The 72,089-nt window shown below is 37.4% G+C and overlaps 2 protein-coding genes and 2 long non-coding RNA genes across 4 annotated transcripts in view; 3 read left to right on the top strand and 1 right to left on the bottom strand.

Annotated features, from left to right (window-relative positions):
• Positions 1-1,515, bottom strand: part of LOC138884332 (uncharacterized) — a 6,972-nt gene extending 5,457 nt beyond the window's left edge. The window contains exon 1 of the long non-coding RNA XR_011404507.1: positions 1,294-1,515. This is a non-coding gene — a long non-coding RNA (uncharacterized lncRNA). The remainder of the gene's footprint in view (positions 1-1,293) is intronic.
• A 39,958-nt stretch (positions 1,516-41,473) lies between these two features.
• Positions 41,474-43,063, top strand: LOC138883505 (uncharacterized). Its single transcript, XM_070164195.1, has 2 exons — positions 41,474-42,074; positions 42,843-43,063. Exons 1-2 carry the CDS (start codon positions 41,474-41,476, stop codon positions 43,061-43,063), a joined length of 822 nt encoding a protein of 273 aa, XP_070020296.1.
• A 5,103-nt stretch (positions 43,064-48,166) lies between these two features.
• Positions 48,167-50,121, top strand: LOC104249969 (uncharacterized). Its single transcript, XR_716896.2, has 2 exons — positions 48,167-49,113; positions 49,761-50,121. It is a non-coding gene; the product is annotated as an uncharacterized lncRNA (long non-coding RNA).
• Positions 50,122-53,082: 2,961 nt separating this feature from the next.
• On the top strand, positions 53,083-53,484 carry LOC104249968 (uncharacterized). Its single transcript, XM_070164194.1, has one exon. It carries the CDS (start codon positions 53,083-53,085, stop codon positions 53,482-53,484), a length of 402 nt encoding a protein of 133 aa, XP_070020295.1.
• The last annotated feature ends 18,605 nt before the right edge of the window (positions 53,485-72,089 follow it).

Genomic DNA, 72,089 nt, shown 5'->3' with positions numbered 1-72,089 from the left:
TTTTTCTTTAGTCATCATTATATCATCAATATGGTACATTGGGACTCAAACGTAATGTCTTACCAATATAAAGGCATATTAGGTCATAATAAATTGGGACTCAAACCCAACTCTTATCATTATGGAGCATCAGAACTTGATCCCGATGTCTCACCCTCAATCAATGGCATAATATGCTAAAGAATATTGAGATTCATTCTCAAGCCTTAATTTCAATCACATGCCAATAAAGTTGTACACAACTAATTTGCAACTTAACAAATCAAATTTGTTTTCTTAAATAAGTGTACAAATCTCAAATCGGCGTAAAGCTTTATCAATTATTTGTAGCATCTATATGAAATACAACCATTTGTAGTCAGAATATTTCTTCTAAATTCTATTAGAGTTTAAATGGATCATAAAATCATTGTCATAATATTTATTAAGCCTCTCTAAAAAATATTGTTGTTTTCGGGGTATACCCTACCTATTGGATTTGATTTAACGCCGTGACTTTCCTTCACTCAATTCAACCAAGCAATTAGTGAATAAATTTATCAAAAGTAAAACATATATGTAACAACATATATATAGTACTAATACATAAATTCAACATTTATATTACCTGAAAAGTGACATTATAGGTAACAACTTACCAGTTGTAGCTTATGCATCATTCATATAAAATACTTGAAAATGGTAAGTCAGTAGCAAGCATCAAGTAGATCATGGATACTCGAAAATACCTCTTCTAGTTGTCATACTAATCACTGTTTGCTTTCAAATGATACAATCATAAATTATGAAGTATACTTTCTCAGTAGCTGATTTGTTTTCCAAATTTCAAAGAAGCAATTAATCAACCTAGATAAAGATGTGAAGTATTTCTTGTTTTCTTCAAGATGATTTATGCTTCTAATCAGTATGACATTTTTTTTTATTCTCCCCCCCTCCCTCTTTTTTGGTACTATATGCAAGTGCAAAAATTCAAAAGGAAAAAATATTCATCCAAGTAAAAGAAAATGTTAAAAGCGGTAGGACAGATTTAAGATAGTTAACACACAAATATGCATAAGACAACTTATATAACATATCCTTGGTTACCATGACATGCCTCATATCAACAATTAACTGCTACTATGATTTTCACATATAGAACTTCGAAAATTTTATTCCATTCATGTGATATGAAAGATGTAATATTAATATGTGCTTATGCAATACAAGTATGGTATGAAGTTGTGTGCATACGAGACATTAGAGGAATGGCAAGTATAAGATAATCATACCTTCTTATGTTTCATTACTTACCATATGTAGTTTCTCTTTACTTTCAACCATGAAATGATATGTATGGCTTCTGATTGCAATCTTTCTGGATGTAGGAATTTTTTTTAGATGTATATAAAATTGGTTAGAGACTCGTGCTGATAACGTGCTATGAAATAAAAATAATTTAGTAAAATATGAACAAGAAATAAAAGCAATTTAGTAAAACATGAACAAGAAATAGAGATAGAGAGAAGGAAGAGATTTTCTTCTTTAATTGTGTGTATTTTCCTATCTATTACAAGGCCTTTATATAGGCATGAAAAGTGAAGAAAATATGTCATGGAATATGTCATTTTACATAGAAAATATGTCATTGAATATGTCATTAAGCATTTGACATGAAGATCATGAATGAAGAATAGACATCCACCATAATATGATATTTATCATAACAACCATATATTTAAACCCACTAAAATCATAATTTTTATTTTTAAATTTCATGTCGATTCAAAATAGATCAGTGCATTTGAACGAAAACATTAAGTACCCATAAAATTTGAGAGTTCTTTTTAAAATTTTATTTTCAAATATCTATTTGTTTATACATTTAACTATTTTTTAGCAGATTTTAAAAATAAAGCTTCAAATTCCAAAAATAGTTGTAGAGTAGTTTCTAAAGGTTTGTACTCACAAAATTTTATTTTTTTTCAATTAAAATGCATGTCCAAATATAATTTTAACTTTTAAAAATTATTTTTCATCTCATATTTAAAAATTTATTTTATCAATTTTCAACCAAATTTATATTCTTAACGCTAGCTAAGAATGAAAAAGACGTGAGTCTACTTAGTTAGGTATAGTTAGTATTAAATACTTTATATTACCTTAAATGTTTGCTTTTTGAATGCTAAATAGTTATTTATCTTTCTCTCCTTTTTAATATTCCTTTTTAGCCCCCGATCCAATTATATTATGGAGTCACTTTTTGTCGTGAAGCAAGTATTAATATTTGTTTTAGATAAATTACCTATATTATATCTCTTGGAAAAATGGTTAGTAACAAATGCTTAAAGTAATTTAAAAGGTAATGCTGGAAAGCAGTGTGAAGAAAGCTTAAATGACACGTTTATGTCGTAATTGGGGCCCAGTCGCGTTATGGGTTTCTCCCCAGCTAAGCCCGCAGATAACTGTTGCATCTTCGAATATCCCAATGAGGTCAAAGGAACTAGGTGGGAATTCTAAAATTCATGGAGATAAATGTAAAGTATTACTGAGTAATATTTTTAATGAAATAAAACAGCATGCAATGTGAGAAACTACTTCATAAATTTAATCCAAAGTAACGTGACGATTGTTTTATACAACACTTTTTAATTGTTTTTCTTCTTCCCTCTTTCAAAACAGTGGAAGGAAAATATGCAAATTGAAAGGTAACATTTTATAATCCTATCATGTAAAAGCTACGGCAAGATTAACAGGGTTAATTTTCACTTATGTCGTAGCCCTTTCTATTTTTTTAGCTTAATTGATTTAAGTCATGAATCCGTACTGATACAATTACACTCTTTAAACACTATCCTCGAGTATAAGAGATGAATGGTGCTAATCATTGTCACGAGCTAATATCACAACTGAATGTTTCTATTTTGATTAGTGAAATTGTTTATTACTAACGTCATTATCTAATCTCTAAGAAAATAACGCGCTCTACTGCATGAAAAAAGGTTTCATATAATGTGATAGTGAGGATAGTAACAGCCTAACATGGGTGACAATGAAATCTACCTAGTGCATTAGTTAAGAGTTTGTCTGAATTTAGTAATTTTAATTTAGATTCCATATATAATTGAAAATTTACTAAATTCATATAAAAACTTGTAATTAAATTCAGTAAATCAAAAAATTTATGATAAAATTTTAAGTTCGAATCGATAAAATTTAAATTCTAAGTCCGACTTAAATATGCCATGTATTATTATAGACAATATAACTCGAATAATGCAGCCGACCAAATGGGGAATGGTGTGATGGCCCTAGCTATGGAAGGTTCATACTTCATACACCACGCGTCCAAAAGTGATGTTATACAAAAGGGGAGAAATAATACATCATGAAACAAATTGACAAATATGATGACAGAGAGAAGAATAATAGCCAAGTTTGGTCTTAAGTTTTTTTTTTGATCAAAAGTACTAATTTTTTTTTTACTAAAAGTACTTTGTCAAAAAGTTAATATATTGGTCAAACTTTTAGAAAAAAAGGTGCTTTTAAGTAGAAGTAAAAATAATTTTTGAGAAAGCAAAAAAATTTGCTTCTCCCCAAAAGCATTTATTTAAAAAATACTTATAAAAAAAATATATTTAGAAATATTTTTTGAAAGCTTGATCAAATATTAATTGATGCTCAAACGTAATTTTCAAAATAAGCCGATTTTATAAGTTTAGCCAAACGTAATGAGAGTTTGTATGATATATTAATCATGGAAAAGAAGAAAAGCTTTTTAGCAACCATCTGCGTGGTCAATTTTAAACATCATTTTCCTTGCATGATATTCCACCACACCTACAAGTTCTCAAAGTTTTCCCCTACTCACTAATCTAAAGCTCCTTAATTAATAGTCTATTCAATAATCAAATGGATCCACTGACATATTGCTTCTGTTATTCTTCTTAGAACTTCTTGGCATCTACATGTGAATAATTATGGTATCGTCGTTTTTACATTTTGCTGGTACTTCTCTTTTGATTTGATTTTAAATGATTCACCATAGGATTAATTAAACCGAAGATAAAGAGAGAAGTTTTTTTAAAATAAAACAAAGAGCAGGAGATTAAGTTGGAAAATTTAAGAATTATATGAATGAGAAATTTTTCTTTGAAAAGAAAAAAGAGGTAATCATCTGGTAACTGGTAAGATGTTTTAAATCAAAAGACTCTAATTAATAGATCAGAAGAAATTTATTAATTGGTTGGTTTCTACTAACCAAAGTGGTATCCATATTAAGTAGGTAAAAACTTACTCACGCTCATTATTTTAAATTATAAAATTATTTATCATAATTAAGTAATATATTCAGATGAGAATCTGTATTAATTAACTAGCTAAGAGATGGGTGATGGAGAACACATGTGTTGGGGAAAATTCTTTTAAATCTACTGATAAAGTAGAAATATTACACAATTCAGGCAATTTTAGCGATAACAGCAGTTTATTCACTTACAGCTTGTTTGGATGGTTGTTACATATCGTTTCATAATGTACCATATCGTATTGTATTGTACTAATCTGTATCGTTTGATGAATACAATGTTTGGATGAATTGTGTCGTTTTGCCGTTGTTTCATGATATCACGCACTTGTAATATGATGAATAAACTTGCAATATTATAAAGAAAAATTATGATACAATATATAAAAAAGTAGGGTAAATGATAAAATAAAATTATTTAATAATAATGAAGGGTGAGATTGAGGGAAAAAGACAAGGTAACGATGCGACCACACCAAATCGGTCGTTACATAAAATGACACATTCTATCGTTACGTAATGACGGATTTAACGATACGATACAATAAAATTTAAGTAACAATCAAAACAAACATTGTATTTAAAGTCACAATACGATACAATATAATGGGTAACAACCATCCAAACAAGCCGTTATATTCACCACATACAATTACCTTCAGCTAAAATTGTAAGTTTATTGGGTAATTAGTTGCTGTTGCCATTAGATAAAAATAAAATTCTTGAAATGATGAAATTCCCTAACATTCATATGAGACATGGTCGAAAAAAGTGCCCCTAGCTTCAAGTAGTGGCTTAATTAGCTACCTCTGTCCAAAGTGGCGTCGAAAAATTATACTACTATATAGTTAGGTAAAAAAAAATCACGTGTATATATATATATATATATATATATATATATATTATTGAATTTTTTGGCTTCTTATGTGTTTAATTCTTTAATTATAGTCTGACTCCATTTTGCGAAGATGCCGATTACATTACTGCCTTCAAGTTAACTAGTAGGTCATGTGCATGAAGTTGAAATCCTCTTATTGATTTCCAGAGGCAGAATCAGTACGGATTTGAAGTTTATGAATTCAGAATTATAGTACATTAATATTATTGAGTTTTACATTAATAATTTTTTATATATATATTTAATGGACTTGTTAAAGCAAATACAAACTTTGAGTCAAAATGAGTAGATTCGATTGAACCCGCATCCGGTATGCTAACTTTACCCCTGTTGATTCTCTTGGAAAAGAAGAACTAGGGCTAGAAAAAGCATGAAACAGCACAGAGAAGCCAAAGATATGCCCCACAAATACCATTTTCATGTCTTGCTTTTGTCCATTAACATATGTGAGTATATGCCCATTCCCCACAAGAATTTCATAGTTCACCCTTATCATTGTAATGTCCAGATTTTAAATGTAAAAGGGTTCACTTTTGGGCTCTGACACACCTTCCTTAGAAATTTCATTTATTTGTACTTGTAAGAGGTCCTTAACAACATCCTCCTTGAAGTTTGAGCTCTGTTATAATCCAAAGTACTACACCAAAGTTCAGAAATTTCCTTAAATTCTGGCCGTCCTATCCAATGAGGGAGATACACGCACTAGCGGGGCAGATATAAAATTCATAATGGTTCAATTGAATTCGTAACTTTTAATATTAAAATTATAAAAATAATAGATATTTACACTTTAACTTTAAAAATATAATGGATTCAATATTAAAACATTAAAAAGTTAAACTCAAAAAATTTAAATTCTAAATTTACTTTTGTGCACTAGTAAAATAAACTTTCTCTTGACATTTTCTTTTCTTATATTTTTCAACTCTCTTCTTACCATTTTCTCTGCTTTCCCAATATAAAAGCTGTCCTTTCAGACGGAACTTCTAGATTAATGCTTTCATAATAGGCAAATGTGAATAGTCAAAGGGGAATAAAGTGGAGCCAGAAATTAATAAGAATAATTTTAAAATCTATTAGTATGTCATAGCTAAGATTGACATGTGAACTAAAGTATCACTTTACTAGAATTTTTCCTTATATGAAGGTGAATTCAGCAGTTTATATATAACCTAAAATATATATATTTATCTCAGGGTAAAATTGGTTTGTAACAGATGATCGAATGGTAGCATGACACGTGGAATCGAAGGTAAAAAAGAAGCAAGACAAGCAACAATCAATACCGGACACAATGAATGTAATCGACATCGGGTAAATCCCGAAGAGAGCATGTTAATGGGAGGAGATCAAGGGTTGCCATCGGATAAAATTCAATGAGGGAATATTCTCTAACATTAAATGAGCGATCGTTGCAGAGAATATTTGATTCATAGCCTGCCGTTACATATTCATCAATGACTCTTTTATTATTAGTTAAGAGGAGCTTGATCCTAGGATCTTGTTTCCCTAGGTAAATCTATAAATAGCAGGCTCAACAGCCATTGTAGAAGAGGCAATTTTATGCAGACATAATCTATATTTTACTTTTGCTCTCAATTAAACAACTTTATTTACACTTTATCATTGCTTTCACTTTTGCCCTCAGAGACATTGCTGTCACGACCTAAAACCCGACCCGTCGTGATGGAGCCTATCGTGAAACTAGGCCAGCCTCAACTCAACAATCAACCCGATAATAATAAGTTTGAAAACATTTACGGAAGCTTTTAAGAGTTAAAGAACTATTTGAAACATAATAAATTCCAAGAATAAATACAATCCAGCCCAAAATCGGGATGTCACTGAGTGCATGAGCGTCTAAGGAAAAATACATAGTCTCATATAATATCTAAGGGAACAACTGAAATACAACTGAAAATTAAGGTGGAGAGCCAAGGCCTGCGAACGTCGTGCAGGTACCTCAATAATCTTCTAAGTCAGAAGCCTCAATCAAACATCCGTCACTAAATCCAAAGAGCTTGAATCTGCACACGAGGTGCAGGGGTAACGTGAGTACACCAACTCAGTAAGTAACAAGTCCAACCTTTGGACTGATAGGTAGTGACGAACTCAACCTCCTCAAGGATAACGGAAATAATGTACAGAAACGTAGGCATGCTTTTAGTTAAATAAACAGATCGAATAGTAAAACAGAGCAAGTATGAACAAGGTAAAGGAATAACTCTGCTACATCTATATGTCAATGCACATATTGTATGAAATACACCATGCTAAGTGCCTCATGTGCCCACAACCTCAAATGCTCGTCCACTCAGTGCTGTATATGGCTCATACGGCCCAGGGAAGATCCATCCCGGAATATATACATCTCTGATAGCAATCACTCAATACTGAGGAAGGCCATTCCAGCCTACGGAGAAGATCCATCTCCAGATAATATCAATAACAACTCACAACCACTCGATACTGTATATGGCTCACAAGGCCCAGGGAAGATCTATCCCGAAATATATACACATCATTGACAACAGTCATCCAGTACCAAGGAAGTCCATTCCAGCCTATGGAGAAGATCCATCTCCAAATATAAATACTTCGGACAAGATCCATGTTCAGGGAAGATCCATCCCTCAATATAATCAACTGCGCTCACTAGGGGTGTAAAGACTCCGGAGGGGATTCTCTTAGGTCAAGCGCTATAACAAGCCAACGAAGGCATGTTCAATATCTCGCTGCGACGTGCAGCCCGATCCCATACTGTCACTCAATATCAGGCTCTCGGCCTCACTCAGTCATCACTCTCCAGTCTCATACACACGGGCTCAAAATGTCATGATACTAGCCCGAACAATGATATGATGTGTCAAATAACAATAATCGAGACTGAGGCATGATATAATATGCATGAACAGGACTGAGTATAGAATATCAATGAAGCTAAAGATATGACATCAAGAAGCGACCTCTTAGGTCTCAACAGTATTGGCATGAAGCCTTAACATGATAATTAGCATGATTTGCAGCTCATTAACTTAATTACATACTACAACACAGATATCAGCAAGAAAGAGTCACTAAGTGGTGCCATGGAATGATCTAGGCCGCAATTCTCACGGTGCACGCACACACTTCCGTCACTTGGCATTTGCGTCACCTCAATTGCAATCATAGAACACATAGTTCGGGGTTTCAAACCCTTAAAACCAAGTTTGGAAGCGTTATTTACCTCAAGCCAAGCCAAACTCTAGCCCGCGATGCTCTTGACTCGCGAAGCATAAAAGCCTCTGACCCGGAAATCCTTCTATGCGAACGCAATGACCCACTCGCGAACACGAACTTTTACCAGCTTAACCATCGCGAACGCGATAGCCTCCTCGCGAACGCGATAAATACTCAGATCAACCTTCGCGTTCGCGTCCACACCTCCACGAATGTGAAGAACAAAATTTACCATCTCAGAAAACACTCTTTGTGAATGCGAGGCCCTTCCGCGAACGCGATGAACAACCCTTCTGCAACAGAAAACCAGCAAAATCTGCTAACACTCAAACCAAGAATCAGTCCGTTAACCACCCGAAACTCACCCGAGGCCCTTGGGACCTCAACCAAACATGTCAACCCATCCCATAACATCATTCAAACTTGTTCCAACCTTCGGAACGCTCAAAACAACATCAAAACATCAAATCTGTCACGACCCTAAACCCGGACCTAGTCGTGATGGCGCCTCTCGTGAAGACAAGGCCAACCGACACTACCCATTTCAAAATTTAACAGTGAAACATTAAGAAACAGTCTAAGCATGATCAAATAAACCAAGGTTTAAGCAGTTAATAGCATAATTTGCGAAAAATGACCCAACACAGCCTGATACCGGAGTGTCACTAGTCATGAGCATCTAACAAAATGGAATACTCCAAATCAAACTATAGAGTTTAATACAGAAGACCAAGAACATGTAGAAGTAAGATAGGGAAGAGCTCCGGGCTGCGAACGCCAACAGCTACCTAGAGACTCCTCGGATCCGCCTGAGCCGGAAATGAACAGTACTCGGGAGCGGGACCAGATTCGCTTGAATCTGCACACTGGGTGCAGGGAGTAAAGTGAGTACTCCAACTCAGAGAGTAATAATCATAAATAAAGACTGAAAGCAGGAAATCACGTAAGGCACAAAAGCATGCTATAATGAAGCAGTAAACCATTAAGATAGTAAACCAGTGAAAGATATGTAAAAATCCTTTAACTCAAATTTAACTTCATGAAAAGCCTTTTTCAACAATTAAGCATGGTAATTGACAGTCAATTAAGAAAAATAAACACATAAAGGTTCGCCCCTCGGGAAACATCTCAGAATAATACCAGCCCCTCGGGCTCAATCTCATATCACAATGGGTACCCGCGCTCATTGGGGGTGTGCAGACTCCTGGAGGGGCACCTTACGGCCCAAGCGCAATATCAAGCCATCTCATGGCATCATCACTAGGCTCTCGACCTCATATCAATCAAGCCACCTCGTGGCGTACATATCTCAGGCCCTCGACCTCATAATCAATATCAAATGTTTCCTCGCAACAAAGGCCCTCGGCCTTACTCAGTCAAAATCCTCACAAGCCACTCGGGCAATAGTAAAACACAATTCTCAGCCCAAAATATCATTTAAAAGATCATTTAAGTGTTAAAACATAGTAAACATGGCTGAGTATGAAAACAGTGAAATATATCACGACTGAGTTTAAGTATAAAGTTAAAACAGTGAGGAATATCAATAAAAATCCTCGAAGGGTTCAAATAGTTGGCACAAGGCCCAAATATGGCATTCAGCCCAAATCATGATGATAGCAAATAGATTTCAGTCAAATACGCGGTAAAATAGTCATTCGGGACGGACCAAGTCACAATCCCTAACAGTGCATGACCCCACGCTCGTCATCAAGCGTGTGCGTTACCTCAATATAGCACTACGATGTGCAAATCCGTGGTTTCATACCCTCAGAACATCATTTACAATCATTACTCACCTCGAACCGATCAAATCTCTAGCTCGCGACGCCTTTGCCCCTCGAATCAGCCTCCACTCGCATCGAATCTATCCAAAATTAGAATGAGGACGTCAAAATATGCTAAGGGAACGAAGCCCAAGAGAAAATAATTAATTTACAACATAAATCCCGAAATTACCATAACCCGACCCCTAGGCCCACGTCTCGGAATTTGATAATTATTACATCAATAGATTCCTTTTCCCCCCACGAGTTCATACATATTAAAAGTTCTGGAATCTGACCTCAAATGGTCCTTCAAATCCTCATTCAAAGGTCTAAGTTTCCAAGCCCTAGTTCTTCAATTTTTGGCTTAATTTCTACGATTATTTAGGTGGAATTCACATTAGAATCGAGTTTTAAGTCCAAGAATCTTACCTCCAAGTGATTCCCCTTGAATCCCTCTTCAATACCCTTCAAATAGCTCCAAAAATGACCAAATATGGAAGAAATAAACCCCACATTCGCGGACAAGACGACTATTTAAACCTTCTGCCCAGGCCTAAATCCCTTCATTGCGATCGTGGGATATCCTTCGTGACCGCGAAGCTAAAATTCTCACCTCCCAAAATTAACCCTATGTGAACGCGTAAAATCCCATGCGAACGCGATGCTCAGGCATCTAACACTACGCGATCGCGGACTGGCTACCGCGTTCGCAATGAACAACTTCAAGCCAAGACCCCTGGTCCACTAAACTCTACGCAAACGCGACCCACTCCACGCGTTCGTGATCAACAATGCCTTCACCTTATGCGATCGCATCCCTAGCTTCGTGAACGCACTGAGCAAACTAAACTGCCCCCACAAAAGCTCTACGCGATCGCGAAGAGTAAAAACTCTGCAACAGCTGAACTTCAAAATCCGCAACTCTCCAAGGCATGAAATGGTCCGATTGACCATCCGAAACTCACCCAAGGCCCCCCGGACCTCAACCAAAGGCACAAACATACCCCAAAACCTCATTCAAACTTGTTCCAATCTTCAAAACACCTCAAACAACATCAAATCAACCAAAACACATCGGATTCAAGCCTAACTTTCTAAAATCTTCCGAATTCCTCTTTTGATCAAAAACCCAACCAAACCACGTCCAAATGACCTGAAATTTTGCACACACATCCTAAATGACTCAACGGAAACTACTGAAACTCTCGGAATTCAATTCCGACCGCTATATAAAAATCTCGCATACCAACCGGAAATCGCCAAAATATCAACTTTGCCAATTCAAGCCTAAATCTACTCCGAATCTCCAAAACTCATTCTGATCGCGCTCCTAAGTCCCAAATCACCTCCCGAAGCTAACCGAACTATGGGAACTCACATCCGAGTCCTCTAATACATAAGTCAACATCCAGTTGATCTTTCCAACTCAAGCTTCCTCAAAAGAGACTAGGTGTCTCAAACCTTACCAAAAATATTCCGGATTCGATCCGACCAACCCGATACCACATAACACGGATAAACAAAGCATAAAGAAGCAGAAATGGGGAAAAACAGAGCGGTAACTCATGAGACGACAGGTCGGGTCGTCACAAAATCACCCTCAGATTCAAGCCTAAGGATTCCAAAACTTCTGAATTCCGAATTCGATCAAAAAGTCTATCAAACCTCGCCCGAATTACCTGGAAATTTGCACACACGTCCCAAATGACACAACGGACCTACTCCAACTTTCAAAATACCATTCCAACCCCGATATCAAAATTTTCACTACCAACCGGAAAGCGCCAAAATTTCAATTTCGCCAATTCAAGCCTATATCTACCGCGGACCTCCAAATTACATTCCGAACACGCTCCTAAGTCCCAAATCACCTAACGAAGCTATCCTAACCATCAAAATTCACATACGAGACCTCTTACCCATAAGTCAACATCCGGTTGACTTTTCCAACTTAAGCTTACTCAAAAGAGACTAAGTGTCTCATACCTCTCCAAAACCTCTCCGAACCTGAACCAACCAGCCCGATACCACATAATACAGTTGAACAAGACATAAAGAAGCAAAAATGGGGGAAATGGGTCTAAAATTTATAAAACGACCGGCCCGATCATTACATCTTCCCCTACTTAAACATACATTCATCCTCGAACTTTCCCAGAGTTGTTTCGAACCAACTGACACACGGTATCAAGCCATAGCCACAATTAAATATGGAAATCACAGGATATACCATACCACTCGAACATTCATATCGAAAACTTCAAATCACAGCAACTGCTCAAAACCACCGAATATTGATAATAAACCTCTTATCAAATAAGGCCTCATTCCAACACTTTTGTACTGCCCATGATGAATGAAATATGCAGTAAGTCATAACCCTCCCTTAGATCAACCAGTCATGGAGCTCCTTCTCCTTCAGCAAGGACCATAGTAAATTTCTAAACTGAAACCCAATATTATCCTTCCAACATGCTGAAATCGAATCCGATAGTATTCTTTCAAATTCCCAATAACCTCAATCTCATCCAACACGACTACCCTATTGACATGACACATCAATACCATCTAAAGCCACAACCCAAAAAGCAACCACCCAAATGTACTCAAATCATGAAAAGAAATGACTCAAATGAGAGAGCTATACCGCAAGCTCACCAGTACCACCACAACACAACGTTGAGAACCCATCACACATCGTAGAACCAGAACACACAAATCTAACCCGAAGGATCATACCTCCATATAACTTTGCTCCAATGCGCGACCCCATCCAAACACTGGTCCACCTGAAACACCTCAAGCCACTATGCTCAAAATCAACAACCACGTGCAATTTGTTATCTAGAACCAAAAGCAAATAATTATACCCACGACGAATCAAATGATATAACACCACACAAACCCGAAAGGACACAACCGATATGCCATCTACCAAACAATACCTAATACTCTTCCCGCTCGAATTCCACTATGAGACCCCAATTGAACCGCACCATATGTGCATATAACCAACAAATCATAACGTCTTGCAACACAGAAAGTAACTCATAGACCACCCTAGTACATTGATAAGCTTAATAACAATCAAATCAACACATCCCCCAGCAATAGCAACTCGGAGTCAATAGAGCCGACTCGATGCAGAACACACATCCGTATTGGAATACCACTGAACCCCTTATCAAGGAGTTCCTGAAGCTGCTCCTTCAACTCCTTTATCCGGCCCGTGCCATACGATACAGTACCCGGCCACCAAATCAATACCGAAATCAACAACCTTGTCCGACAGCAGGAAACACATCTGGAAAAATCCCTCACCACCGGAACTGAATCAATGGTAGGAGTCTCTTCACTGACAGCGCTCATGAAGACCAAATAAGAAAGACAACCCTTCTCCACCATTCGTTGGGTCTTCAAAAATGTAAAATCACCCCACTAGGAACACAATCCGTCGAACCTCGCCACTCAATCTATGGCATCCCCGGCATAGCCAACATCGTCGCATTGGCGTAACAGTCTGGAATAACACGACACGGAGACAACCTGCCTGTCCCCAATATCACATCAAAGTCTGACATACTAAGCAACAAATGATCCACCCGGGTCTCCAAACCCCCGATAGTCACCATACAAGGCCGATTTACGCGACCCACATCCACAACATAACCTATTATGAGAACTCCCAGTCTCTAAATCCATATAACACACAAATCACCATATCTGATCCCAATTCCACCGCCCAAATATATAACACACCTCTAATACCCAATCATTCCATGAGGGATACTCGTAAAATTCTTCTATGCCACCAAGCAAACTCGCATATCAGCAGTCGATCAAACAGGAGAGTGCCGCAATACCAATTGTGTATTATTAACTCAATCACATTGCCTTTCTGAAATGCACGCCCTTATCAAGCCATGTCAATTAGCAATATCATTTGCCTAATCATCTGAAACTGCCTGTGCTACCTAAAAATTTATGACCTTCCTTTCATAACTGAACCGTGACCTTTCACATACCAATCTCAACCCTACACAACATACTGCATATACCATGTTATTCTATGACAAATATGAGAACTTCATAATCTATTTCGAGTCACAAGCAACTACGTACTCTACTAGCCAAGAACTTTCCATTTGATCTAATCTAGAAGAAAATTGCTATACATCACATGCTCCTTAAGCCAGTAGAAATTATACATCTCTAACCGTGGTAGAAACCATCAAGACTTCCCCGAATCCCATTTGCACAAAACCAAACCGTTAGAACTGAGTCCTTCTAACTCAACGAAGCCACGCAAGCCACCAAAAACCCAAGAGCATTGCCACGAAACACCTGTTGAAACTCATTACCTCATAAACACTAAAAGAACTAATCATATCCCTTACTATGCCGATCCGGTCTACTACCAAGTTGTCCTATTTTTCCAAGTTACTTCTAAATTTCTTTCAAATTGATATTTCCCCTTGCCATAATACCGCAATCCTTAACCCAGACTCACCACATGAGACTCAAGTATGAAACCACATTGTCTAAGGCTCCTAAGCCACTGAATATTCTCTTAATTATTCCCAAAAGCACCACATTTAAAATACCTACCCTGAAGAGACTTCCTGCGAATCTAAAGACATTACCTTTACCTTCCTGATACTGATATGTAGAATCCATAATAATATAGAAGTGCCACAAGTCTTAACACTCTCCAAGGTAAACCTCAGTTTCTGGCCAAATACACCCCTTGAAGATCTCCAATTATTACATATGACGCTCGAATCCATTAAAACCATTCTTGGGAGTCATCCACTCTATTCAGGTTTCAATTACACTGATCAAACGAATCGAATGACTTGTGCCCCATCATCAACACCTAAAGAAGTAACCCATCCTTCTAAGCAACCGAGTGATATCCTACTCCATACCCATTACATCCCTTACAATAACAACTAATTCATCCAACATTTCTCATATACCCACAAAGCATAACACAATCCTTATCCAAAATTTTCCTGACTCAAGCCATCCTCGATCTTAGCCCCTGCAAGCCACAACTAATTGACTAGTATACCTCAAACTAAAACCAATACAACATGTAACCGTGCAATCAACTAATCAATAGCGGACTCCCGCACTTGGCTCAAAGCCATAGGTCAAAACACACAGACCTCACTATGCTCATACTCTACTACTTCCATAATAACATGAATCCTTCATAAGCTCATGCAACACAAACCATCTAGTATTTCAAATCATTCGCAACTCTTGCATTCACCCTCGTAACAGTCAAGACAACTCGCATATGCGATCCGAACTCGAACTGCAACACATATAATTCACTGGTAAAAGAGGACTTTCAACAAACAACATAGGGTTCACACCCCTTCAGGACACTCCGCAGGAGATAACCCATCTGCTCCGTCTCAAACTAACTTCTCTTTATACCCTTCCACCGCCATAAAAATCACTCAATCACCAAATCTTTCTGAGTCTGAATTCATATCGTTACATGAAATCTACTCCATTCCCAACTAGACCACATGAAAATATCCTTCACATACCCATAACTTGGGGCTATACATCAAATCAAGATGGAAATCAAGCACCTAATAGTTCTTTCTATCCTCAAGCAGACCCTTCTCGTCATATTCAATTCATATGAACACATATCGTAGTCACATCATACTCACCACATAGCCATCCCGTCATCACTTTCACTAATAAGGACACTACCGAGCATACAAATACAAAAGCACATGCCCATACAATCAACACCTCAGTGCTCAAGCTATAGGCAAAATCTGGCCTCAAGTCCTCCAGACTGGCCTAACATCACCACACATGAATCACATCTCGCCCTTCGATAAGTGAATCACAAGTCGTCGATGTACAACTGATACTGAGCGCTTATGCGCATACGAATACGTGGAAGGAATTCAAAAGGTAACATTTCAAGCTGAATCAATGTCACACGATAAGAATTCAAGAATGTGAAGTTATCCTAAAGGTTCCGCAGCCTCTCGAAGATAAGTACAGACATCTCCGTACCAATCTGCAAGACTCTACTAAACCCGCTCATGACTCGTGAGACCTATGTAACCTAGGCTCTAATACCAACTTGTCACAACCCAAAACCTGACCCGTTGTGATGGCGCCTATCGTGAAACTAGGCCAGCCTCAATTCAACAATCAACCCGATAATAATAAGTTTGAAAACATTTACAGAAGCTTTTAACAATTAAAGAACTATTTGAAACATAAGAAATTCCAAGAATAAATACAGTCCAACCCAATGCCGGGGTGTCACCGAGTGCATGAGCGTCTAAGGAAAAATACATATTCTCATATAATGTCTAAGGGAACAACTTAAATACAACTGGAAAGTAAGGTGGAGAGCCAAGGCCTGCGAATGCCGTGCAGGTACCTCAATAATCTTCTAAGTCAGAAGCCTCGATCAAACATCCGCCACTGGATCCAAAGTGCCTGAATCTACTCACGAGGTGCAGGGGCTAACGTGAGTACACCAACTCAGTTAGTAACAAGTCTAACCTTTGGACTGATAGGTAGTGACGAACTCAACCTCCTCAAGGATAACAGAAATAATGTACAGAAACGTTGGCATGCTTTCAGTTAAATAAACACCTCGAACAGTAAAATAGAGCAAGTATGAACAAGGTAAAGGAGTATAACTCTGCTACATCTACATATCAATGCACATGTTGTATGAAATGCACCATGCTGAGTGTCTCATGTGACCATAACCTCAAATTCTCGTCCACTCAGTACTGTATATGGCTCATACGACCCAGGGAAGATCCATCCCGGAATATATACATCTCTGACAGCAATCACTCAGTACTGAGGAAGGCCATTCCAACCTACGGAGAAGATCCATCTCCAGATAATATCAATAACAACTCACAACCACTCGATACTGTATATGGATCAGAAGGCCCAGGGAAAATCCATCCCGGAATATATACACATCACTGACAATAGTCATCCAGTACCGAGGAAGGCCATTCTAGCCTATGGAGAAGATCTATCTTCAAATATAAATACTTCGGTCAAGATCCCTGTCCAGGGAAGATCCATCCATCAATATCATCAATTGCGCTCAATAGGGGTGTAATGACTCCGGAGGGGCTTTTCTTAGCCCAAGCACTATAACAAGCCAACGAAGGCATGTTTAATATTTCGCTGAGGCATGCAGTCCGATCCCATACTGTCACTCAATATCAGGCTCTTGGCCTCACTCAGTTATCACTCTCCAGTCCCACACACATGAGCTCATAATGTCATGATACTAGCCCGAACAATGATATGATGTGTCAAATAACAATTATCGAGATTAAGGTATGATATAGTATGCATGAACAGGACTGAGTACAGAATATCAATGAAGCTAAAGATATGACAGCAAGAAATTACCTCTCGGGTCTCAACAGTATTGGCGTAAAGCCTTAACATGATAATTAGCATGATTTGCAGCTCATTAACTTAAAACTACAACACAGATATTAACAAGAAAAAGTCACTAAGCGGTGCCATGGAATGATCCAGGCCGCAATTCTCTTGGTGTACGCCCACACGCCCGTCACTTGGCATTTGCGTCACCTCAATAGCAATCATAGAATACATAGTTCGGGGTTTCGAACTCTCAGAACTAAGTTTGGAAGCGTTACCTCAAGCCAAGCAAAACTCTATCCCGCGATGCCCTTGCCTCTCGACTCGGCCTCTAAATGCTCCGTCTCTAACCAAAATAAGAATCATAACATTAATATATTCTAAGGGAACAAAGCCCATGCGAAAATAATCAAATTACATCAAAAATTCCGAAATTGGTCAAACTCGACCCCCGGACCCACGTCTCGTAATCCGAAAAAAATCACAAAACTAGAAAACCCATTCGCTCATGAGTCTATACATACCAAATTCATCAAATCCCGACATCAAATGGTCCCTTAAATCTTCAAATCAAACTCTCTAATTCTCTTCCATTCCCCCCCCCCAATTTTACACCCCAATTTCTAATTTAGATGATGAAAATCAAGACACAATCATGGAATTTAATAAAAAATAAGTGAATATCACTTACCTCAACCACTTTTCTGAATTTCCCTTAAAGAATCGCCCAATTTCGTGGTCTCTAACCCAAAATATGATAAATGGGTTCAAACCCTCGATTTTAATATTCAACACTGCTGCCCAGATTTAACCCTTCGCGAACGCAGTAGCTCCCTCGCATTCCCGAAGAACAAAAGCCTCTGACCCGGATATCCTTCTACGTGAAGGCGATGATCCACTCGCGAACGCGAACCTTTACCAGTTCAACCATCGCGAACGTGACAGCCTCCTCGCGAACGTGATGAATACTTAGATCAACCTTCGCATTCGCGTTCGCGTCCACACCTTCACGAATGCGATGAACAAAATTTACCATCTCAGAAAACACTCTTCGCTAACGCGAGGCCCTTCCACGAACGCGATGAACAACCCTTCTACAACAGAAAACCAACAAAATGTGCTAACACTCAAACTAAGAATTGGTCCGTTAACCACCTGAAAATCACCCGAGGCCCTCGGGACCTCAACCAAACATGCCAACACATCTCATAGCATCATTCAAACTTGTTCTAACCTTCGAAACGCTCAAAACAACATCAAAACATCAAATCACTCTCGGATTTAAGCTTAAGGATTCCAAAACTTCCGAATTTCGAATTCGATCAAAACGTCTATTAAACCTTGCCCGAATGACATGAAATTTTGCATACACGTCCCAAATGATACAAAGGACCTACCCCAACTTTTGAAATACCATTCCAACCCCGATATCAAAATTTCCACTGCCAACCGGAAAGCGCTAAAATTCCAATTTTGCCAATTCAAGCCTAAATCTACCACGGACCTCCAAATTACATTCCGAACACTCTCCTAAGTCCCAAATCACCTAACGAAGCTATCCGAACCGTCAAAATTCACATCCGAGACCTTCTACCCAGAAGTCAACATCCGGTTGACTTTTTCAACTTAAGTTTACTCAAAAGACACTAAGTGTCTCATACCTCTCCAAAACCTCTCCGAACCCGAATCAACCAACCCGATACCATATAATACAGCTGAACAAGACATAAAGAAGCAAAAATGGGGTAAACGAGGCTGAAATTTATAAAACGACCGGCCGGGTCGTTACAATTGCGCTCGGAGCCAGGCTTGTCATTTTCTTTAATTTCAATTGCTAAATCTTATTTATAGTCTAATCTCTTTATCATTTTTGGATTAAATATGTTCGCTTGTCTATAAATCATGTAACAAGTTTAACTGTATTACGGATAAACAATTTATATAGTATAATTTTTCAACGAAAAATTTTCAATTAAATATCTTTTCCCTGCCTAGGGGTGTACAAACCGAACCAAAAAACCGCACCAATCGAAAAGTCAAACCAAACCGATAAAAAAACCCTACTAGGTTTGGTTTGATTTGGTTTGGTATTGAGTAAAAAAGTCCCGAACCAAATCGACATATAAATATATAATTTTTATATATACTTTTAAGATTTTATATAGAATTTTTTTAAAAAATGACTAGATATATTTGGGATTCTCTTGCGGGATATAATATGTAATAGTGTATGAACTGCTCCATATTTATTAACCTTAAATAATGGGTTGTATGATCACTTTATCATCAAGTGTTACTGAAATGCGTCAATCTCTTTGTTCTTCCATATTTATATCATATGTTAAGTCTATTAAATTCTTATATCGTTTTTGAATGTGAAGTGATTATTATTACTTAGGTACCATATTGGTTTTTATGTTTGATTACTAAATTCAGTTAACCTTGGAAGTGTACATCAACAAAAAATTATGGTCAGACGAATAAAAAAATAATTATTATGTGTTACTAAGAAAATTCTCCCATAAAAATATTTTAATAGATAATATGTTTGTCAACAAAATCGAACCAATCCAAACTGATATAATTGATTTAGTTTGGTTTTGATAAACATCGAACCAACCCTGTCTATGTACACCCCTAGGCCCTCCCTATTTCCTCCCCTCAGAATAAATTGATTTGTGTTAGGGGGAAAAGAGAAAATGACTAAAAGATGATGGGAAAATCTAGCAAAAAGAGGAAGTCCGAGTTGAAGGGTGGGGAAAAAGTAAATATGGAAAATGAAAGGAAGGATATAAGGGAATAGAAGGTGAGTCATACCTAGGTGTCGCTCGTTGGTCTTTTTCACACATTTTAGTGCCTTTTTGAATCCATAAAAGAGAACAGTAAAAGGGTCCTTCTTATTTGACATTTGAGGAGTTGAATCATTAAGGTGTTATTTAGGTATCATGAGAATGGAGACTTAACATAATGAATAAAATTAAATGCATCGTAAAGTTAATACTATTAAATAACTTCATAACACGACAAGCAATTCGTTTTTTCTTTTTTCTTTTTAAGCATTTAATATCTCAAGCCCAGTGAAGTATGTCGGCATGCAAAGCTCGTTAAGAAGACAAAAAACTTTTTCCGTTAGGTTTTCATATTCAAAGCTCAAACGAAATTTTTAATTAAAAAGGAGAGGGATCAGCTCCACACCTGCTGTGAGTAATTGAATAACTCACTAGTTGAGCTTTCACTTTAGGAAATTAAGGGGCCACATTTAACATTTAATTCAGAATGTATACGAACTTTTTAATTAGAGGTGTCTCGCGTAGGTTACAATATGGAAGAGGAAAGGTGTTCTGTATATATATATTAGAAAAGGAAAAACATGCATGCATGCTACTTCATATAAAAGAGAAAAAATTCCCCTTTTTCACTTCACCTAACTTTTTATAAGTAGAACTGTCTAAAAGTTAAGCTAATTTAACTTGAATTTGAGAAGTGCTACATATATATATTTGCGAAAAGTAAAAAGAGTTCCTGGCAATAACATAGCGTTTACTCTAAGGCCACCAAGTACTAACAGTAATACATACTAGAGTAGGGCAATAACCAAGTTTTGAAGAAACTGTTAGAAAAGTTGTGAATTGTATTTCAAAAGGAAGTGTCCCTCGTATATTAGGGAATTCTCTTTATAATGAGTTATTCTTTATTGAATTTGCAAATGAGTTAGAGAAAAGGATTGTCCTTGTGAACGTGAGAAATGAGCTTGAACGCAAAATTGACGAATTTGTCCCACCCTTGGCACGAGATATAAGTGAAGTCCGCTTTGGTCTGGAATCAAGCTTCGTTTTATGTTTTCATAATGACATTTCGTTGTTTGTTTCACTTTGTTAGTTCCTGCAATAATTAGTTGATGTAGTGAGGCGGACCTAATGTATTATATTGAGGGGTCATCAGAATAAGCCTCTTTTTGGTTAAGCCTCTTTTTGGTTAAGGAGTTGATACAACTCTCTTAGGATAAGCCTCTTTTTGGTTAAGGAGTTCTTTCAAACTCCTTATTTCCACGGTTGCCTTTGAAAGCTGCTCAGCAAATGAGGACTTAAGGATATCCCTACCCTTACAAATTTATCTTGAAGAAGCTTTTTCAATTGCTAATTCTATGGCGATCACATGCATTTGTTGCTCTAAGGCATCCTTTTCCTCTGACAACACTTCCTTCTCCAGTTGATGACCTTCAAATTGCTCTTTTCGATTGTTAGCTTCGGTATGATAATCAACAATTTGTTGGTCAGCATGAACGATTTTTTTCATAAGTTTTGTGCCTATCAAGTTGATCTATAAAGGAAGAAAAGAGGTTATTAATAGAATGAGAAGGGAAGAAAGAAAGAAGTAATAAAATCAAACTCGAACCTTAAGAGATGAGTGAACAATATCATTCATCCAAGTGAATGAACTGTGACTCTCCAACTTTTCCTTCTCCATGGGGCCTAGTAAAGGCTTCAACCACACATTGGCTTGGTCCGACTTCTTCAATAAGTTCCCACCTTCAGGAACCTCAACAACAATTTTCTTTATCGCCTTCTTGCTACTGGAGGGATCAACTTCCATGTGAGAAGTGGTAGCAGTCGAAATAGCAGATGAAGTGAAAGCAGTCACGAGGGGGGGGGAGCATCAGCAGTAACTTCAGGTAAGGGGACTTGAGGATAATCGAGGAGTGACGGTGGAAAAGAGGTAAGGGGAAACTTCTCAGAAACGAGCTCAAAGGCTTCTTCACTTTCAAAGCCTTGGACAAACAGCTGTTCAGTAGATGCAGGGAGGGGATCATTTGCTTCTTCATCAGAAATCAATAGTGGAGCATTTTCTTATTCATCTAAAGGCCTGGGAGGAATTGACCTTGATGGAGGGGTAGTTTCATCGTCGAAAATAACACGCCTCCTAACTCGAGACCTATGAACTAAAGAACCCTCTTCTGGTTCTTCTTCTCCCTCAGAGCCACGGGCTCCATCAACCTTCCTCTTTGAAGAAGAGCTCAGAATTCTTTCTTGGGCAAGACTCACTGTAAGTCTTGTAGATGAAATAGAAGCAGGACTAATACCACAAATAGGAAATCCTAACAAAAGAAAAGAGGCATGGTAAGAAACTCTTGAGTTAGCAAAAGAGAAAAAGAAAAATACTAAGCAGGAAAAAGTACCGTGTGTCTTACCTTTCCAACCAAATCTATGTGAGAGATACTTCCAAGATCTTTTCTCCACAGGAGCAACAAATGGAAACTTCTCTACCCAATCACGGAAGTTAGGGATCTCCACAAAAACTTCCATAGGTGTTGAAAAAATAGGCACGATTATACATGAGAATCATTTTTGAGAAAGGAAAAAGATAAGATGCAAATACTTCCGTGCAAAATTCCACTTTTCTGGAAAATGCATGTTTTCTTCACCCACCAAAGCATTAGTGGGAGCAGCAACGAAGTGAGCATACCAGCCCCGATCTCTGTCATCCTTAGGGCTAACTAATACTCTCTTACTTTTGGACACAAGGGAAAAAGCTCCTTCACTAAATAATTTAGGGGAGTAAAGATGAAGTAGATGACGAAAAGTAAAAGACATAGAAGCCAAATTTGACAAATAACGGAGGAATGCAATAACTCTCCAAACAATATGACCAATTTATCCTAAACACATAGTGAAGTAATGGCAGAACTCAATAATCAATGGGTCAATAGGAGGTTTAAAGACTAGGGTAAAAGGATAAGTATAAATAAAGGAATAACCAGTTTGGTACGAAGTTATTCTTTGGTTAGTACCAGAAACTAAAGATGTCAGGTTTCCAATAACATTCCGTTCGAACGAGAGCGAGAAGACTAGTAGTAATTAGAGTTGGGTAATGATCAACACGATCAAGGGAAGCAGCCATGGAAGGAACTTGGCTCTTCATGGATTCACTATCAGTCACAAAGGATAGCTCTTGAGGAACAATTTCATCAATAGTGGGTTCACGTAAAGCTTCAGTTGAGTCTTTATCTCTAGAAGAAGATCTTGGGATTGTAGAAGCCTTGGGCCTAGAATAAGATGGATTGACGGCACTGCTTTGATAGGGGGAACCACGGCTGAAAGTAGAACCGAGGCTACGCAGCCTACCACCTCTTCTACTTCTAGTAGGAACATTGGAGGAAGCAAACTCGTCGACAATTACGTCTTTGCGAGGATCAGGGGAAGACATGATTAACTAAAGAAGAACACGGGAAAAAATGCAGAAAGGATTAAGGCAAGAAGATGAAGGAGGGAAGGCTTCAGAAAATCAAAAAGGGGTATAGTATTTATAAGAAGACACGACTATTAAGGTTATTATGAAGCGTCATAATGGAACCATCACTTTATGACTGATGTGGTTGTAGAGAAACCCTAAAAGACGCTGAAGAACTAAGAAACCAGTTGATAAAAGCCACATGGCATGATCATTAAATAAAAGTGATGAACGTCGCATCGGTTCACTAAAGGGTATGATTATGTAACGACCCGACTGGTTGTTTTGAACAATTACATCCGATTTGGTAGTTTGAGGTCAAGAGTAGCTTCACATCATGTATATCGACTTGTGTGCAGGGTTGGATTCAGTTTTCGGATGAATCAGAGTCGAATTGGAAAGAAGGAATATAGTTCTGGAAGCTTAAGCGAAGAGAATTTGACCGAAATTTGACTTTCGATTAAACAGCTCCGGAATGAGTTTTGGATAATGTTAGTAGCTTCGTATGATGATTTTGGACTTGGGAGTGTGTTCGGATTTGGATTTGGAGGCCCGTAGGGTAATTTGAGGCATTTCAGTGAAAGTTGGAAAAGTTAAAGTTTGGAAAGTGGATAGGTTTGACCCATAGTTGACTTTTATGTTATCGAGGTCAGAATGCGATTCCGAAATTTAGAACAGCTCTGTTATGTCATTTGGAACTTGCTTGTAAAATTTGGTGTCGTTTGGAGTTCATTTGATGTGGTTCGGACGCTTGGTTGTAATTCTAGAGGTTCTTGAAGTTTGTAGTGATTTTCATGCATTTGGGCATATGATTCGTGGTTTTAGCATTTTTTGAAGTGATTTGAGAGTGGGGCTAAGTTCATATGATGTTATAGGATGTGTTGGTACATTTGGTTGAGGTTCCAGGGGCCTCGGATAAGTATCGGGGTGAGTTTTGAGCGAGTTCGGACATTTCGGCACTTGGAAGTTGTTCCGGATCGGGGAGGGGGGAGGGGGAGGGGGCGCAGACAACAGAAAATCATCACCCCAGTGGCCAAAAGGACTACTATCAGTGGTGATATTTCGCTGCAGCGGTGGAATTTCCACTGTAGCGGAAAATGGTCCGCGGCCGCGATCATGAAGAATCCGTAGGTTCGTTGGTCCGACTTAAGCCTATATCTTTTGATCTACAAAAAATTTTGAGATGATTCAAAACCAAAGATTGTAGCCTTTCGTGTATAGTTTCCATAAAGGTAAAGAAATCATAATTTGGACATCTGTAGAGAAGGTTATGTCCAAAACACTAAGGCCTGTCTGTGCAGCGACCAGAAGTGCGGACCGCGCTACTTTTTTTGCGACCGCGGAGGGGTGACCGCTGCTGCGATGATTTTCCGCGATCAGCAGTGATGGAGACCCAGGAGGTGCACTATAAATATGAGATGTAGGGTTTTATTTCATATTTTGACCTAGAGAGCTCGGATTTTGGCGATTTTTCGAAGGTTTTCAAGAAATTCATCGGGGTAAGTGATTCTAACTCGGATTTGGCTAAAATGCATGAATCTATCATTGAATTCATCATTTGATTCATGATTTGGGATGGAATTTGGTAAAAAATTGTAAAATTCTTCAAAAATGTAAAATTATGATTTGAAGGACCAAATGGTATCGGAATTGGATAATTTTTGTATGGGTGAACTCGTATCGGAATGGGTATTCGGTTTTTTGTAAATTTTGTCGGGTTCTGAGGTGCGGGACCGGGGAGTTTACTTTTGTCGACTTTTTACAGATTGTTTAAGGATCATAATTTTGTTAATTGAAATTGTTTTCTCTTGCATTATTAGATGTATTCAAGTCGTTTTTGGCTAGATTGAGCCGAGCGTAGATGAATTGGTAAAGAAAAAGCTAAATTGAGCATTGAATTGGCCGGATTGAGGTAAGTATCTTGCTTAACCTTATGTGGGGTACTTCCCCTTAGGATTTGACTCTTCTATGCTAATTGTAGTCCGTGCATGCGAGGTGACGAGTGTGTGCTCGAACTTATTTGTGGGAGATTTGCCCTTAGGGTTCTTAGGTTCTTATTTTCATTATGTGGGAAGTATTCCATTATGATTGAGCTTCCTAATTGCTTAAATTACCTCTATATGTTCCATATGATGTTGTTAACTTTCCTCTAATTCTTACTTGTTGCTTGACCCTTATTTGCCTTATTTAAAGTGATTGCCTTCCTTAATGTTTGATACTTCTTGATTGTGAGTTCCCTTATGACTTCGTGCAAATATGTTACATGTCCAATTGTTTGGTTACCGATATAGTTATCACGTACTTATTATGTCTTGTTGTTATTTAAGGTTATTGTGTTTCTTGGTTTTTCCGTGATCCTTATTATGTACAATTCATGCTTAAATTGACGATTATTCATGTTGGACAAGACTTATGATATTCTCTTGGTAATTGACCTTTGTTGATTATTGACTCAAGTTAAGATCTATATTGCGAAGTTAACTGTTGAGACAAGATTGGTTATTGTTGATTCCCTTGCCGGGATGTTATTGTTTTAATTGTTGATTCCCTTGCCGGGATGTTATTGTTTCTATTATTGATTCCCTTGCCGGGATGTTATGATATCTATTGCTTGGGTGAGAAACAGTGTAAAGCACGAAGGGTGATGTCGTGCATGATATTGTGAGTGAGTGTTAATGCACGAAGGGTGATGCCGTGCCGATATTGTGAGTGTTAATGCATGAAGGTGATGCCGTGACATATTTTGTGAGTGTAAAAGCACGAAGAGTGATGCCCGTGCCACATTATTGAGAGTAAAAGTACGAAGGGTGATGCCGTGCCACATTATTAAGAGTAAAAGAACGAAGGATGATGCCGTGTCATGATTATGAGAGAGTAAAAGCATGAAGGGTGATGCCGTGCCGTTTCTGTTAATTTCTATGGTGAGGACGAGAGTAAAAGCACGGAGGGTGATGCCGCGCGCTTGTTACTGTTTCTACTAATTTTTTTTGTTGGTGCCAAAGATGATAATTACCTTGCTTCTTTACTTATTTACTATCAGTATTTGATGTTCCCCCAGTATTTGGCTCCCGTCTCGTTGAGTTATTAGTAATATTGTGATTTAAAATAAAGGAATTTATACTACGTTGCTTTGCATGATCTCTTTTAACTTGAACTCGCCATGATTATACATATATTTCAATACTTCAAATTTCAATAATTGTTACATTTATTATTCAATTAGTTTCTCAATTAAATCTCCTTTAACCGTCTGAGATGTATTTTACCTAAAAAGGGATTTCTACTAAGTTGTAATTTATTAAATCTCATGTTAAAGGTAATAATTCATTCGATGTTTCATTTTACTTGAAAAGGGTACTTTATTTACTCAAGTGATTTCTAAAACCAACTTTATCTTTTCTCGCTGATTTTTCCTAATTGGTTTAGAAATTGTAATTTACTTTATGTTATGTAATTGAGAATATTGTTGTAAAAAGTGAGATGAAAAATATGTGGGCACAAGATGCTATGTGTGCTGAAGGTTCGGAAGTTGAGGTTATGATACGAGAAACCAAGGATTGAGATGGTCGGGATTGTGTATAAACATGATGTGATTGATTGAGTTGACATTGCCTTCTTTATTTGAATACATTCTTACTTGTCTATGTCCCTGTTATGTTAGTGTTGATTTACTTGGTTATCGTTCGTTACTATCCGTGCTCTCCCTTTACTGTCTCTACTGTTTGTATTTTGATTTCTCTCTACTGTTGATATTACCTTGTTACCCTTATCCTGATATTTTATTATCATATCACTACAAAAAATTGGAATTACTGTGGCGGTTAAATAATGGCGGTTCTGAGAAACTACCGCAATATATATCAATAATACGACTGCATTCCAGACGCCATTAGGGCATTTATTTTAAAAAGGCATTTTTTTAAATTAAGATGGTTCAAAACGGCCACTAATTACACCAGTTTTTAATAATTCTTTTCCCTCTATATTTAGAACTCCCCCGCTAATAATTTAATATTAAAAACATATAAAATATACTAAGCCTTCTCTAAGCCTAAAACATATGTAAACAGACGGTCTTCTCTCTCTCTATACGCCCTCTCTACGCCTTCTCTCTCTCTCTCTCTCTCTATCTCTCAAAAAGACAATTCCCCCAAATTGTTTAGCTTTTATATGTTTGAATTCATCTATAAATGCCATTGATTTCACTGATTTAAGGCGTACAAGTGTGTGTATTGGATGGATATCAGTTTAAAGCACCGATCTTGGCCGTGAATTTCACTGATTTAGGTTTTGATTTTGCTGATTTAGCCATTGATTTCATTGCTTTTAGGCATGCATGTGTGTGTATTGGACGAAGATCAGTTTAAATCACTGATTTTAGTTGTCGATCCACTTCTTAAGCCATCAATTTCACCGTTTGGCAATCAATTTTATTGATTCGGCCGTCGATTTCACTGTTTTAGCTCTCAATTTCTGCTAACAATTTTATTTCTTTTTTTTTATTTTTGTGTCAAGTTTTTGTTACTTTTCTGTTCAATTAAGTTTGTGTTTGTTTAAATTTTGATATTTTTAGTTTTTGTTCTGCTAATATTAACCTAAATATCATTTATGGCTTTGATAGGTAGCCGAGAAATCTAAAATAGCTGATAAAGCTATTGAGATCGACGTCGACAAAATTATATTTGATAGGTATAGCTCTTGTCAGTTAACTTTATCCTTTCTTTTGAGCAACTTTCTTTTTTTTAAAGGTAAATTGATTCTCTCTTAATGTTGAGTTATCTATGTGATAAATAATAGCAGTAATCCAAATTGGTTTCTGACATTACGTTTTGTGGCGCTGAAATGTGTTGCTTAAGGATGGTCATACATCCTTTCTTTGTACTTCTTTCCTGATATTGCTTATATTGTCTAGTTTTTAACTTCTTATTTGTACTTCTTTCCTGATATTCTCTTGTTTTTATCTTCTTCTCTTGAAATTGAGTTATGTTAATCTATGAAGACTTGCATATTTTGGTTTATATCAGTTCAAAATGTAACGTATTATACAGGGAGGTTATTTTATTCTTAAGCTATGGTCGTCAAGTTTACCTGATTCTCTTCTAGCTTACAGAAAGTGGACGCTGGAGAAGTAGGCAGCGCTTCCCTTCCCTCCCTCCCCCTACTACCTTAAATGATAAAAACAACTTATCCTTATCTTTATAGTCTATGGACTTGCACTACTTGACACTTAACACTATCTTTTCTAGCTTGAGGTCTTTTAGTATACAAAAGTGCTTAATCTTTAAAGTACTTGGATTCTTGTATGTTCCAAAACTAATTTGAAGATATGGATAGTTCATGCATGTTGTAGTTTTTATTTTTCCCTGAATAAGTTGCACATGTTCTTTTCTTTGTTTATTTCTCACTTTGATTTCTGTTTATTCTTCAGAAGTTAAAAAGTGAGATTAAGTGATTACTATTCTTTTGATTTCCATATAGTGGTTATGAACTAGCTTTTTCATTTTGATATTGTGATGTTATCTTATATCTTCTTTTCTAGCCATGCCAATTGATAAATCTTGGATTAGCAAACCACGAAATACACTTGAATATGTGGATGAACTTAGAAAATTTCTGGATTTTTCTTTTGAGTATGGGTCTATTGATGAATGTGTAATTAAGTGTCCATGTCCGAAATGTGGTTTTAAGAAGTGGCAAAGAAGAAATGTAATTGAAGAACACCTAACTTGTAAGCCTTTTCCAAAAAATTATAAAGTTTGGTATTTGCATGGTGAAGAATCAAATGCAACTATGCCACAAACGTTTCAGAGCACACATGTCATAGAAGAAACTCCGCAGCCCCAAGATCCGATGGTAACCATGGTTAATGATGCATTTGGGTTCATGGGGAACAATGTCAATGAGCCTGGTGTGTCTTGTGAGCCTATGAATAGTGAAGATACATTTTATTTAATGAAGGGAATATTGATGGGCAAAATGAAAAATATGCAAAGTTCTATGAACTGGTCGAAGATGGCAATCAACCATTATACGAAGGGTGCACGAAGTATTCCAAATTGTCCTTTCTAGTCAAATTGTATCATGTCAAGTGTTTGTGCCGAATGACTGACAAAGCGATGAGTATGATATTAGAATTGTTAAAAGATGCCTTTGAAGATGCCAAGATTCCTGTTTCTTTTTATGAGGCCAAGAAAACCATCAACAAACTTGGCCTTAATTATACCAAGATCCATGCTTGCCCAAATGATTGTATGTTATATTTTGAGGAGGATGAAGGTTTACAAGAATGCAAAAAGTGCAACACATCTAGGTGGAAGGACAATAAAAAGAAGCAGCTCGCAAAGATTTTGCGCTACTTTCCACTAAAGCCAAGGCTACAGAGATTGTTCATGTGCTCTAAAACTGCTGAGTCTATGAGATGGCATTCTTAAGCGGGTAACCAATATGGATTGATGAGGCATCCAAGGGATTCTCAGGCTTGGAAAGCATTTGACTTGCTTCATCCTTGTCACAACCCCAGTTCGCCCTCCGTGAACTGTCGTGACGACACCTAGTCTCTACGACTAGGTAACCCTAACAAATGCGGAACATAAACGAAACTTGCAGAAGAAATAATCAAAAGCCAAAATAACCGAATGAAAACTATAGTTAAAATGTCGCTCGACATATACAACACAACATTCTCAGAATCAAGTACACTATCCCAAAACCCGAAAACTCACGGAACCACAAGCCTTTGGATATCTACAATGTCTAACTCCAGAATATCTAACAAGGGAAAGAAATACCGAGGGGAAAATGTTTAAAAGCTAGAATAGAAAGGGACTCCTCGGTCTGCGGACGCGACAGATGTACCTCGAAGTCTCTAGAGCAGTCGCCTCGCCTCACAGGTGATAGGACTGAGTCGCAGTACCTGGATCTGCACATGAAAAACATGCGCAGAAGGGGCATGAATACACCACAACGGTACTCAGTAAGTGCCAAGCTTAACCTCGGTCAGGTAGTGACGAGGAAGGTCAGGGCCCTACTGATGTTAAATAAAATATAAAGATCAACAATATAGAACAGAACAGTATAAATAAGAACAACAGTAAAATAACACAGGTTGTATAGGACATCAACAACTATATGAAGCAAGGTAAACACGGAAAAGAAATACAGCTCAGCACCAATAATAACAATCGGGGATCTCCCAGGATACCGTCCTGTAGTCCCATACGTATATATCCAATGGATCTCCCAGGATCCCGTCCCATAGTCCAACTCATAGTGCCTGGGGATCTACCGAAATCCCGTTCTGTAGTCCCAAATAACTGTGCAGGGGGAATCTACCGGGTGCATTCCCGTAGTTCCATATAACTGTGTAGGGGGATCAACCGGAATCCCACATCCATAGTCCCAAAATAAATAGACAAGGGAGAGCTACCGGAATCCCACATCCTTAGTCCCAAAATAAATACACAGCAACAACAGGAAAATATACGGAAATGGCAAAATTTCATGTTAAGGCAACAAGTGATTCTAGCCTAGCATGCTGCACAGAATTCAGGTAAGGCAGGTTGAGCAAATAAAGCAATTAAGGCACTTAGACATGCTTTACTAAGTTAACAACATGATTAATAGTACAAGTAATAGAAACAGGAAAGGAAACATACTAGTAATTACTTAAAGAAAACCGGATTACCAACAATTAGCACAAGTACGCACTCGTCACCTCACGTACAAGACATTTCAATTATCACGCTCTTGCCATGAAGTATTCGACTCCAAATGGCCCAAATCTATTCAATTCAATTGAATAATGTAAATAACACTTCAAGTAATTGATTCTACAAAGAAATTCTAAGCTAATACGCGAAATTAGGTAAAATAACCAAAACGCCCCTCGGGCCCACGTCTCGGAATTTGGTAAAATTTGTTTTTTTCAGAATCCTCACACTCTCACGAGTTCATGCATACCAAAATTATCCAAATCTAAGGTTAAATTCCCAATCAAAAGTCGAATTCTAAGTCTAAGTACTTTCTTCTAACTTTTCCCCAATTTTCATCTCCAATCCGAAATTAAATGATGAAACTAACTGTAGATTGATGGAATATAACTAGAAAGTGTTAAAGAATCGTTACCCAATGATCTCCTCTTCAATTTCCTCTCAAAAGCGCCCTCTCCCGAGCTCCAAATCGAATTTCCAACTTTTGAAACTAAACCCTCGAAATTTCTTATTTCTGCCCAGCTGTTTCCGCATCTGCGGTCAAGGGACCGTATCTGCGGTCCCGCTTTTGTGGACCAAAGGTTGCATATGCGACTTCTCACTTAAGGGCCAGCTTCCGCATCTGCGACTCTCAATCTGCAAATGCGGTACCGCTCCTGCTGAATTACCACCACTTCTGCGGTTCCTGAAGAAATTCCCCAATTCCACTTCTGCGGCACCGCACCTGCGGAACCCAAATCGCAGGTGCGGTTATGACAGAACCAGCAGCTTCAGCTGCAACTCTAACTCCAAAAATCCTTCCGTCAACCATCCAAATTCATCCCGAGGCCCCCTTGACCTCAACCAAAGGCACCAACAAGTCACAAACCACTACCCAAACTTGTACCAATCCTTAAAACACTCAAAACAATGTTGAAACCTCGAATTAACCATGGATTTAAGCCTAAGAACTCTAAAATTCTGAAAAATACGCTTTCGATCAAAAAGCCTATCAAACCTCGTCTGAATGACCTGAAAATTTGCACACACGTCATATTCAACACTATGGAGCGACTCCAACTTCTAGAATTCCATTCCGACTCTCAGATCAAAATCTCACTATCGGATCGAAAACTTCAGAGATTGAACTTTCGGCATTTCAAGCCTAAATTAGCTACGGACTTCTAAAGCACAATCCGAACACGCCCCTAAGCCCGAAATCACCCAACGAAGCTAACAGAACCATCTGATTTCCATTCCGAGGCCATCTTCACACTGTTCCGACTACGGTTAACTTTCCAACACTTAAGCTCACATTTAGGGACTATGTGTCCCAAAACTCTCCGAAACTCAAAACCGAACATCCGGCAAATCAACATAGCGGAAATAGACTCGGAGAAAGCAGTTAATAGGGGATCAGGGCGTTAATTCTTAAGATGACAGTCCGGGTCATCACATCCTCCTACACTTAAACATTCATTTGTCATCGAACAAGCATAGAGACATACCTGAAGTAGTGAAAAGATGAGGGTAACGGCTGCGCATACCCTGCTTCTTCTCCCAGGTCGCCTCCTCGACCGGCTGGTCCCGCCACTGAACCTTTACTAATGCAATGTTCTTTGAAACAAACTTTCTAACCTGCTTGTCCAATATTGCCACTGGCTCTTCAACATAGGATAGATCCTTGTCCAAGTGGACTGAACTAAAATCCAACACGTGCGACGGATCACCGTGATACCTTCGGAGCATCGAAACATGAAATACCGGATGAACTCCTGCCAGGCTGGGAGGTAAGGCAAGCTCATAAGCAAGCTCCCCAACACGCCTCAATATCTCAAAAGGCCAATAAACCTCAGACTCAACTTTCCCTTCTTCTCAAATCTCATAACGCCCTTCATAGGCGAAACCCGAAGCAGAACCCACTCTCCAACCATATAGGAAACATCACGAACCTTCCGGTTCGCGTAACTCTTCTGTTTGGACTGGACTGTACAGAGTCTACCCTGAATCACCTTAACTTTCTCTAAAGCATTCTGAACCAAGTCTGTGTCCAATAGTCTAGCCTCACCAAGCTCAAACCAACCCACCAGGGATCTACACCGCCTACCTTATAAAGCCTTATACGATGCCATCTGAATGCTGGACTGATAGCTGCTGTTGTAAGCAAACTCCGCCAATGGCAAGAACTGATCCCAAGAACCTCCAAACTCAATCACACACACATGGGGCATATCCTCAAGAATTTGAATAGTAAGCTCGGACTGTCCGTCCGTCTGTGGGTGAAATGTTGTACTCAACTCCACCCGAGTACCCAACTCATGCTGACCGACTCTCCAGAACCGTGATGTGAACTGAGTACCTCTATATGAAATGATGGAAACTGGAATACCATGCAGACGAACAATCTCCTGGATATAAATCTCCGCCAACCACTCCGAAAAATAGGTAGTACACACAATAAAAAAATAAGCGGACTTGGTCAGCCGATCCACAATCACCCAAATAACATCAAACTTTCTCAAAGTCCGTGGGAGCCCAACTACAAAGTCCATGGTGGTTCGCTCCCACTTCCACTCCGGAATCTCTATCTGCTGAAGCAACCCACCCGGTCTCTGGTGCTCATACTTCATCTGCTGACATTTGAGGCACCGAGCTACAAATCCAACTATATCCTTATTCATCCGCCTCCACCAGTAGTGCTGCCTTAAATCCTGATACATCTTCGTGGCACCCGGATGAATGGAATACCGCGAGCTATGGGCCTCCTCTAGCATCAACTCTCGAAGTCCATCAACATTGGGTACACAAGCCCGACCCTGCATCCTTAATACCCCATTATCACCAATAGTCACATCTCTGGCATCACCATGCTGGATTTTGTCTTTGGGGACAAACAAATGAGGGTCATCATACTGTTGCTCCCTGATACGATCGAATAAGGAAGACCGAGAAACCACGCAAGGGCTCTGAAAGATCCAATCTCACAAACTGGCTAGCTAAGGCCTGAACATCCATCGCCATAGGCCTCTTCGATGCAGGTAAATAAGCCAAACTCCCTGTACTCTCTGCTCGGTGACTCAAAGCATCAGCCACCACATTGGCCTTGCCCGGGTGATACAGAATAGTGATGTCATAGTCCTTCAACAACTCTAACCACCTCCTCTGGCGCAGATTTAGATCCTTTTGCTTGAACAAGTGCTACAAGCGCCGATGGTCAGTATAAATCTCACAAGGCACACCGTATAAGTAATGACGCCAGATCTTCAGGGCGTGAATAATGGCAGCTATCTCAAGGTCATGAATAGGGTAATTCTTCTCATGTATCTTCAACTGTCTAGATGTGTAGGCAATCACCCTACCGTCCTGCATCAACACCGCTCCAAGGCTAACCCGCGAGGCATCACAATAGACCATATAAGACCCCGAGCCTGTAGGCAATATCAAAACTGGGGCTGTAGTCAAAGTTGTCTTGAGCTTCTGAAAGCTCGCCTCACACTCCTCCGTCTACTGGAACGGAGCACCCTTCTGGGTCAAGCTGGTCATTGAGGCCGCAATCGATGAAAACCCCTCAACAAAATGACGGTAGTAGCCTGCCAAGCCAAGGAAATTGTAGATTTCGGTAGCTGGGGATGGTATGTGCCAACTCCACACGACCTATATCTCCTTCGGATCCACCTGAATACCCTTACTCGACACCACGTGGCCAAAGAATGCCACTAAATCCAACAAAAACTCACATTTTGAGAACTTAACATATAACTTCTTCTCTCTCAGAGTCTGAAGTACAGTCCCCAAGTGCTGCTCATGATCTTCCCGACTCCGGAAATACACCAGAATATCATCAATAAAGACAATGACGAACGAGTCGAGATGCGTCTGGAACACACTATGCATCAAATGCATAAAGGCTGCTGGGGCATTGGTCAGCCCAAATGACATAACAAGGAACTCGTAATGACCATACTGAGTCCTAAAATCAGTCTTTGGGATATCTGGCTCCCGAATCTTCAACTGATGGTAACCTGAGCGCAAATCAATCTTGGAAAACACTCGTGCGCCCTGAAGCTAGTCAAACAGATCATCAATACAAGGCAAAGGATAACGGTTCTTCACTGTATCCTTGTTCAACTGGCGATAATCAATACACATACGCATAGAACCATCCTTTTCTTCACAAACAAGACAGGAGCACCCCAAGGTGATACACTGGGCCAAATAAAACCTTTATCAAGCAATTCCTGTAACTGATCCTTCAACTCCTTCAACTCATGAGGAGCCATACGATACGGAGGAATAGAAATGGGCTGAGTGCCCGGCAACAGATCAATGCCAAAATCAATATCTCTATCAGGCGACATGCCCGGAAGATCAGCTGGAAACACATCGGGAAAATTCCGTACTACTAGGACTGAATCAACTGAAGGGGTATCAATACCGACATCTCTCACATAAGCTAAATACGTGTCACACCCCTTCTCAACCATACACTGAGCTTTAAGAAAAAAAATAACTCTACTAGGAGTGTGATCTAAAGTACCCCTCACTCAACATGCGACAGATGTTTAAAAGCTAGAATAGAAAGTGACTCCTCGATCTGCGAACGCTGCAGATGTACCTCGAAGTCTCTAGAGCAGTCGCCTTGACTCACGGGTGATAGGACTGAGTCGTAGTACCTGGATATGCACATGAAAAATATGCGCAGAAGGGGCATAAGTACACCACATCGGTACACAGTAAGTGCCAAGTCTAACCTCGGTCGGGTAGTGACGAGGAAGGTCAGGGCCCTACTGAGGTTAAATAAAATATAAAGATCAACAATATAGAATAGAACAATATAAATAAGTACAACAGTAAAATAATACAGGATGTATAGGACAACAACAACTATACAGAAGAAAGGTAAACACGGGAAAAAAATACAGCTCAGCACCAATAATAACAATCGGGGATCTCCCAGGATACCGTCCTGTAGTCACATACGTACATATCCAATAGATCTCCCGGGATCCCGTCCCGTAGTCCAACTCATAGTGCGTGGAGGTCTACCGGAATCCCGTTCCATAGTCCCAAATAACTGTGCAGAGGGAATCTACCGGGTGCATTCCCGTAGTTCCATATAACTGTGCAGGAGGATCTACCAGAATCCCACATCCGTAGTCCCAAAATAAATAGACAAGGGAGAGCTACTGGAATCCCACATCCGTAGTCCCAAAATAAATACACAGCAGCAACAGAAAAATATCCGTAAATGGCAAAATTTCATGTTAAGGCAACAAGTGATTCTAGCCTAGCATGCTGCACAGAATTCAAGTAAGGCTGGTTGAGCAAATAAAACAATTAAGGCACTTAGACATGCTTTCCTAAGTTAACAACATGCTTAATAGTGCAAGTAATAGAAACAGGAAAGGAACCATACTAGTAATTACTTAAAGAAAACCAGATTTCCAACAATTAGCACAAGTACGCACTCGTCACCTCACGTACAAGGCATTTCAATTACCAAATATACCAATCCTAAGGGGAAGGTCCCCCACACAAGGTTAGACAAGCCACTTACCTCGAACCGGCTCAATAATCAATCCGAAATCACGCTCTTGCCACGAGTACTCGACTCCAAATGACACAAATCTATTCAATTCAATTGCATAATATAAATACCACTTCAAGTAATTGATTCTACAAAGAAATTCTAAGCTAATATGCGAAATTAGGTAAAATGACCTAAACGCCCCTCGGGCCCACGTCTCGAAATTGGGTAAAATTTGTATATTCAGAATCCTTATGCTCTCACAAGTTCATGCATACCAAAATTATCCAAATCTAAGGTCAAATTCCCAATCAAAAGTCGAATTCTAAGTCTAAGAACTTTCTTTCAACTTTTCCCCAATTTTCATCTCCAATCCGAAATTAAATGATGAAACTAACTATAGATTGATGGAATATAACTAGAAACGGTTAAAGAATCGTTACCCAATGATCTCCTCTTCAATTTTCTCTCAAAATCTCCCTCTCCCGAGCTCCAAATCGAATTTCCAACTTTTAAAACTAAACCCTCGAATTCTTATTTCTGCCCAGCTATTTTCGAATCTGCGGTCAAGGGACCGCATTTGCGGTCCCGCTTTTGTGGACCAAAGGTCACATCTGCGACTTCTCACTTAAGGGCCAACTTCCACATCCGCGACTCCCAAACTGCAGATGCGGTACCGCTCCTGCGGAATTACCACCGCTTCTGTGGTTCCTAAAGAAATTCCCTAATTCCGCTTCTGCGGCGCCACACCTGCGGAACCCAAACCTCAGGTGCGGTTATGACCGAACCAGCAGCTTCAGCTGCAACTCTAACTCCAAAAATCCTTCCGTCAACCACCCGAATTCATCCCGAGGCCCCCTAAACCTCAACCAAAGGCACCAACAAGTCACAAACCACTAAGTCAAAACAACGTTGAAACCTCAAATTAACCATGGATTTAAGCCTAAGAACTCCAAAATTCTCAAAAATACGCTTTCGATTAAAAAGTCTATCAAACCTCGTCCGAATGACCTGAAATTTTGCACACACGTCATATTCAACACTACAGAGCTACTCCAACTTCTGGAATTCCATTTCGACCCTCGGATCAAAATCTCACTATCAGATCGGAAACTTTAGAAATTCAACTTTCGGCATTTCAAGCCTAAATTAGCTACGGACCTCCAAAACACAATCCGAACACGCCTCTAAGCCCGAAATCACCTATCGAAGCTAACAGAACCATCATATTTCCATTCCGAAGTCGTCTTCATACTGTTCCAACTACGATTAACTTTCCAACACTTAAGCTCTCATTTAGGGACTAAGTGTCCCAAAACTCTCCGAAACTCAAAATCGAACATTCGGCAAATCAAAATAGCGGAAATAGACTCGGGGAAAACAGTTAATAGGGGCTCGAGTCTTTAATTCTTAAGTCGACCGGCCGGGTCGTCACAATCCTAAATTTGCTGTAGATCCCCGGAATGTACGGCTAGGCCTAGCTATTGATGGTTTCAATCCTTTTGGAGCAATGGCAACAAACTATAGTATTTTGCCTATGGTTCTTATTCCATACAATCGTCCTCCTTGAGAGTTCATGAAACAAACTTCATTTATTCTTTCAATGATCATTCCAGGAAAACAAATGCCCGGCAATGACATAGACGTGTACTTACAACCTCTTATCCAAGAGTTGAGAGAATTGTGGTACGATGGAGTGCAGACATTAGACTCTTCAAAGAATAAAATTTTTAAAATGTGAGCAGCCTTGCGTGGACGATTAGTGATTTTCCTGGGCTTGGCAAATTATCTGGATGGAACACATACACTCAGTTTGCTTGTCCCACGTGTAACTTTGAAATAGACTCTTGCAGGTTAAAGCATAGTAAAAAATGGTGTTTCATGGGTCATCGTCGTTTTCTTGAAAGAGACCATCGGTTTAGAATGCAGCGTATCCGTTTTAATGGGAAAATCGAGCAACGGGAGCCATCAATAGAATTATCAGGGTCAGACATCTTGAAACAAATAGAGTGAATCAATGCCAATTTTGGGAAAGTACCTAAGTCGAATGCCAAAGGTAAAAGAACTCAAGGAAAAACTATTGCTGAAGATAGACCGAAATAGTGGAGAAAGAGAAGCATATTTTTTGATCTTCCTTATCGGGAATCTAACTTGTTGCATCATAATCTAGACCTTATGCACATTGAGAAGAATGTGTGTGAGAATGTGATATATACTTTTCTCAATGATAGCGAAAAGTCAAAAGACAATCTTAAAGCTCGCAATAATTTTAAAGAAGTGGGTATAAGGAAAGAACTTTGGGCAGATGAGAATGGAAGCTATCGTCTAGCCTTGTTCACTCTTTTAAATTCAAAGAGAAGTGGATTTAAGAAAGACATATTTTTGCGGACTTTAAAGAATGTCAAAATGCCTGATGGATACGCTAGCAACATTTCAAGATGCGTCGACTTGAAACAACAAAAGCTCAAGTCAATGAAGAGTCATGATTTTCACATTCTCATGCAGCACTTGTTACCAATTGCCATACGTAGTATTTTACCATACAAGGTGACTGTAGTATTAATAGAGTTGAGTTCGTTCTTCCGTCAACTCTGTTCCAAAAGCTTAAGTCCCTTAGACTTTGACAGGCTCCAGTCTCGATATTTTATCACCATGAATCACCTGGAAATGTTATTCCCTCCTACATTCTTTACAATCATGGTTCATTTAACTGGTCATCTAGCTGGTGAAGCAAAACTTGGGGGACCTCAACAGTGTCGGTGGATGTATCCTATCGAGAGGTAAACAATATTTCTTATTGCTTGATTGGAGCTTGTTCAATAAGAATAGATGTTAATTTGTATCCATCAACTAATTTTTGATCTTTTGTTTAGGTATTTGGGACACTTCAAATCCTATGTGCGAAACATGTCACAACCAGAAGGTTCTGTAGCTGAAGGATATCTAGCTAAAGAGGCTCTTACTTTTTGTTCCCAGTATATTGAAGGGATTGAGACAAGATTTAATAGGCCACACCGTGTTGACGATTTTCTGGAGAATAGAGGCTCGGCGAATTTATCTAGTATTTTCCCACCAGTTGGTAAATGACTAGGAGCTATAACATTTGAGTTGTCACCTATGGCAAAACGTCAAGCATATCGATATGTGTTACTAAATTGTCCACAAGTCTTGCCATTCATTAAGTGAGTATTTAAGGAAAATATAAATTAAACTTGCATTAAATACATAAAAACTTATGTTAATTGTTATATTTATATCAAAATCTCATGTAGTGAGGTTAAAGCTTATGTGCAGAGGCGGTGGAAGGGTCGAAAGCCTTCAAACACGGAGATAGAGAAGATAGTTAGTAAAGACTTTATTGATTGGTTTCCTCGAAAGGTTGGTTACAAATGTATTAGAATTTTATAACTTAAATTTGTGACTAACACATTTTACATTCCTGTTTCAGATTGTTATTCCAAACATTTCAAATACTGTGTCTGATGAACTAAAATTTTTAGCAGATGGTCCAACACCATATGCTAGAAAGTTTACATCATTTAATATCAATGGGTTCAAATTTTAGACAACAACTCGAGAGCATGGGTTGAAAATGCAAAACAGTGGGATTTTTTTGACTTCATCCACATGTTATAATTCTAGTGGTGCTGATGGAAACCTGAGGCAAGCAGATTTGCCATATTATGGCAAATTAGAAGACATCATTGAGCTTAACTACTATCGATTTAGGGTTACACTATTCAAGTGTAAATAGGCTGACACAACTAGGAATAGAGGGTTTAGAAAGGATGCATGGGAAGTTCCTTCTGTTAATTTTTCACAATTGATTCACATTGGTGATCGTGAAGAGCATAATCCATATATTGAAGCTTCACAAGCTCAAATGGTATATTATGTGGATGATGAGGTGAATAAAGGATGGAGTACTGTTGTTCACTTGAAACCAAGAGACTTATATAAAATGGGAGAAGGAGAGAATGAAGTTCCTGAGAATGAACCATTTCCAGTGCAAGAGTTAGATCAATTCTTTGATGATGTGAATGATCTAATTTTGAGTCTCGAGGATGAAATTGATGAAGTATTATGTGAATGCGATATTAAAGATGAGATTGGGGAAGATGAACATATTTGAAGACCCACTGCCAACTCGTTTAGCTACTTTCTTTTATTAATGAAATTTCAGTTGGTTTCTATTTGTTTTGATTCCCTTAAGTTTTATTTGCTTATGCTTATTGCTTGATTTAAACCAAGTTAAAGTTGCTCCTTATACAGAGAAGTAGAGTCATGTTGCATGTGTATACATTCTCTTATTTATTCTGTTTCTACTGTTATGTCTTTGGATTCTCTTAGCTTTGTCTATACTGTAGCTCATTTTTGTTGTACAGAGCTTACTACAAGATCCAAATACTTGGTTATTGCTAAACACCTATAATTCTATGCAACTTAATGATGCTTGCACTGCTACTATTGTTTCTGCTTGGATGTTCTAACAATGGGCTGAAATATGTATCATTTGATCTGTTAGAGCATAAAACCTTAGGGAAGAATTTAATGCAATTTATGCCTCTGAATTTAATGCTCTTTGGCTATATTCTAAAATTGCATATTACTGATTTGTCACTTTGTTCAATCATGTATACAGAGATGCCAAAGCAAAATCGAGTGAAAAATCTATTCAAATCAATCAAAGGGAGATCTTCACTTACTCCAGAGCAGTCATCACATGCTCAGTCTCAGTCATCACATGCTCAGTCTCAGGCTCAAGCTTCATCTTCATCTTCTGATCGAGTTTCTTCACGTCATACACATCCCATCGTTCCATCTTCATCAACTAATAGAGTCTCGTCACATAATGTCGTTCCATCTTCATCAACTAATAGAGTCTCGTCACAGAATGTCATTCCATCTTCATCATCTGATAGAGTCTCGTCACAGAATGTTATTGTTTTTTCATCATCTGATGGAGTCTCTTCACAACCAACTGGACGTAGACGAGTTATAGATGACACAGAGTCGGAGCCTTGTGGTTGGGTTGTTGGTGTTATAAGTATGTAGCCTTTAGATTTTTATAAGTGAATCCAGAAATTGCTAGTGGACGATTATATATTCCGCAACTTCTACCACAGAACTGGTATAGACCTAAAATTACATGGCAGAAAGTAATCTCAAAAGGTAATATCTAGGAGTCTGAGCAAATCTAACAAAAGAAAGAAAATAATGGAAGTTAACAAATTGTAATATGTGATACCAACTAGAAAACTAGTTCTAACCAGAAGACTTCTACTAGAATATTAAAAATTATAACCACAAGAGTATATTAGAGAACACCTAGTGTTAAATAACAGTACTTAAGTATTGGGTATTGAAATATGCCTAAACAAACAATTTTATGATAGTGAAGATTTATATAGCATATTCAACTTTGAAATGTCTTAGTTCATTGATTTGTCATATTGTTTTGATAAGAGAAACATTCAGGAGGCATACAGTAAGCAAAAGAAACTTTTGATGAACTTGTAAAGCTATTGTGAATTACAGGAAATTATATATGAATTTGTTTTGTCTCTAGTAGTTGTGTTTTTCTCAGTTACATTTTCTTTTCATAAATCAAATACAATTTAAAAGGAGGAAAATAGCTCCCAAGTTGCTAATGTAGAAGTCTTGGAACAAAGATAATATCAGCACTGGTTTTGGTTCTGATTCTTGTATTGCTCATTTTGGTTATTAATTCCTAGTTCTTTCATGTAACTTCTTTACTGTATGTTCTCCATCTAATGAAGTGAAAACTAAGGTGGTGGTCTTTATTTTATTGCAGATGAAAATCAAGTGATAAAATTTATTAAGTTGAAGGTTCAGGATGTCCATAACTTGGAGAATGAATTGCGCATAATTGTAGAATGTGATGAGTTTGCTCAACCTATTGGAAAATCAGCTGGCATTCTTGCAGGATTTTTTGGGGAGCTTGCTACAAATCCTTGCTACTTTCCAATTGGCTTTGAGAGTTGGACATTAATGCCTAAACCTTTTATGCATTGAGTTGTTGATGATTTCGTATGGGTAATGCCTTTTAATTCTTTTGCTTAGTTTGTATGTTATAGTTGTTTTACTTAGATTTTTGTTGGAAAGAGTTGCTGTGTTGTTGATTGGAAATTCTCTCAGCAATAAACTAACACATATTATTTTTGTCAAGTCTTGATTTTTCTTTAGGAGTGATCAACAAAAGGTAAAAGGTTGGCTTAACAATTCGCTTAACAAAAAGTGGAAGGAATTCAGGCTTAAACTATGGCATGAAGTCGAGGATCCATTGTTGAGCAAAAAAAGATATCATATAAGAATGCTCTAGAAGGCATTCCCATGGACCAATGGGCATTGTATGTTAACTATCAATTCAAAGAGGAAACAAAGGTTCGTATTCTTCTTCTTCTTATTTTTCTTATTTCACTACTTGTCTTTGTTGCTTCTTCTCTGCCACTGTTGTGGCTTCTTTTATTGCTTGTCTCTGCTGTATCTTCTCTGCTACTGCTGTGGTTTTGTCACGACCCCAAATACCCGGTCGTGATGGTGCCTATCACATTACTGGCAAGCCAACCCAAACCATTAACTACAACAAATTCCTTTTATGAAACCATTTTCTAACGCATGTTTAAATTCCAAATTTCCATGATAAGTGTTTAAAAATAACAAAATATAAGTGGAAGTCAAATAAACATGAACTACACAGCCCTAAATATCTGGTGTCATGAGTCTAGAGCCTTTACTATATAACTGACTGTCTGATACAACAAAAGTTTAGAAAAATGCGGAAAAGAACAAGATAAGAAGGAGAAAACAGGGCTGCAGACACCATGCAGCTACCTTGAAATCTCCGGCAACCTCTAGATCAGCTGAGGACTCTCACTCTGCCACTTGGGCACCTGGATCTGCACACAAGGTGTAGGAAGTAACATGAGTACGCCAACTCAGTAAGTAACTAAAGTAAATAAGGTCTGAAAGCATTGACGAGTAGTTAAAAATCATATAACTGAATAAACAACAGAAAAACATGTCAACTTCATAGTTTAAAAACCAGTTCCGTCGTAAAATCATCGATTTCACTTTAAAACACTTGAAATCATATACTTAGCAATTTTCCAACGGAGACTATTTTTAAAAGAAGAGTGAAATCAGTGAAAATATCATAACTGGGCCCCTCGGGCAAGGTATCACTCAAAATATGGCCTCTCGGCAACCTCTCAATCACTCGTGACTCACTCTCGTCACTCAGACTCATTAATATCTCATAATAATAGAAATCATAGTAACCGTTGTGGCATGGATCCTGATCCGTAATTTATAGTCAACTACGCTCACTGAGGGTGTACAGACTCCGGAGGGGCTCCTACAGCCCAAGCATCATATCACTGCGACACGCAACCCGATCCAATATATATATCTCTGTTGCGTGTAGCCCGATCCAATATATATATCGTTGCGGCGTGCAACCTGATCCATATAAGTATCGCTGCGACGTGCAGCCCGATCCATAATATATACATATAATATCCTCACTATTAGGTTCTCAACCTCTCTTAGTCATTAACCTCATAGTCTCTCGGGCACAACAATAGAAATTAGGGAACTCAGCCCAAACAGTCCTCACAATTAGAAGTGGAGTGATAAAACCAGTTTTAAAACATTTAAACAGGTTAAACATGACTGAGGATATGCTTTCAACAAGTAAAGTGAGGAAAAATAGTAAAAATGCCCCTAAGGGTCTCAACAAGTTAGCACAAGGCCCCAAACATGGCATACAACTCATAATACAGTATAAATGACTAAAGTACTGAATATCATAAGGTTTCAAATCAAATACGTGGCTCAATAGTCGCTACGGGACGGACCAAGTCACAATCCCTACCGGTTCACGCCCACATGCTCGTCACCGCATTTATCAAAACAAGTCAAATACTGGGATTTTGTACCCTCAGTTCCAGATTTACAATGGTTACTTACCTCAAACCGGTGAAAATGCTACTTCACGACGCCTTTGCCCCTAGAATCGGCCTCCAGTATTATGCGATCATCATACTGGCGCTCGTCCGACCATACAAATGAAGCACTCGTCTGAGTCAACTTGGTCAAGGGCGATGCGATAGATGAGAATCCTTGAACAAACCTTCTGAATGTATCCAATGGTCCTTCTCTCTCTTGAATTGAGCCATTTCTTCTTCACATCTCATTACTTGGTGTTCCTTACTAGATTTGGCCTCCTCATTTAACTGTATGATTTTCTCCTTAGCTTTGTCTAACGCCTTTTCAGTCTTTGTCAAGATGGAGTCATAATCTTGTATTTTCTCCATCAGATTGGCAATGATTTTCTGATCTTTCCAACTTCTCACTGGCGCTTCAGAGGCTTTCTTCATCTGTTGAAACTGAGCGCGGAGAGTTTTATTCTGGCTAATCAGACTCTTCTTTTCACCTTCTGCTTCTTGTGCTTGTAAGTCTCTCTCCAAATTGAGGTTCCTCAGGCTTTCTTCTAAGGCACTTGTTTCTAGAATTGCAGGATGATCAGCCATTCCATCAGACTAGTCCTACTCATATAGAGAGTCAGCATGCAAAGGAGTTGACCTGTGCTAGATGCACACCTGCAGTACTTCCTGAAAGCCATGTGCCATACGTAGAGCAACCTAATGAGAATGAGGCAGTAACAACTATTGATCAGGCCCCTGAAGTCCAACAACCCCCTGCAGAGTCTGAACTGCAGCCCAAAAGGTCTATAAGAGATTCCAAACCCCCAACATGGTTGAAAGATTACATTTGCCCAGGCACAAGAAGCTCTTCCTCAAACTGTGCATATCCCTTGACCAACTACCTGAATTACAGTTCTCTTTCACAAGGGTACAAGTCATTCCTAGCTGCCATTCAGAGGAAGAACCTTCATCTTATGTGGAGGCTATAAAGGATCCTAGATGGGTGGAGGCTGTGAAGGCAGAGGTTGATGCACTTGTTCTGAACAATACCTGGGAGGTAGTTGACTTACCTGGAGAAAAAGTTCCCATTGGATGTAGATGGGTGTACAAGATAAAGTACAAGTCAAATGGGGAGGTTGAAAGGTTAAAAGCTAGGCTAGTTGCTAAAGGCTATAGTCAACAGGAAGGCTTAGATTATCAGGAGACATTTTCCCTAGTGGTCAAAATAGTTACAATGAGGGCAGTCATTGCATTAGCTGCCATTCATCAATGGAGTCTTTACCAAATAGATGTCTATAATACGTTTCTTCAGGGTGACTTAGAAGAAGAAGTCTATATGCAACTTCCACCAGGTTTTGGTAGTCAAGGGGGAACAAGGGTTATAGACTACTCAAATCCCTCTATGGGCTTAAACGCACATCAAGACAGTGGAACTTGAAGCTTACAGAAGCTCTTTCATAGGCAGGATTTTCTCAAAGCAAACATGATTTCTTTTCACCCTAAGAAGAAACAATAGACTTGTTATCATTCTTGATTATGTTGATGATCTTTTGATCATAGGAGATGATGAGACTTTAATACAAGAAGCAAAAAACATATTGCATAAAGCATTTAAGATCAAAGACTTAGGGTCATTGAAGTACTTCTTGGGAATAGAAGTAAGCAGGTCCCAAAAGGGGATATTACTGTGCTAGAGGAAATATGCAGTTAAGCTCATAGCAGAACTAGGACTAACAGGTTCTAAGCTAGCTATGATACCAATGGAGCAGAACAGGAAATTAACAACAGTGAAATATGATGCACATTATGATCTAAGTAATGATCCACAACTTACAGATGTGAAGGGGTACCAAAGGCTCATAGGAAAGCTCCTTTACCTAACATTGATAAGGTCTGATATTGCATATATAGTGCTGACTTTGAGTCAGTCCATGCATGCATCTAAAAGATCTTATCTAGAAGCAGCACACAGATTGGTGAGGTACATTAAGAATGAGACAGGGTTGGGCATTCTAATGAGTGCAAAATGAGACATGACCTTGAAGGCATATAGTGATGCAGACTGGGCCAGTTGTCCAAACTCAAGGAAGTCTATCACAAGGTATTTGGTTAAATTTGGTGATTCTTTGATATCCTGGAAGTCAAAGAAACAGAATACAGTTGCAAGAAGCTCAGCAGAGTCAGAGTATAGAAGCATGGCATTGACAGTTTCTGAACTGATTTGGTTGCTAGGAGTGTTCAAAGAATTGGGAGTTGCAGTTGTTACTCCCATTAAAATATTTACGGATAGCAAGGCATCAATACAAATAGCCAACAATCCAGTATTTCACGAGCGCACCAAGCACATAGAGATAGACTGTCATTTTATAAGAGAGAAGGTGCAGAAAGGACTAATCCATCCTCTTTATGTTCCAACGGAAGATCAAGAAGCAGATATATTGACCAAAAGACTTGGCAGCGTGCAACACTATCATCTACTATCCAAGCTAGGTGTTTTGAACATCTTCACAACACTTAGCTTGAAGGGAGGTGTTGAGATGAAAGAGCTAACCGCTGGTTACAGCTGTGAATCTCACAGCATAGTGGGTGAGCAAGGTGTAGGATAACAACTGTGTATGTTAGCATTAGTTAGTTGTAGGATAACAACTGTGTATGTTAGCATTAGTTAGTTATGTTAGTTAGTGAGTGATTGGACAATAGGCTAAGTTAATTAGCTTAACAATGTGTAATATATATAAATTAGCATTGTAAATGCTTACTTACTTTTTCAATACAATTGTGAGCTTTTCTCCAGAACCGACTTTCACTCTCTCTTCTTCGATGTTCTCTAAGCTCAAATATCGCGCATCAATGTCGTGATTTAATAAAAAGATTAACGGAGGATATTTGTGAGCTATTTTTATTAAGGCATTTTTGCCCTTTTCCGTAATAAATGGATGTTGCTCAATGATATTTCTCATTTTAATATGTGAATCATAACAATAAATTGTTTGATTTGAAATAAACAACTGATACAAACAAGTACAGACTCTGAATCACTTATGACAAATCCTTATCCAATCCTTTGAAGACAAACCAGTTAAAATTGAATGGTCGTCATTTTGTTTTCTTATCCCCGTCTCCAATTCCTACCGATGTTAACTAACCTCTTTTGCACTTCAAATTAACAAACTTTCCACTTCCACTTTTTCGTTTCTTCATTTCTTTCATTTCATTTTTCACATCTTTCTATCTCTCCAATCTAATTTATAAAAGAAGGAGAGAGAGGAAAGAACATTAGTCAAATCATGACTCCATCACAGGATAATGAACAACAAAAACATGTTATGGGGTACCCTTTAATATCCAAATATAATCAAAGTATTAAACAAGGATTCCCTTCACAATATGATAGTAACCAACAATACAATTCTTTTTCTCAAGGCTATATTTTACCTATCCAAGGCTATCCTAACCCTAACCCTAATTTATACGTATTTTCATCATCCAATTATCCGTCTAATAAATACGTAACAATGGCGGCTTATAATCCAATGGAAGAACAAAACAATGGAAACTCATCATTTGGTCGTTTGATGGTTATTTTGATGCTAATTTTGGTAGTAGGAATGATCATGTTAAGCCTAGTATTTTGGCTACTTTTGGAACTGAAGGACCTGTGTTTCATATATTAGCTTTAAGTGTTCCTAGTTTTAGGATTATTAACTCCTCAATAGTTGGAAATTGGCAAGTCAATCTCACTATGTGTAACATGAATGATCACTCAAACATCAAAGTTTTTCATGGCAAGACTTCCATTTTTTACAAAACTAACCTATTTGCTGTGACCCCTTTTGATCCTGTACGTTTGGAGGCTAAAGGTACAAAGAATATGTTGTCCAATTTGACCACATTACCTGAAGGAAATGTTTTGGATCAATTGGCTATATCTGAAATTAGTAAAGATAAAAGTGATGGGGACAGAGAATTTTCCTTGGAGATTTCTTTAAAGGCTGTTTTAGCTTCTGATTTAGAGTGGCAAAGTCATAAGATGATGGTTTATTGCAATAATTTGAAAGTTAAGTTTGGACCTGAAGATAAAGGAGAATTGGTTGCAGCTGACAAAATTAAATGTTTAGTCATTGGATAATTGATTTGGTAAGTATACCGCTGATAACCTCCTCCATTGATTTTTCACCACCCTTTCCAACCTTCGCTATATTATAGTTTATCTATGATCTATGTTACTTATTATTTTACTTGGCCATATTTTTATTTTATTTTTTTCCAATTTTTATTTTTGGAATTTCTTTTCCAAAATGTACTTACGGGAAGTAGTAGTTTGTTTCGCTAATCAATTTGAAAAATATTTTTGTCAATATTAGAGCAGCAGTTTGTGCTTGGCCAAGGTTCTAAAAGTGCTTCTAGGTAATTTTTTTCAGCTTCTCAAAATTATTTCTGCTACTATTCAGAAATACTTTTCCCCCTAAAAGTTTAGCCAAATACCTAAACTCTTTAAAATAAGCACTTAGCACTTTTTTTTAGAATTTTTTTTACACACTTTTGACTTCACCTAAGCTTGTCCAAACATGCTATATGTTTCCTTTAAATTCCTGAATGCTATATATATATATATATATATATATATATATATATATATATATATATATATATATATATATATATATATATATATATACTTCTTCCATTTCCTGATAGATTGAATTGGAAATTACGTAGCATTCCAAAAGATTTATCTAATACCTTCCCAATTCATGACATTTTCTTAACTATATTATATGCAGTTAAATTGCAGGAAGGGTACGAGTTGTATGTACAAATTCTAGGGATGATCTTCTCGTCTAGTTATGATTCTTGGCAAAGTGGACGTTCTTTGGACCAAGTATTTGAGAACAGGCAAGAGGATTTTGGTAGGAATATTGGACTAAAGCTGAGCTTTCAGTTTATTTTATTTCTTCTTTTTCTAATAAATCAAGTCCTAAGTTTTTCATTAGATGGATTTAGTTTTGGGCAATATATATGTAACTGTATTGCACCAATTGGGAGGCTGGTTTGGGCATCCAATAGGCCCCAGTTTAATACATTTTTGTATATATTGTTAATTTGTACAGTGCTTTTGAAATACAAAGTATATTGTTACTTCTCCATATTCTCTTACGATTTATTTTCTCCTTTTCTGTTGAAAGGTAAGTTTCACACTCGCCCAAAATATCTGTTTCGAAAGGATTAAGTTGGACCGATATGCGTGGATGATACATTTTTGATCACTCAAATATTAGTACATTTTTATTCCGATACTTATGATATATAATTCAATAAGTACATTTGCCCTTGAATTAATTTAATTAAATGTGTGTTATTTATCCCATTACGTGGAAAATTATTGAATTTTGGATTATTTTTTGAACTATAACAGCCTCAAACATGAAGTAACCATATAAATTTAACATAACAGACGAGAAGAATTAACCAAAAGAGCGCTCACTTAATCGCTTAAACTAGAAATAGCTGGTGGAGATATAATATATACATAACTTATGTACTATATGTGTATAATTATGTATAATTAATGTATAATATATGTATAATCAATGTATAATCTATTTATATGGATAGAAAAAATAAATAATGAATGACTGGCTATGCACCCACCCAATCGCTTAAACTAAAAATAGCCGGTAAAGGTATAATATATGTATAATGTATGTACTATATATGTATAATTAAATATAATATATATATATATATATATATATATATATATATATATATATATATATATATAGATGAAAAAAGTAAATAATGAATATGACCGGCTATTTGTATAAAGATTCCAATAATTTAATGATTTATGAAGATTCACACGTCAAAAGTGCACACTTCAACTGATCGAAGGTTAAATGTCCATAACGGAATATCACAAGACCAAAACTTAGAATTTGTTAAAATTTCAGGGACTAAAATGCAAATATTTTATTAAAAATTTCAAATTTTATAAGCACGATGTTATAAATTTATTATATTATAGATGTTCATTTGGTACTCTGTTGTAAATAAGCTTCCTGAAGAAGTTTATCCATATGATATGAGACTCCGCCGTAAATATATTTATCTATTTAGTACTCTATAGGAAATAAGCCTCCTAAACAAGCTTATCGTTTCGGTACTCCGTTATGAATAAATATTACCCCTGGTGGATGCTATCTATATCTGATACAATAACAACTTACAAGCAGCTTACACAACACCTTACACAGCAACTTACACAACAACTTCGTTTCTTCTATAAATAGAGGAGATTTTCAGTTCATTATGTACATCAATTTAAAGTTAAATAATATATCAGTTTCTCTCTATACTTGTCTTTACTTTACAATCTTTATTTTATAACACACAAGTAGTTCTTAGCTCTCGAGGACCTCTAAATCAACCATAAAAATTTAAGGGGTGACCAGGTTCTACCCTGCTATTTTAATTATATCCAATTTCTTCAAAAAACTTAACTTTTACTCAGTGACAAACTTAAGACAAAAGCTTTTCCATAATTATTCTTCAGATTTCCATATCAAATCAATAGGTTCAAATATGTTTCAGGCACAGTGATTTCGTAGAAATGACACCAGGTAGCCACTCTAAAGGGTTGCTATTTAATAATTAATCAGTGTATTTTAAATTTTAGTTTTTCGGTTCAATTTTTCAGGACAAAAATAAGTAGGGGCTGAATCCCTAAATAGCATCCAGGAGGATTGCTAACCGTAAACACGAACAGCCCGCAAAAATTCAATTCAGATTCACACTTCCTTTTTTTTTGTTTTTAGAGTCAACTGTAAATTGTAAATTAAATTTCAGCTAAAGCGGACAATTCCCAACAGATTTCAAACAAGCAAATATTCAACGCACTCCTTAGATATTCCAATCCAAATTCGAAACTACATAAGCCACCTTTACTCGGAACGGGACATCGGAGGATTCAAGGCAGTGCTTATCATTAGAGCATCATTAATGTGATTTTGCATATTTTTTAATTTATGTTTAATGTATTTTATTTGAAAATTTAAAAAGTGACAAAGTTATCCAAGCCTATTTTTTTTTTTTGTTGGACTCGATCCTAGTCTAGTATCATCTTTCAAAGAACAAATGAAAGATGATACTACAACATAGTTTTTTTTTCTGATGAAGGTGTATATTAAATTGAAATTAGAAAAAAAAAATAAAAAAATCTTGATGAAGGTGTATATAAAATTGAAATTATTCTAACCTTGCGATCCTCAATCTTAACCAACTTCTAGAAGTAGATATCCTTTTTTCCCGCGAACTAGAGGTACGTGTCCTAAACGAGTAGTAATATGTACGTAAAACAAGTAGGTTTTTAGCTCTTCTATAGTCCTCACAAATTGAGAATTCAAGTTTATGTCGATCCGAAGAAAAAGCTTTATATATTACCTAGCTATTAACAATATTTTAAAATGGAACAAAAATCTTAATAAATTTTCTTTCTTGAGTTTTCTTCCATCCTTTAATACCAAAATCTTCGGTTTCGTGTTTCTCTTATTTCTCCTTTTTCTGAATCTCCTCCTTCTCTCCTTGAATCTCCAGGCAAGAAACTATCATCCTTTCTCCGGGGAAAGGGGACAATTAACCATGTCAGATTCTTCAGTTGATGATAAAAAAGATGAAACAAAACCAGTTTTAGATCATAATTTTCCCCAATATTATCCCAATCCTGGATATTATTATCCTCCATATGATCATTTTCCAGGATCATATGGACAACCTTATCTTGGTTATCCTAACCCTAACATGCCACAATGCCTTTATTTCTACCCAAATTACCAATCTGATTGTTATGATAATAATAACAATAATATAAATACTACCCCTCAACCCGAATTATCAAATGTAGCCCCACCATCAAGAAAATCGTTAACTTTCTGTCGAGTCTTGTTTTGCCTTATTTTCATTATAATCTTGGGTATCATTATCACTCTCGTAGTTATATGGTGGAAATTTTTACCATATGAGCCCAGATTTGAGGTTGTATCATTCGTTGTGAATTCGTTCGAGATATCTAACTCCTCAAAATTGAGAGCAGATTGGGAGATAGAAATGAACGTGTATAATCCTAATAAGAAAGTGGATATTAAGTTGGAGCATATAGCAACTAGTTTGATGTACAAGTATACACTTCTTGAAACGTCGTTCAGTGCACCTTTTAAATTGAATAAAAAAAGTGAGGCTACGATTCGTGCTGATTTTGATATTCCAAATTCAAATCATAAGGAAATGGGAGGTCTTGTTGTGAATGATATAGCTCGAGATCGAAGAAAAGGTCATTTATCTTTTGATTTGAGGATAGAAGCTAAAATATTGCATATAGAAGGGAACAAATCGAGACGCCGAAAAACAGTGTATGTTATATGTGAAGATTTAAATTTGGAGTTCAAGAATTCTTCTAGCTTGCCAAATTGGGATGGTTATATAGTGGAATGCACTTTCGACGATGGTTAAATCCAGTCTTTTTGTTCTTTTCTTTTGGCTGCTTTTATGATCAGTAATTTTTATTTTTTTTGGTTAGTTATTTTCTCTTTTCTTTTTCTTCTAGAGGTAAGATAAAGTTCTAGAAAAGAAAATGAGTACGTTCTATTTCTTTTTTGTTTTTGTTTTCTTGGAATTAAATAGCAGAACGGTTCACCATTTTAAAAAGAAATATATAATTGGCAGCATTTTGTAGAGTGTTATGGATTCCTGGGGGTTCAAGTACGTTTGTTTAGTTTTCTTTGCCGCACTAAATCTAATTGTAGAGATTGAATTCAAAAACAAATGCTACTGTCTCTCTCTATTTTTTGTTTTAGTTATAAGAACTGAAAAACAAAGGGCAGCTCCGTATATAAGGCATCCCGCGTTCATACGGAGTCCGGAAAAAAGCTACACCCAAAAAATGTAATATAGACACCCAAGAATTGCTCATACTTACAGCTTCTTTTCCACTTTTCAACTGAAGGTATATGATATGGTAGCCTTGAAGAAATTTCATGGTTCTACACATTAACAAGAAGCAGCGGCGACACGCAACTTTATTAACTCAAGAGTTAAAGCTATATATATGCACTAACAATATAAAAAAAATTCAGGTAATTAGGTCACTTAAAGTAATTGCAGATGACTTAATTTGATAAGCATTTATTTGTAATCTATGTCAATGTACATAACTTAAATCCTTTACGATATCTTATTTCCGTGTCCATCACTTTGTTCGCCAAGCTCGAAGCTAAATCTTGTAGCCACTCTTATTCGCCTCTTCGATTTTGTTGCTTCATCTTCACGTATAGGCAGTGTAAGAACGTGTATATCAAAGCAAATTAGATAGTTACGGATATCATAAAATGATAACTTACTCGTTCTTATGTAGCAGAAGCGGAAGATAGAAATAAGCCGCAACTGAAATTACTGATGGACGGTGATTGTCGCGATATATCGGAGCTGTATTGGGAAAAAATTGAATTTACATTGAAGGTGACGTGGCATGACACGAGGAATGGTCAAAACATGATGATCAGTTAAGAGACACGTGTGACAACAGATACGGGGAAAGGAAAGCTAAATAGGCACGAGAGGCAATTCGAATAATACAAGTTTCGTACCTATTTAGGTCATTTAAAGCCAAAAGATCAGAAAACATTGAAAACATGAATATGATGACGAAAAGGAGTCCAAATTCAATATTAAATACCCAATGCGTTAGAGAATTGGTATTAAATAGGAATGATTGTATAACGTCTTATTTAATGTCATTTATTGCTCATAATTGTCTCATTAAGACTAAGGTATTACTCCTTTACTTAGAATCAACTATAAAAGGAGGAGGTCTCGTCATTTGTAAGGACAGAGGATATCATAAACATTACATTGGAATACAAACATATTTACTGCTTATTTGTCATTCTCAAAAAGTCTATTATTTTTTTTTTGTCTCCTGATTATCAGTAGCCCGAATTTCTATTTGTCTTTAGCTTTGACCAAATAATCACATTTTTTGGTTAAACAAATTGGTTCCGTTACCGGGAATCTGATAATCTTTTCTTTGAAGCTACGTTTTATTCGTCTTTATCAACATGTCAAACAACAACAACAACAATAGCAGTGATAACACATTGGGAAACCATGAAAATCAAATCCATCAAAATCAAGTAGACCTACCGAACATTGACGTGGTTCCCTCCCCTCTAGATTCACCACGTCAATCTCGTGAAGGCACTCCTGCCCCTAAATCCCGTGCTGATCAACAAGAACAATCTGAACATTTTGAAGGAGGTGCAAATGAAGCTTTACAAAAGCTAATTGATGCACAGGTCGGCAAAGCTCTTCAGGCTCTAGTTAGTCGATTGCCTGCTGCATCACCCACACCAACTCCTAATAATAATACATTGGAGAATCCTTGTTCTGGTCTTGTTAATTCTGGAAATGGAGGAACCACCAGTGAACCACAGGAAGGGGGACCAGGTAATTCAAATAATTCCTATTTGCAAAATTTAGTTCTAACCTTGCAGAAACAGATTAAGGAACAAAATGAGCGTATTGAGCAAATCCCTGGAGTTTCGCCTGTAATAAAAGGAGTAGACATGGACAGATACTCACAACAACCTTGGAAGCCAAGTGCTGCTCCCCTTCCAATTCCGAAAAAGTTCAAAATGCCTGACATCCCGAAATATGATGGTACTACAGACCCACGTGACCACGTGACTGCATTTACAACAGGCGTGAAAGGCAACGACTTGACCAAACAAGAAATCGAATCAGTACTGGTCAAAAAATTTGGAGAAACACTCACCAAGGGTGCATTAACCTGGTATTCTCTTTTATCTGAAAATTCTATAAATTCTTTTGCTGAGCTTGTAGATTCTTTTATTAAAGCACACTCGGGAGATCAAAAGGTTGAGAAAAGAATGGAAGATATTTTCAAAATCAAACAAGGGGATTCAGAGTTGCTCAGAGACTTTGTTGATAGATTCCAACGTGAAAGAATGACAAAGCTTTTGCATGTAATTTAAATGACAAAGGTTCTGAAGCCACGAGAAGACTCAAAGAAAGCCTTCGAGAATTCCCTGCAACCACGTGGAATGATGTTTACAACAGGTACAGTACAAAGCTGCGAATTGAAGAAGATACCGTACCTAAGTTTCATCATGAAGAAAGGGACGGTTCCAGAAGATCAGAAACCGAAAAAAGATCAGGTAAAAACAGGTACGATCCATATATGAGACCTGCAGGAAAAGACTCACGGTCAAAACAAGATAGCCAGCAATATGATCAAAAATCGAGGAACAGGGAATCTGGTTCTTTATCAAGATTCAGAAATGATCGGAACAGACAAGAGTCACGAGATGATGACAGAAGTTTAAAGGTAAGGTTCGGCGGATATAACTTTAATGTCACTACCTCCGAGCTCGTGGCTGTTCTGAAAAGAATGGGAGATAAGGTACGATGGCCAAAAGAGATGCGGTCAAATCCAAATAGACGCAATCCAGATCATTGGTGCGAATTCCACAATGATCACGGGCACAAAACTTCAGAATGTAGATTCTTGCAGAGTGAAGTGGATCATCTATTGAAGCAAGGGTACCTCACTGAGTTATTTAGTGAAAAAGGTAAACAAGCCTATATGAAAAATAGGCAAGAGCCACCAAAGCCTCCTTCACCCAAGAGAACAGTGAATGTGATAAGTGGGGGAGAAGATATTCACGGCATAACCTACACAGCTTCCAACAAGGTTTCTAAAGTAACAATTACACACGGGAAACGGGTACGACAGGTTTTAGAAACTGAAAGTATTTCATTCGATGATGCAGATACCGAAGGAGTGATAACCCCACATAATGACGCACTGGTAATATCTTTACTTGTACATGATACTAATGTAAAACGAGTTTTGATTGATCCAGGGAGTTCCGTAAATATTATACTACTAAGGGTATTACGTGAAATGCAAGCTGAAGACAAAATGATACCCAAGGCGCATACCTTGTCAGGCTTCGACAATTCAAGTGTGGTAACAAAAGGAGAGGTAGTTCTAACAACTTTTGCTGCAGGTGTTGTTAAAGAAACTAAATTTCAGGTAGTTGATATGGAAATGGCCTACAATATGATCATGGGGAGGCCTTTGATCCATGATATGGATGCTGTTCCATCAACCTACATCAAGTTCTTAAATTTCCATTACCATGGGGGATTTGTCAAATTCGAGGGGATCAACAAACAGCCAGGAGTATCAACGGTGTTACAGATACAAGCACCGTAAACAAAGAAAAATAGCAATTACAAGAAACAGTTGAAGGTGTCAGCAATCAAACCTCAACTGAGCGAGAGAAAACAGATTTAGACTCGAGACCTGATACAATTCAAGAACCTGAGAAGAATGAAAATATCAAAACAACCATCGAAGAACTCGAGGCTGTGATATTATTTGAGCAGTGGCCTGAACGGAAAGTTTATGTTGGAGCTAATTTAAACTCAAACATGCGATGTATGTTAATTGAATTTCTAAAATCTAACGTAGATTGTTTTGCTTGGTCCCATGCTGACATGACAGGGATACCACCGGATGTGATGACTCACAAATTAAACGAAGACCCATCCTTTATACCAATAAAGCAAAAGAAAAGAAAGCAAGGGGCTTTCAAAAACCAGGTAATTCAAGATGAGGTCCAAAAGCTATTAAAAATTGGGTCAATCCGTGAGGTAAAGTACCCTAATTGGTTAGCTAACACAGTTGTTGTACCTAAGAAAAATGGTAAGTGGCGAGTCTGTGTAGATTATACAGATCTTAATAAAGCTTGTCCAAAAGATTCTTTTCCTTTACCACATATAGATCAATTAATTGATGCACCTGCAGGACATGAACTTTTAAGTTTTTTAGATGCATATTCAGGGTATAACCAAATTAAAATGGACCCTAGTGATGAAGAAAAAACTTCTTTCATCACAGACAGGGGGACTTACTGTTATAAAGTAATGCCCTTTGGTCTCAAAAATGTTGGGGCAACCTATCAAAGGTTAGTCACCAAAATGTTCCAAGAACATTTAGGAAAGACAATGGAGGTATATATAGACGATATGCTCGTCAAAACCCAGCAGTCTCATGATCATATTTCTCATCTATCTGTTACATTTGAAATTTTGCGAAAATTTAATATGAAACTCAACCCAGAAAAATGTGCATTTGGAGTTGCATCAGGTAAGTTTTTGGGTTTTCTTGTTTCTAACCGTGGTATTGAGGTAAATCCTTCTCAGATCAAAGCAATAGAAGAAATCCCTGATATCCTTACTAATAAAAAGGAAGTTCAAAGATTAACGGGAAGAATTGCAGCTTTGAGGAGATTTATTTCCAAATCTTCAGAAAAGTGTTTTAAGTTTTTCTCTGCACTCAAAAAGCAAGATCATTTTGAATGGAATGAAGATTGTCAACAAGCCCTTAGAAATTTGAAAGCTTATTTGTCAAAACCACCGTTATTGGCAAAACCAAAGGTGGGAGAAAAGCTTCTCATCTATCTGGTTGTGTCTGAAGTTGCGGTAAGTGCTGTTTTAGTCCGTGAGGACCAAGGTAAACAATCTCCAATTTATTATGTAAGTAAGTCCTTACTAGATGCTGAAACACAATACCCATAGCTAGAAAAGCTAGCATTAGCTTTGATCATGGCATCTAGAAAATTAAGACCTTATTTTCAATGCCATCCCATTGTTGTAGTTACTGCTTTTCCGCTTCGAAACATTTTGCATAAACATGAATTGTCAGGGAGGTTAGCAAAATGGGCTATAGAATTAAGTGAATACGAAATCATTTATCAACCTAGGACTGCTATAAAATCTCAAGTATTAGCCGATTTCGTAGCTGATTTTAGCCAGGGGATGCATTTAGAAGCAGAAAAAGAATTACAAGTTTTTAATGGTGCAAACCCGGGGACTTGGATTTTATTCACTAATGGTTCATCTAATGTAAAAGGAGCAGGTCTGGGTATAGTTCTCATACCACCTACGGGTGAAACTATTAGGCAAGCTATAAAATGTCATTCTATAACTAACAATGAAGCAGAGTACGAGGCTGTAATTGCAGGTTTAGAATTGGCAAGAGAACTCGGCATAACACAAATTATAATCAAGAGTGATTCTCAACTCGTGGTCAATCAAATGCTGGGGACTTATACAGCCAGGGAAACTCGAATGCAAGAATATCTCGAAAAGGTACGGGAACTAATAAAGCAATTCCAAACTTGGAAGGTAATGCAGATCCCAAGAGATGAGAATGTGGAGGCAGATGCTTTAGCTAATCTCGCATCTGTAGCTGACGTAGCAAATGACGCAAATGCTTCAGTCATACATTTATTTCATTCCGTTCTCGAACCTGATAAGAATGAGGTAAATTTTAATCATTTAACATGGGATTGGAGAAACGAAATTATTGCTTTTTTTACAGCACGGAACCGTGCCTAATGACAAAGGGAAGGCTTTTTTCGCGCTTCGCAAAAAAGCCGCTCGATATTGTTTATATCAAGGAAATCTTTATCGAAAGATGTTCGGTGGACCACTAGTAAGGTGTCTCGGACCCTCTTAAACAGAATATGTGATGAAGGAAGTGCACGAAGGACATTGTGAAAATCACGCAGGGGGAAGGTCACTGGTAAGAACATTGATTCAAGCAGGATATTATTGGCCTAAGATGGAAGAAGAGGCAAACAGTTTCGTGTCCAAATGTGATAAATGTCAAAGATACGACAATAATATGCACAGACCAGCTGAGTTACTACACCCTGTTATAGCCCCGTGGCCCTTTATGAAATGGGGAATGGATATCGTAGGTCCACTACCACAAGCAAAGGGTCAGGTAAAGTTTCTACTTGTACTCACAGATTATTTCACTAAATGGGTAGAAGCAGGAGCATTTAAACAGGTACGAGAGAAGGAAGTTAAAGACTTCATATGGCGAAATATAATATGCCGCTTTGGAGCACCAAAGGAGATCGTGTGTGACAATGGACCACAATTCATAGGAGCTCAAATCACAGAATTTCTTCAAAGTTGGCAGATTAAAAGGATAACATCTACGCCATACCATCCAGTGGGTAATGGACAAGCGGAATCCACAAACAAAGTCATTATCAACAACTTAAAGAAGAGGTTACAAGATTCAAAAGGTAATTGGCCTGAGATATTACCTGGTGTACTGTGGGCTTATCGTACAACGACAAAAACAAGAACTGGAGAAACACCATTTTCAATGGTTTATGGTGAGGAAGCCTTAATTCCAGTTGAAATAGGTGAACCAAGCACACGGTACATTCAGGCAACGGAGGAATCTAATGATGAAGAGATGCGGGTCAACCTTGATTTGCTTGAAGGAAGAAGAGAAGCTGCATTGATAAGAATAGCAGCACAAAAGCAAGTAATTGAACGATATTACAATAGGAAAGCACTCCTTAGATTTTTCAAAATTGGGGACTTTGTGCTTAAAAAGGTGTTCCAATCTGCAAAGGTTGCTAATTCAGGAAAGCTAAGTCCAACGTGGGAAGGACCATACAGAGTTCGTGACATTGCGGGTAAAGGAACATACGAGTTGGAGACAATGGACGATAAAGTTTTACCCTCACATTGGAATGCCGTCCATTTAAAGAGATATTACTTCTGAGAAAGTACCCACGGTCAGGTATCACCATGTTAAAATTTTCTTTTGAATTATTAAAGTTTTACTAATGATTTTAGATGCTAGGCAAAAACCCTAACTCGTGCCAAATGATGAGTCACGACCTGCAAGGCAAAATGGAGTATTCTAAAATTCCCAGCCCAGGGTTACAATTAATCTGATGGAAATACACACGAGTTAGGCAGTCTTCATCTATAATCGCACTTCCGAGTCCCGTATATTTTTCTGTTTCAGGAAAAGGACCAAATTGAAAGAAATAAACAAGTGCTCGAGGCTTCATACTTCACCGCTCAAACACTTGGGGGACTACATATTATACACAGATATGTGTAGAAAAACAGATACGAATATCGAACAAAAGTCGGCCACAAAGAGGCAAGTGTTGAGAAAAAGTTACGAAGTCTTCAGTATTCATCATCATGTTCAACAAACACAAGACATTCATCATAATGTTTTTCCCATGAGAACAATAGAGTCATCTCTCAAACTCATAAACGAAGTCACCTCTCAAACTCTTCATATCAAGATAGGGTCATGACTATGTATGAAATAGGTTACGAAGAAAAACCTTGTTTATTTTATATTATGTAAAAATCTGTTACAAGAAAAACAATTACGAGGAAGTTATAGATGTATTTTAATACATGTAATAGTCAAAAAACTTGTTAAAGTTCATAAATAAAAACTTGTCAAAGTTGTTTCATACAAAACATGTGTATTCCTATTTCTTTCATCGTATTATAACACCATTATGAAGTTGAGACGTCTTCTTCATTAAGTGTCGATAAAATAAAAGGGCCCTCTTTTATAAGCCTCATGTTGATAATCCATGAGAAGAATCATAAAGCATTTTCAAAGGATAAAAATGCTAAGCTATTCTATAAGTTCCTAGATAAATAGGCAAGAATAGAATATACAGAAGTACCGATAAAACTTCTTAATATAAAAGACTAAGTACAAACTTAGTCAGCAAAATATTTGTTTTTTACAAATGCCCCATTATGATAACTGGGGACTTCATCAAAAGATCCCTTAAAGTTGCTAAGGGATAACACCACGATTAATAAAAAAAAAAATAGTAAAGTTTGAAATACATTCAACTAGTCACTGAAGCGGTTGGAACATCAGAAGTTGCAATCTCATTTTCAGGGGCAGTCACAGGCACGTTAACAACTTCTGAGGGAGCAGCAATAGGAGCAGTTTCAACTGGGCCTGGAGTGTTAAAATCACCAAGGGAAGCAAGTCACGGGAGCTTCAGCTTCCATGGACTGTGTCATAGAAGTTTCACCCAACAAATCCATCGTACGTATAGCAACGTAACGACAATACCACCCTCGATCCTTGTCATCTTCGGGGTTTACCAAAACCTTCTTGCTTCTTGCAGTCAAAGTAAAAACTCCATGGCGGAATAATTTGGGATGGTATAGGTGAATAAGATGGGAAAAGGTAAAATTAACATTGGCTTTGGTAGACAAATACCTTAAGCAAGCCACAGCTCTCCAAACAAGAGGACCTACTTGTGCTAAGCAAATTTTGAAAAAGCGGCAAAATTCAAGTATAACTGGGTCAATGGCAGGATTAAATCCCAAAGTAAAGGGATAAGTATAAACGAAAGAGAATCCAATTCTGAAAGAAGAAATTCTCTGGTTTGGGGCAGGAATCATCATACGAAGATTATCTCTCCAATTACAATCTTTTCTAACAGTAGGAATCACAAGTTCAGTTATTAAAGAAGGATAGGTGTCAACTTTTTCTAAATTTGTAACTTGTTCTTGGAGAGATCTTCTATCATTCCCAAAAGATAAATCATTGGGTACGATTTCTTCAACTAAAGGTTCCTGACTAGGTTCAGAAAGTTCTTTACCTTTAGAAGAAGGGGTCTTTGGGATAGAACTCCTAATACCAGAAGAAGAAGAAGCAGGACCAGATGAATCACCACGAGTGGATCCTAGGCTCAAGCTCCGAAGCCTACCTCCTCTGCCTCTCCTATGTCTTACGGGGGCATTGGGGAAGTGATCTAGAATTGGAACTTTTCTAGGGTTAGGGTTTGGAGATGACATTGTTGAAGAAGGATGAACTAAAGGGGAGAAAAAACAAAAGTGAATAATAAAATGCTTGTTGAAGGTCTATGAAGAAGAAGACAAAAGAAAGAGGGTTAAATATGTTTATAATGACAACCGTCAAACTTAGAAGTGTAATGACGGAAAGCCTATAATAAAGGCAACTATCACTTCGTGAATAGTGGGAATAAAGAAGCCTTGAAAAAAGGGTGCAGAATTGCAGAACCAATCAGAAAGTGACACGTGTGTAGAACATTAAATAAAAGGTGACACGTATACAAAACATTAATTAGAAGGGATAATTGAAGCGTCAGTACTGTCATAGAATTAATTACGACAAAAATTCCCTTTTTATGAAGATCCACTTCCCAGATATTTAATTGATAAATAAATGGAAAGTGGGGGGACTATCTGTATTGGGAAAAAACTGAATTTACATTGAAGGTGACGTGGCATGACACGAGGAATGGTCAAAACATGATGATCAGTTAAGAGGCACGAGTGACAACAGATACGGGGAAAGGAAAGCTAAATAGGCACGAGAGGCAATTCGAATAATACAAGCTTCGTACCTATTTAGGTCATTTAAAGCCAAGAGATCAGAAGGCATTGAAGACATGGATATGATGACGAAAAGAAGTCCAAATTCAATATTAAATACCCAATGCGTTAGAGAATTGGTATTAAATAGGAATGATTGTGTAACGTCTTATTTAATGTCATTTATTGCTCATAATTGTCTCATTAGGACTAAGGTATTACTCATTTACTTGGAATCAACTATAAAAGGAGGAGGTCTCGTCATTTGTAAGGACAGAGGATATCATAAACATTACATTGGAATACAAACCTATTTACTGCTTATTTGTTATTTTCAAAAAGTCTATTATTTCTTTTTTGTCTCCTGATTATCAGTAGCCCGAATTTCTATTTGTCTTTAGCTTTGACCAAAGAATCACATTTTTTGGTTAAACAGGAGCAACACCAAATGTCACAGTCTAAATCCTAGGATTGATTAATAAAAGTAGAGAGCAGTGAAAAATACTGCAGATCGTGTATATTTAGTTATATATTGTTAGTATTCTGTATTCTAAAATACATTCAAAAATAGAAACAATGTAAAACCAGAAATGTAGAAGAATAGAATTAATCTGAGCCTACTGAATTTACAGTATTTCCTTAAGGAACTTAATCCCTTCATTAGGATTATTTTCTCCCAGGATAGAACAGAGTACCCTCACTGGTGTAGCGGTACTTCAAACCCAGTGACCCACGAACTCAAATATCAATAGCAAATCACACTCACTGCTTTCTTTATGTTAAAAACAATGCAAAAGGAAGAATTAGAAGTTAGAATTTTCGTAAGGAAAATCTGAGGGAGAGTTCATGTATTTGTAGCCAAACCATTGAGTAATACCAAAGAGTTTCAATTCTTCATGTAAGGCTGCAACTCAAAATGGTTGTTTTATAAAACAGCAATTTATGCAAATCGCCAAATTCAAATTATAACAGAGGAAAAAGTAAATTACCATTACAGAAACGGTCTAATTTGGATTAAATAATACTATTGCGTTAATATTAACAAATAAATTTGGTCAAAAAAATTAATCAACTAATCAGATCATTTGACCAAATCTAAATTTGAATCTGAATCCGAATCCGAAGCCGAAGCCGAGCCGATCGACCGAGCGACGACGACGGCCCGAAGCTTTCCTTCTTCTCAACTCTTTAAGAGCTAGAAGAAACGGTCTAATTTGAATTAAATAATATTGCGTTAATATTAATGTTTAACCAAAAATATGTCTTTTGATCAAAATCTAATTTTAGAAGAAAACGGGTTACTGATAATCAAGTTTTACTTCACTTTCTCTATGATTTCAAAGGAAAATAATAATAAGAATAACTAAGAAAATAATTCATTGCAACGTCAAGGTAGAGAATTTCGAGAAAGCAGAAAAGTAAATTGTATATTTCAGTATTGCCTCATATCTGTCCCTACAAATAGAATTTTGTGCCTTTATATAGGAATATACAATAGTAACGATTTTTGTCCCATAATTTGGGTTAATTATGGACATTAACGATATTAATTGCCCATTATTTTGGACATCTATAACTAACGTATTTATTGCTATAAATGCCTTATATTCGTTGTGATTCTCCTTTCTTGTTTCCTTTCGGTTCATGTATCTTTCCTTTTTTTTATTGTTTATTCATTCCTTGCCAACTGTTAGGCCTCTCGTAGATATTTCTGCCTTTTCTTCCCCTATCAATTAAGTTAGCCATGTGTCGCTATATCATTGTTACACGCGTCATGCCATGTCATTAGTCTAATATTCCACGTGTAATGCCTTTTCACTACCAATACAGATAGTCCTCCCCACTTTCCTGAATATTCTCCACTGAATATTTGGGGAAGTCACAAGTTTTTATGGCGGGAATTGTCTGCCATCGTTTTTTCGAATGTAATCTGTCACGGCCCAAAATCCCTCCGAAGGAGTCGTGATGGCACCTAGTCTCTAAACTAGGTAAGTCTAACATTAACTGAAATAACATTAACATTTACTAACTTCATATTAAATAACTCTAAATAAATCACAATTCCCAAAACCGGTGGTACAAGCCATAGCCTATTTAAGAGTAGTTATACAAAATAAATACAACACTGTTCCAGAACGAGAAGGAATCAATGGAACGTAAATACAAACAAAGGTGACTCCGAGGCCTGCGAACGCAACAGGTTACCTTGAGTCTCCACCACGACGATCCGCACAGCTACTATCGATCAATACCTGAGTTTGTACACAAAAAAATATACAGAAGTATAGTATGAGTACACCACGACGGTGCCCAGTAAGTATCAAGACTAACCTCGCGGTGGGGTAGTGATGAGGAACAGTCAAGATACCTACTGGTCAAATGAAATGAATAGGATACACAACAAAAAACGGGAGTAATTGCGGCGGTTAAGTTTGCGTATAGTGGCAGTTACAAACCGTCGTAATTGTCATTAATGGCGGCTTAACCACCCGCCATAATCGCTTCCGCCAAAAGGTTTAATACAACGGTTTCTTTAGAACCGCCGCAATATACAGATAAAACTGTTGTAATATGCAAGTTTAGACTAGCTGCTGATTGTGGCGCTTAGGAACCGCCATAATTGATGTCTTTCAAATTATAACAGTTTCTACTGCCATAATTGTAATATATTTATTGTTAATTTTTTAATTCTGCATTTAGATGCTTTTTACTGCACAAAATCCATCATAATATGTAATCAAGCACCCATCATAGTAATTAACATAAAAAGCAAAATATTCATCATATTAAAACATAGGTACCCAAAATCTCATATCATCCAAGATTCAAGTTTAAGTTGGTGAGAATTATTCACCAATTACAACACACAAAAAACATAGTTCATCCTAACAATTACAACACAAGAAAAATATAGTTCATCCTAACAATGATTACTAATTGTCATTTGCTCCGCTTTCGTCAAAGGATCTTCTTGACCTAGTTGGTGACGGAACTCCTAAATTGGGTGCCTGCATAAAAAAACTAATTAGTGGTGAAAAACTCATATCATGCCAGTATTTTGCAAATACAGATAAAAAACAAAGCATGATAGTGATTGTGAGGATCTGACTTTAGTAAATAATAAGAAGAAAGTTTCCAATTTGGATCTACATATATTTTCAAGTCTTTGGTTTGACGGCCCCTAAATTCTCAGTAATCCAAAATTAATGAATATTAATATGTGATCCAAAATCAATGAATATTAATCTGATACGATACTCAATACACTTCTTAGGTTGATTAGTCTTTGGTAAATTACTTAAACATGTACAAGGAAATTTCTAGGGAAAATTACATGTTCAAGGAATACTCCTCTAGACGTGTTTTATAATATTCTGTTTTGTGTGAAACAAGTGCAATTTAAAGTGGAGCACTGTGCTTAATTAGTATGAACATATGTTCACATTTGTTAAAGGGAATTAGTCTAAACTGAATAGTTTCGAATCATGTTATATTCTAGATAATTTTACACTTCCCATAGGCCCATTACTAGATCTATGACTCAATTCTGTCCCAAATTGACTCGTTCTACCATTAAAACTACAGCTACCAAAACAAGAAAATTTAGCAGTTCTATGTGAAAACTCTGGATTAGGTGAAAATGTAGGAAATTGAGGAGGATTTACTGGAATCGGGATATCAAAATTTGGTATATTATCTCGTAATTTTGGAGGAGAGTTTAAAGGTGTACTATAACATGAAGTCATAGTGGAATCACTGTTATTAATATGATCATAATTCACAGCATAATCAGTGAATTGAGGTGAAGGAGAGCTACAAATTGTGCCTAATTTTCCAATTAATTCGTGGAGTGCGAAATTATCATTGGAATTTATAGAATTAGAGGCAACAGGAGATGAGACCATGGAGCTAAAAGCTGAATCAAATTGGGTGTATTGATCTGAAATGGAGTTTAGTTCATGAGCTTAATTCCACTATTCTTTCTGCAAATATAACATGACCTATTGTTATTTCTGCAAATCAAAGCTAACTTTAAACATATTGTCAAATTGAATGGGCAAACAAAGAAAAAATAAGCACTTGTATCCACGCAGGAGTCGGAAATAAGTGAACAAACTCCTCGGGATATTTCCAATTGTCATTTGAAATAAGCTAGTTAGCGCATTTAATTGTGATCTCATATTTGTCATCTCTTGCACCCATTATGGAGGTGGAGCACTAGCGCTAGATGAGCCCATATAAGAACAACCACCTCGGCGTGATGTTTGCTTGAATACTACAGTTGGAACTGCACTCATGCCTAAGCCTCGAACACGGCCAGGGTGCTCGGGACCGAAGACTACACCAAGCGCATCATTCGGTGAAATTTCTCCCAGATTTTCTTACCTTTGTCTTCAAATTTCTTCAATTCTTTCCTACACGAGGGACAAAATATAAATTACAAAAGGAGAATCTATAAAACATTAAACATTGCTCCAAGTATGTTCAGAAGCAGACCATTCAGAAACAGACCATTCAAAGTAATCTATAAAAGATTAAACAGTGCTCAAATGGTTTAGTATTTCAAGTCCAAATCATTGTTCTTATAGTTGGTGTACTTATCACTTATGCCTAACAAAATATTGACATTGTATAACATATTGACATGCAAAAGTAACCATACTATTAGTGTTCTCCTTGCAGTTTGAAGTAAAAATTTCTAACGTCGGACTATTGTTAAATTTCAAGTCATTTAAGTTAAACCACTTGCGAGTTCAGTCCTCGATGTACTTACATAAACACCTATTATACTAATTAAGAAGTTACACTTGAAAAAAATTTAAAATTTACCAAACTAGTTTTCTCTACTCTTCAATTACAGATAAGAATGCCTTGCCTTAAAGGTAAGTATTAATTAATCTTCTTAATCCAAATCCACATCAAATTTTAAAAATAGGCAATCTACTATGTAAATATGGAATATTTAGTATAGTTTTCATGAAAAAGCAAAAATATAGAAGAAAACTCATAAGATTTCTAACATTGAATGCAATGTACAGATTATGTAGATTCAAAAAAAATCTACTACTTAGCATTTTGTCTTTTGCATACAACTATATATATATGGTGAGCATTTGGGTTTTATCATAGGAAAAAAATGAGAAGAAAAAAAAAGTTTAAGAAAATGGTAGAGTTTTAACTATAGTGATTTTGAGGTTTGTTGTTCACCTATAGTTTCTGATGTTTCACTTGATCCAGTTCTTTTCATGAGTCTCATCTCCTCATTTTTATTCCTCTTCATCTTACCAACTCCACCCCCCTCTCTATAGTCTATACCCTTCTTAGTTATCTCCATTATTTTATTCCTCTTCATCTTACCAACAGTTCCATATATTAAAATAGCTATATATGAAAAACTAAAGCACCAAATAACACTTACCCCAATCTCCCTAGCTTGATCATTCACATAACTCTCATCTTTCCTCTTATGAGTCTCGGTCCATACTTTACCTCGATCAACTTCTTTCCCCATTTTCTTCTGAAATTTTAAAAAAGTAAACTTAGTTAATTAAGAATATATTAATACACAGAACGTATTAGTAAGTAAGTCATATTAAACTACCATCAAATCCCTTCTTCTAGCAAGACTCATAGCACCCCTAGTATGAGGAAGTGTTTGTTGTCTTCGAATCCGTTGATTTCTCAAGCAAAGCGCCTACGAGTCAAAATAGGAGAATTTCTGTTACATATAAAAAGTGACAAAAGAAATAGTATAGATGTTAAGTTCTATGGAATTAAAGTTCGTGTAAAAATATTTATATAATCTGGCCACTTATCGGTTCAAAAAAGAATAAAACTGATTAGATAGTTATCTCAGTAAGTGGCAGAATGCCTGCGGTTTTATGAAATGACATGTACTGCATTATTAAACTTTGAATAACATCTTAAGAACTTAAATGAATCTACAAACTGATGTTACCACTGCGCTCCAACATTTGAAACCAAACTACAAAATTGCACCTGCTATTATCATTAACAGAGGTCATGATATCAAGGTGTATATATACACTGAGTCTGACCATGTAAAGTTTTCTTTTTGTTTTATTTAATAGATATTTGCCTGTAATTATACAGTTTCAGTGAATCCAACTATTAATTTTTGGCAGTTGCAATGGGAAGGAAATGCAGGATATATCAATATTGATGGTACTGAGTAAAAAATTACAGCAATGTCACTGGCATACTCCTTTTGAGCACAAACTTAATAATAATGGTTTGTTTATAGATATATTCTGACTTTCCTTTTCTGTCTCATTATACTAGCTTATCAATTCCATTTGGTCTAACATAAGTATCATTTTAGTCAAATTCAAGACAAGAGGGCATTAATGATTTTTGTCCAAATCTACTCTGAATAATCCTTAATGAGAAAATATATAATATTCTTAGTGAGTGTGCCAAAACCTTAAAAACTTTAGGATAATATTGATATTTGCAGCTTTGCAATGGAGGCCCACATGGTTCATCAGAGTGCTGATGGGAAAATAGCTGTGGTTGCAATACCTTTATTCAGAGATGGGAAAATAGTGCGCAAGGAGAGAATTAATCAGAGAAAAATGGCATCACTCAAAGCTGAGAAACAAGTTGGAACTCAACCATCTGCCCCAGCAAAGAAATCATCTGCTAAGGCACATAAAAGAAGAAGCCTGTGACGACCCGGTCAGTCGTCTCATGAGTTACCGTTCCATTTTCCCCATTTCTACTTCTTTATACTTTGTTTATCCGTATTATGTGGTATCGGGTTGGTCGGATCGAATCCGGAATGATTTTGGTAAGGTTTGAGACACTTAGTCTCTTTTGAGGAAGGTTAAGTTGGAAAAGTCAACCAAATATTGACTTATGTTTTAGAGGGCTCGGATATGAGTTCCGATGGTTCGGTTAGCTTCGGGAGGTGATTTGGAACTTAGGAGCGTGATCAGAATGGGTTTCGGAGGTCCGGAGTAGATTTAGGCTTGAATTGGCGAAATTGAATTTTGGTAGGTGAGATTTTGATATAGAGGTCGGAATAGAATTCCGAGAGTTGCAGTACATCCGTTGTGTCATTTGAGACGTGTGTGCAAAATTTCAGGTCATTCGGACCTGGATTGGTCAGGTTTTTGATCAAAAGCGGAATATAGAAGTTTTTGAAAACTTAGGCTTGAATCCGATGTGTTTTGGTCGATTTGATATTGTTTGAGGTGTTTTGAAGATTGGTACAAGTTTGAATAAGGTTTTGAAATATGTTGGTGCCTTTGGTTGAGGTCCTGGGGGCCTCGGGTAAGTTTCGGGTGGTCAATCGGGCCATTCCATGAAGTTGGAATCTGCAGAAAATTGCAGGTCAGTGCTGCAGAAAAATGACCTTCGCGTTCGCGAAAGGGTCCTCGCGCTCGCGAAGGGTCAGTTGAGGAAGTTGGAAATTTAGCCTTCGCGTTCGCAAGGGAGGCTCCGCGTTCGTGAAGGGCTGGGCATCTGTGCATCGCGTTCGCGGGGGTGTTGTCGCGTTCGCATAGAAGGAATGGGCAGCTGAGCTTCAGGGGGGAATTTGTTCATCGCGTTCGCGAGAGGCGGAACGCGATCGCGAAGGTTGGTCTGAGCAAGGCATCGCGTTCGCGATGGGGAGGTCGCGAACGCAAAAGAGGAATTGGTCAAAGTTAAATTATGCTTGTTACGACCCAAACCGATGGGCCGCGACGGGCACTCGGTGCCTTACTCAACCGAGTACCAACATAACATATCTTTTTTTATTTCATTATCATATACACGTGACATACGGGCCTAATAGGCCAACATGATTATTTATAAACTCCAAACATAGGCCGACAAGGCCGTACAATCTTTTACGTACACGACATATGTCTACAAGCCTCTAAGAGTACATAAATGTCGTAAAGGTCGGGACAGAGCCCCGCCATACCAAACAATACACGACTAAATCATACAAGCCAAACAAGCAACTCCGAAGCAAATAGAGCGCACCAACATCTTCCGCTGAGCTGATAGCCTACTTGGAGGGATCTCGACCTATCTATCGGGACCTGCAGGCATGAAACGCAGAGTCCCCAGGCAAAAGGGACGTCAGTACGAAAAATGTACTGAGTATGTAAGGCACATAAATAAGTACATAATAGACATGGAATAAATATAGAGTACTTGACTCAACCTGTAAGTCTGAATAACTCTGTAAATCATGAAATACTTTTAGCGTCATACATATGTGTATGAATGTCATGTCGTGCATAGGTACATGTCTCATAACACCATCAGCCTCTGAGGGCATCCCATCGTATCATATCGGCCACTGTGGGCAAAATCATCAACGTATACCAGCTGATCAGGTGGTGGTGCGTATATAACGCCATAACCTTTCCCATATCCCATATACATATACATACATATATACGCGTATATAACGCCGTTTGAATCGTATTTCAGCTACTGTGGGCAACATCATCATCATATACCGGCTGATCATGTGGTGGTGCATATATAATGCCGTAACCTTTTCCCATATCCCATATACATATATTTATATATATACACGTATATAACGCCATCTGGTCATGGGTCAATGCACATGTATAAATGAGTGAAATGCATGAAAAATACATAATAATCTCGATATTTCTTCCGGATAAACTTTTCCAACTATGTATTGTTCTGATACCCATGAATAGAAGATAATAATAATTCTCATGGGGAATCAAGAATATAGACACCCCTACTATTTCTATGAATAGAGTAATTTATAGAAAACTGTGTATTTGCTCGTTTCTTTAGTATAATTTGGATCATGCCAAAAGAAA

The sequence above is a fragment of the Nicotiana sylvestris genome, chromosome 12, assembly GCF_000393655.2.
Source record: "Nicotiana sylvestris chromosome 12, ASM39365v2, whole genome shotgun sequence".
Lineage (NCBI taxonomy): Eukaryota > Viridiplantae > Streptophyta > Magnoliopsida > Solanales > Solanaceae > Nicotiana > Nicotiana sylvestris.
This window is presented reverse-complemented; position numbering and strand designations above follow the sequence as displayed.

What these genes read in the sequence shown, in the direction of transcription:
- LOC104249968 (XM_070164194.1), top strand. Translation starts at nt 53,083, where the DNA reads ATGAACGTGTATAATCCTAATAAGAAAGTGGATATTAAGTTGGAGCAT.
- LOC138883505 (XM_070164195.1), top strand. Translation starts at nt 41,474, where the DNA reads ATGATGCTTGCACTGCTACTATTGTTTCTGCTTGGATGTTCTAACAAT. An exon ending in TTGGGTTGTTGGTGTTATAA is followed by an intron (nt 42,075 to 42,842) that starts GTATGTAGCCTT and finishes ATTTTATTGCAG; the next exon opens with ATGAAAATCAAGTGATAAAA.